Here is a 72089-nt window from a genome sequence, read left to right on the forward strand (position 1 = left end):
ATCAATTAAGGAAACATTACATATATTTTATTTTAGACACACTGGCCCATATGCAATTCACTTTTTCACCTGAGTTTTATCCTAGGAAATAATTTTTCATCTTCAATTTAAAATAACTTTCCAGCACTTTTCAACTAAAAAAAGGGCACCAAAAAAGTAAGTGTAAAAGTACTATCAAAATTATTTTGAGTTATTTTCTTGATTTTTGATGGCTTCAATGGCATTTTATCGACAAATTTAAAAATATATCCTAGGAAAAAACTCTGTTTTTATTGCAGATTAATGTTTAGCATGAATGCCCTTCCTAAAACGCTGCATCCCCACAGCTGATCTCGCAATTAAAACTCCCGGCGCAAAAATCCACGACTTTCTCGGTTGTTGATTTTTCTGCCCGGGGAGGCAGAGCTTTATGCTGTAGCTCTGCCTCCATGCGGGTCAATCTGCGCTGATCGCCGCCTCTCCCCCGCTCCTCTCAGTGAAAGAAGACTGAGAGGGGCGGGGAGAGGCGGCGATCAGCTCTGCCTCTTCACGGAAGTGCTGCCCAAATCTCCCCCCGGGGAGTTCGGGGGTTTTAATTGTGAGATCAGCCGTGGGGATGCAGCGTTTTAGGAAGGGCATTCATGCTAAACATTGATCTGCAATAAAAACTGAGTTTTATGGAGGCGTCAGTGTCTCTTTAAGCCCCCAGCAAGCAAGAAAATATTCAGAATAATTTTGACAGTACCTTGTCACCTACATTTTAGTACTTTTCATTGGCAGATGGCTGAAAAGTTAGTTAAAACAAAAGATAAAAAATTATCTAGGAGAAAACTTTGGAGATAAAGTGAATTGCATATGGCCCACTATACGGTATCATATCTTTTTTCAAGGGCTGCAATCCCATTGTTTTAGTAGCATTACACTCCTAACCTAAGGGTTGGAGGAATGGAGGGGTGATCTTTATGTTAATACTGCTAAATAAACAATTACAACTATTCTGCAGTCATTTAAAAAGCAGTGCAGAGAGAGAAGAGGTGCAAATTTAAAATACACTGAAATAATACATTTGTGCTAATTCATAAAGATTTCCCCAGCTGCCTTTGGAGGTCGGTAAATTACCGCAGCCCATTGAGCGGTAGAGTAGAGCAGTGTCTCGATTCTCTCTTTGCCCTGCAGAAATGAATCACACAGACGGCTCTCTCTGGCTCTCCCACTGATGACTCAGACAGATGAGTCACACAGTCTTTCCCTGCTTGCAGAAATGACTCACACAGATGGCTCTTTCCACTGATGACTCAGACAGATGAGTCACACAGTCTTTCCCTGCCTGCTCAAATGATTCACACAGAGGCCTCTCTGGCTCTCTCCACTGATGGCTCAAGCAGACTTCGGATCTCTGCACTTTTGCATTCATCAGAGCTGTCAGAGCTGTCGGTAACTTGTTATCGCCTCACTAGAGGTGTCGGTAACTACCGCCAGGCTTACCGCTTGTTGAAGGCTTTATGAATTGACATTTGCTGACAATTTACTGACATGTGTTGTCGGTAACTGCAGCCAAGTTGGTAATTTATCTCCCTGGTCGGTAATGTCAGCTTTTCATGCAGTAACAGCCTTTATGAATTGACATTTTGCTAAGTGGTCGGTAAAGTCTGCTGTTTTCAGCATTACCGCATGAGGTAATGCTTTATGAATCGAGGCCATTGTGTGGCACATAAAAGCAAACGGCTATTACTTTTGATGATAAAAACTGGTGGATTCAGTATGATACTGTGAGAAACGAGGCAGCTGCGGTGAACAGCACCACCGCCGCAGCTGCCTCCATGCGGCCATCCGTCCGGCCAGCGTCCAGGACGCCGAGGACGGAGCCTTCTCTTCTGCCGGGGGTCACCTTAGCGCGCGGGCGTGCACACAGTCGGGACCTTTATGCAGGGAGGAAGCCTGTCAGCTGACCTGCTGGTCAGCTGACGTGAGAGGAGTCCCACGGCGCCCAGGATTGGCTGATGAGAGGGGGGCGTGCCAGTGAGGTCTCCTCTGCTTCATAAGCCTCCGGGCTTCATTGCTACAGTGTCTGTTGTCGTGAATACTTGCGTGTTAGCGCTCAGACCTTATGCTAGTTCCCTGGTGTTGATGCTACGGATTTCACACCTAGACTAGGTTATTGCTACTTTGTATTGTTATCTGTTTAGACTAGTTCCCTGATGTTGATGCTACGGATTTCACACCTAGACTAGAATATTGTTTACTGTTTGATCTCCTGTGTATGACTCTTAAGCGAATACTCTGACTCTGATCCTGCCTTCTGATCCTGTACTTTCACCTATCTGCCTACCTGTTGCTGAACCTCTGCCTGATTACCGATTACTCTCTTGTCTCACGATTATGTACCGATACGTACCTTCCTGTTGCTGAACCTCTGCCTGATTACCGTTTACTCTCTTGTCTCACGATTCTGTACTGATACTTACCTCTCTGTTACCGAACCTTGCCTGCCTGACTATTCTACTCACTGGTGGGCCCTCGCCACGGGTGAGGTGTTTACTACGCCAGCTCCGCTGGTGAAACCGCTCTGCTAGGCTATAGCTCAGCCTTAATTACCTGCTCTTTAGGTACCTGTCATTTTAGTATCACTGCATCTCGTGGTCTACAGTATAGTCTGACTCACCCGCCCCTCGGGTGGTCATTTGCCTGCAGTATATTCGGAATCACCCGCTCCTCGGGAGGTTCAGCCTCTTCAGTATTGTTTCTCCAGCTTGCTGGAGATTGTACGTTAGTGCACGCTTAGTGTACTGTCTATACCTCACCAGCCCCTCTAGTGAGGCCTCAATAAAGCATTAAAGTTACGGTTACACCAATCACTACACTCTCAGCTCCTTGCCTGCTATACTAGCATTATTGGTGATTCTGCAGATCACCCATAGTCAGGTGTAGCATCTGTGTTGTTGGTGATTCTGCAGATCACCATATAAACAGACATCTGAGCAACGACACAAGACCGTTACAGATACACACACAAAATCTAAAATTATAATTTTGCACATAAGAGTTTCTAGATAGAAATTACAGCTCTTTTCTACTTTCATTTTTTATTTACCTCAACAAACAATTGAAGTCCACCCAAGAATTATTGCAAAGGGTGGTATCATGCATGGACAGCTTAAATAGCCAAACATTACTTTGCCATCTTCCTTCTAGTTTTCTCCTTTTTTTTGTGTACCTGTTGAAGTGGAGAGGTTACAGACTGTGGACTTTTTTCAATTAACTTTTACCCTGAATTTTCTCATAGAAAATGTTTTCACACTTTAGCAATAAAAATACCTTTTAATCCATGAGCAAGCATGACAATATTCAAAATAAGTTTAATAACACTACTTTAGCTAATTTTTAGTGCCTTTTCTGTTACAGTGCCTTGGAAAAGAATTCACCCCCTTAACCTTATTTCATGTGATGGGCCTGCACAAAATAGTCTAAGTTGGTCTAAGTTGGTGAAGTGAAATGAAAAAAAAAAAACAGAGCATAAGCTTGTCTCAGGTCAGTAGATAGAGATCTGTACAGGAGGAAAAGTCATGTGATCATAAATGCCAGACTAAACAGGTGGCTTTTCAGTTTTAATTTAAATGTGTCCAGGGTTGGAGATGTTTTGATTAAGTTTGGCAAGGCATTCCATAAGTTAGGGGCAGCATGACAGAAAGCTCTGGCTCCAAACGTTTTTAGTTGAAATCTAGGGGTGGTCAACTTATTTGATCCTTTTGATCTGAGGTTGTGGGAGGTGTGACACAGTGGCAATACATCCGTCAGGCATCCATGGCCTAGGTTGTGTAGGGATTTGTATGTTAGCATGCCAATTTTGTAAAGGATTCTCCATTTTATGGGTAGATAGTGTAGTGAGCAAAGGATTGGTGTTAAGTGCCAATGGCAGGGTTGGCTTGTTAATAGTCTTGCGGCAGCATTCTGCACTAGCTGCAGGCGGTGTAGGTTTTTATTTGGAAGGCCTGCATAGAGGGCATTACAATAGTACAGCTGTGACGTGATGAAGGCGTAAACTAGGGTTGGAAGATCCTTCGAAGGAATGAGGTGCTTCATTTTTGCAATAATCCTTAGGTAAAAGAAGGAATGTTTCACAACAGCTCAAATGTGTTTCCTGAAGTTTACTTCCCAATCAATCAGTAAACCCAAGCTGTGCACAGTATTAGAGCTAGTGAGGTCTGAGTTCCCTATCCTCAGTGGTGTTGCCAGTGTCTGGAGCTGCTTTGTTGTTAGGCATTGACCTCCGATAACAAGACCTTCAATTTTGTCAGCATTTAATATAAGCCAATTTTCATTCATTCACTCCTGAAGCTCAGCTAAGCATGTGTTTATTTTTGCAATGGGGTCTGTCATGTTGGGTTTAAATGATATATATAGCTGGGTGTCATCAGCATAGTAGTGGGTATGTCAGAATGTGTTTTTGGATGATTTTCCCGAGTGGCAGCATTTATATGGTAAAAAACAAAGGGTATAATATTAAGCCCTAGGGCACACCATATTTTAGTGGTACAGGGTTGGTCTGGAAATGTCCCAAGGCTACCCTTTGTGTTCTTCCAGACAGGAAGGAGCAGTGTCAGATTGGGAGGTGGAAAAACTGAGGAAATCCACCTGCTGCAGCAGAAACCCTGTGTTATCACTCCCAATAGAAACCTGCAGCCAGGGCCGGGCCGAGGCAGAGGCGAGAGAGGCTCCAGCCTCAGGGCGCAGTGCAGTAGGGGGCGCACAACTCACTCGGCTATCATTCCCCTATTGTGTTTGCAGCAGAGATAAATAAGAAAAGGGGTTACATGGAAGTGACTGCAAGCCAGATAACTAGAGATTAAGGTGTTGGAGGCCCTTAGTCTAATAGCAATCAGTGTGTGACAGCTGGGGTGGGGGGATGGAGGGGTGAACTTTGGTGTCTCAGCCTTGGGTGCTGGAGGACCTTGTCCCGGCTCTGCCTGCAGCAAGTCTTCACTGTGAGCAGCAACACCTGATTACTGCTGCTTGGCCAGTAAGTGGATTTCCTCAGCTTTTTCAGCTCCCAGTCCGGTACTGGGAAGGAGAAGAACCATTGGGGCACTAAACCATTAATGCCACAGTACTCTTCCAGTCTGTTAAGCAAGATTTCAACTGTCTCAAAAGCTGCAGAGAGATCAAGCAGTATCAGGACTGGAACCCACTAGGAGCGCTTTGTGATTTGAAAAGCTAGGGGTGTGATCCCACTTGAGCAATGTGATTTTATAAAAATACCGAATAGCATTGCATTAGCAAGAGCTTTGTCAAATCACTAGCACTTAGAAAAGGCTGCTAGTGGATTTGAGCCCTCAGGATGGAACATTTGCCTCTGTCTTTGGCCATGTGCAGGTCACTGCAAATTCGGACAAGGGCTGTTTCCCAACTGTGGTGCTTCTTAAAGTTACATTGTATGGGGTCAAAGATGTTGTTCATTGAGAACCTGGCTTCAAGTTGGAGATATGCAGCATTCCAAATAACTTTTCCCAGAAAGGGGAGGTTAGAGACAGGTCTGTATCTGCTCAGAATATCCAGATCTAGGGATGATTTCTTGAGTATTGGCCTGCAGGTTCTTCTAATGACTTATGAAGCAAGATAGGAAGTTTTCTAAGCAGTCCATACCCCACAAAGACAGTACAGACTCCAGACTGGCAAATAAATGCAATTTCAGCTTCAGGCAAGTTTGGAAAGCAATAGCTGGCTGAACATTTACATGAAATTACATTTTCTTAATAACATTCAATTAGAAAAGTCTTGCAAGCACAGGTAAATATGTCTAGCAGTTTTAAAGCCTTTTGCCATCTTCATTGTAGCAGTATCTTTTGGTTTTGAATGTTGATTGCAGCCCCTTTGATTGACTTGTAACATCTTGTATTTTTTAATTTATTTTTATTTTTTGCAGCACAGTGTCCCCTAATCTTCTTATCATGATTGCAACCTTCTTCTTTCTTGATTGAAGAAACAATACTACCTGTGTCTGCTGATGTCAAGCTGTGGCATTCAGCTGATATAATCCCACAATTTAAGAATACACTAGCGTTACATCAGCGTCATCAGAATTATACCAGATGAGGACCAGAACTTGAAGATAAGAGATTCTTGCTGCTGCATTTCTTCAGTCATGAAGGAAGAAGAAGGCTACAATCAATTTGATAAGACCAGAAGACTCCGCGCTGCAACCAAGATGAAAGTCTTCAACAAACAAGACAGAAAAAGCCTGCAGAAAGCTGCTGAAATCGAAATAGCAACAAACTTCAGTCCAGCCACTTTTGGTGCCTCTGTTCTCCTTACAATATTCATGGAGGGAGTTTATCTATTACTAGCCGACCCACGGCGTAGCATACGCCGCATAAGAGGGTAGAGGGCAGGAAGGGGGTATTGGGCACAGCAGTGGGGAGGGGGGTTGGACCCCCCCTCAACTGGGTCCCCCATGTGTGCTCTACCTCCAGCTTAAGCTCAGCAGGAACCCCCTCACCTGGGTCCCCCATGTGCACTCCCCCTCCAGCTTAAGCTCAGCAGGAAACCCCCCCCCCCTCACCTGGGTCCCCCATGTGCGCGCCCCCTCCTGCTTAAGCACAGTAGCAGCCGCCACTATTAGTAAGAGGCAGCGGGCGGGGATGACTCACCTCTTCCGTGTTCCACTGTCGTCACTTTCTGCAATGCTGCACACTGTATTGGTGTAATTTGCCTTTTTAAAACAGAAGGAAATCTGCAATAATTCAGCTATAAGTGAACATTTGTGGTTACCCACAATGCACTGCTACTAAATATGCAAATTACCTCAGATAAGCCAAGCAAGCATATAGCTTTAAATTTTACACAGTCATATCAAACCCACATGTAGACAGCCTGTTTCAGACTTTTGGTCCTCATCAGTACATGGCAGGGATTGATACAGCTGTATGAGATAGGGCTTGGACCAGTACAAGAGTAACCAAGCAGCTCAGGGTGACCCAAACCACTCGGAATGTATAGGGGGTTAAAAGGGACCAAAAAGACCTCCTACTAAAAAAAGCAAAGCTTGGTGTATTTTGCCTTTCTTAAACAGAAGCAAATCTGCAATAATTCAGCTATAAGTGAACATTTGTGGTTACCCACAATGCACCACTACTAAATATGCAAATTAATCCTTTTCACCCTTGATAAGTCAAGCAAGCCTATAGCTTTAAGTTTTACACAGTCATATCAAATCCACATGTGACAGCCTATTTCAGCCATTTAGTCCTCATCAGTACATAGCAGGGATTGATAGGGCTGTATGGGGATAGGGCTTGGACCAGTACCACAGAGTATCCAAGCAGCTCCCAAACTTCTAAGAATGTATAGGAGGGTAAAAGAGACCAAAAAGCCCTCCTACTAAAAAAAAGCAAAGCTTGGTGTAATTTTCCTTCTTAAAACAGAAGCAAATCTGCAATAATTCAGCTATAAGTGAACATTTGTGGTTACCCACAATGTACTGAATATGCAAATTATCCCTCTTTGCCCTTGGTTTGATATGGCACTACATATTCTTCTTGCTTGGACCAGCCCCTTCTTCTTGCTTGGACCGGCCCTGGGGGCAGGGCGCTACTTCTTCTTCTTGCTTGAAGGTTGAGGCACTTAGCCTATTATATATATAGATTAAAGTGATCAAATAGCAACAGTAGCCCCAGTTGTTCATTTTGAGGCCCACAAATGATGAAGAGCCTAACCAAAGAGTTTTGTGTGTGTGTGATGGTTAGGGGCTATTGCTGCCCCCTTGCAAAGCATCTCCTTCTGCTGAAAGACCACAAGGTCTTGACATACAGAACTGAGATGAACCTACACACTCATGGCATCTCCTCCTGCTCATTGTCTACCTTATTAGAAAAAAATCCTGTCCTTGAAAACCTAGTGGTCATTTTTCACCTGCTCGCAAGTGAGATAAATCTACATTAGCAAATTTAATCAAGCACCCAGTAAGATGTGGGAGGCAACAGTAATTTATGGGCACGTTACCTCATCGTTACTGAACTTTAGTGCAAGGGGCCCGTGGTCATTTACAGTCTTTAATTATATGAAGTCATAATTGGCGGTGATAATTATCCCTTTACAATGAAACTATAGCAATTGTGCTTATATTATTAGCAGAATAAATGCCATATTAAACTGCTGGTATCTCCCTTTCAAAGGAAGATAATGAGCTTGTAGAGAGGGTGGGAAATACAATGAACTGCTTCACAGTGTTTAACAAAGGAAGACATGAAAATTCTGCATATAGTTTTAATAGCGCACAAATATCTTTATTCATTGGCAAGACAACAGTGGTCAAGGCACCAATAATTACTTGGACAACAAAAAAGATAGAAAAACACAAAGGGTATTTTATCCTAAATGTGTCCTGTCACTAGCAATACAGATCTCTGCAGTTCTTTCTGCTTTGCAAGATTAATGCGCTACTTTACCCTTCCTGCTCTAACGGCAGTAATGTGCAATCAGAGGACCAGCACTTTTCTCATGTAATTGTAAGTGAAAAGCTGTTCCGTTACTATAATGAATGTCAGTGCCAGTCTTTATGGAGCAGTTATTTTCACAGTTCAGTAATTGACAGTGGCATGAGTAAAAAAACAACAACAAACAATCCACATGCCAGGGCTGTAACTGTTGCTATTATTAAATATGGTAATAGGGAAAATGGAAACATTGAAATTAATGAATGGAAGGTCCTAGCAGGGGCGTTGGAATAGTTGTCTCATCTGCAACAAGTCTCAAAGGTGCTCTACCAGGACCAGGAGCTTCCTGAGGAGAACAGAAGAGGAGGAAGAGGGGAGGTGGTGAGCTGAGTGTTATCAGGAATTTAAAAAAAAAATCTAATTTAAGTGTAGTGTACGCTAGAAACTTTGTCTCTGGGGCTGGGAGGGGGAGGGTGCAGTCTGGGTCATTGCAGGGATTTTCTCTCACTATCTGTTTCTGGGACCTTCATAAAGTGTATGTCAGTAATCCTGCATTTACCATGTCAGTTTCTGCTGCCTCCGCTGGCAGCGCATCTGGGACTTCCGGTGCGGCTGCCCGCATTGTCAGGGATGGTGTCAGCAGCGTTCATGCAGAGATCCGGCCACATGATTCTCAGACTGCAAATGAGGGTGGACACATGCGCTGTCGGCGACGCCCTTCTTATACTCTAAGGAAGCGTGTCAGCTGATCACCTAACAAAATACAGTATTTGAGAAAGCCACATAGCGTGGCGAATCGCGACAGCGGCAGTGGGGACCCGTGGAGATACTTACCGGTAGGATCTTATTCACTTAGTTGCTGACCTCACTTATCTCTTGCTCCTTTCACAGTCTGCAATTTTCACCTTCAACACTTTTCACTGCTTGGTGGCTTTCTAATTATTTTTATCACTGTGATTGGTTTCCCTTTCCATAACCTTCTTCCACTTTTGATACTACCTTTTAGGGGTTGCTACCCCTCTTTTCACACTTTGATATCCCTTTTGAATTGCTTTGTTTTTGCGTGCATCTGTGAATGCTATTTGCACATATGTTTTTACGCAGTCATGTTGTAGTATGTGTCACAACAATGTTATGCACTTTTAGTGTTATATTCATGTATTTTAAGGATCAATATGGTTATTACTAGCGCTTTGTAATTTTCCTGGTTCTCCGATATTGTGGGTTATACACCCCCCCCCCCCCCCCCCCCACTTTGTTTTAATTGTTTTTAATTGTTTATAATTTCAATAAAGGATGTAATTAATTTTCTGATATATGCTGCTCTGGTGCGGTTTCTTTGAGGTCATTGCTGTTTTTCTTGGTTGCTAGCTGATCACCTGTCAGCTGACACTGATGGCTCCACCTCCAGTGCCTGATTGGCCAAGCCCAAAAGGAAGATAGGATAGCACTCCAATGATTCAGGGGTCAAGCGTGCAACGGATCCACCCATGTACCATCCAGGTATATGATCCAAGACATCCAAAAAGATCCAGCACCGCTCTTTTATCCAGAAATTGCTTTATTGGGTCTTACAAAATATACATTAAAAGCTAAATAGTGGCTACGGTCCACCGTTTCAGACCTCCATGGTCCTTGTTCACGCCACACAGCCAACTGTGCAAGTGCAAATTCACAGCTTATATAGTCTCACATAAAAGCATGGTAACCAATCACAATCAGCATGTAAATGATTGGACCTGATGGGGAACTGCAGGGACTGACCTCACAGGGTCACACCCCCCCCCCCACTCCATTGGTCAAACAAAAATGATGTCACAAAGTAAACAGACACAATCAATATCTTATACCTGATCAGGGATGGTAACCAAACATCTAAAAGATCCCAAAGCGGGGATAGGAGGTCCCAGAGTCCCAGGGTATATTCAAAATATCCCCATCCACACTATGATGGGAAAAAAGAGTAAAATTATCGCTGCAGAAGCGCTGCCCGCCGTCACTAGGGCAACAAAAAGTCACATGACTGTTAGACCAACGGAATGATGTATACAGCGCCGTCCTGCCGCCACTGTGATGCGTAAAAACAGCCGCAATGTACGCGGAAAAACACGCGGAAACGACGCAGACAAAAATCCGCAATACCATAGGACTCACAGGATATCCACGTCCCCCCTTAATAAAGCAACACCCCTCTACCCTCAAAAGTGCCGAAAGGCAAGGGATTAATCTAACAGGCTAAGGAAAAAGGCCCCCAGCGGACAATATCCCACCCCAACACAAGGTAAGAGCTTTTAATGTATATTTTGTAAGACCCAATAAAGCAATTTCTGGATAAAAGAGCGGTGCTGGATCGTTTTGGATGTCTTGTGATTGGCCAAGCGGCTTAGGGGCGTGGTTGCCTGCTTACCCAGGCTATTTAAGAGCTGTGCTGACACTTGCTCACTGTCTGCTCTAGCTAACACTTCGTAGTGAAGGCTTCAGACCTTAGTCAGATCCTTGTGTGCTTTGAACCGGCAGGACCCCGGGGATTCCACACTAGCTAGCCTATTATTATTATTACTGATTGATATACTGTGTTTGACTTCTGCTTGTTTCTCTGGCTACTCCTTGCCTATCGATTCTGTACCTTTGCCAATCTGATCTGTTGCCGACCTCTGCCTGAACACTCACTTAGCTCTTGCCTGCCAATTCTGTACCTTTGCACATCTGATTGTTGCCGACTTCTGCCTGTTTACTACTTTGTATTTGCCTGCAGATTTTGTACCATATCTGTCAGATCTGTTACCGACCCTGATTGCCTGACTAGTCTTATTATCTGTACTCAGTGTTAGTGCTGCCTTCAACTGACACTGTCTGTAGACAATCCCGTTGAGAGAATGTCTGGTATTGTCTGTCTGCTAGTGCCCACACCCTAGCAGATCGTTACAGTGTAGTGGATTTATATGAAAACTGGTAGTCAGAGCTGGGACAAGGTCCTCCAGCACCCAAGGCTGAGACACCAAAGTGTGCCCCTCCATTCCTCCCACCCCAGCCGTTACACACTGATTGGTCTTAGACTTAGAGGCGTCCCAGGGCCCCCAACCCACCAACACCTTAATCTTGAGTTATCTGGCTTGCAGTCATTGCCATGTATCCCTTTTTCTTATTTCTCTCTGCTTCAAATACAATAAGGGAAAGATAGCTGAGTGAGCTGTGGGATCCCCTCTGTACTGCACCCTAAGGCTGGACCCTCTCTCACCTCTGTCTCAGCCCGACCCTGCTGGTAGTCCCAGGGGCAGGTAGAGAAACAGCTCTCAGCATTCATTCTTTTAAGCTTTGGTTTCAACTGATGTCCAGTTGCTTGCCCCGCCTACTTTTATAAAGTCAGCCAACTGTTGCAGCAGGAAGATATGGCTGGCTTACATCTGTGCAGTAACAAAAATAAAGCCTTAAAGAAAGTCTGAAGCAATTTTTTTTCTTTGTTTAAGCTTCAATCCTATTGAGTACTTTCTTGATCTTCTTCAGTATTCCTGCCTCTGAACGAGTCCCCCACATCCACAGAATCTGCTTTCATTTCTCTATGACCCACTGGGTCGCAGAATTTGCTCCCATGAAGAGGCAGAGTAGTTCACAGTAGCTCTACCTCTCCCTGTGTCAATCACTGCCAATTTCCACCCATTTCTGCCCCCATTCTGCCCCATTTCTAATTAATGCCACGCTCCAATATGCATACAGAACTGCGCATGCATCCATCCCTCTTCAGGCACTGTGAGGAAGGAGCAGGGTTGCGTGCTATGACATGCAGCGTGCGCATGGCTTTGCACACGCGCATGTGCACATGTGCGTGACCACACAGAAGGTGATGCCGTGGCCCGGAAACACTTCTGGGGTCGCAGCCATCTTTGTCCAGGAAACACCGATTTTTCTTTACAGAATTGTGGACAAATGGAAGGCAGCAGAGATGTGGTAATGGCCTTATTTAATTAGTATTAGTTACATCTACTGACTTCTGCATTTTTTATTTATTTTTTTAAATTTCGCTTCAGATTCTTCAAGGAGTTATTCAAAAGCCCAGCAGAGACTATCCTTCCTCTGCCAACTAAAGAAGTTTGGCATGGCTCAGGGGCTTCCAATATCCTTCTACTCCGCCGTCATCAAATCTTGTCCTCTGTTCATCCATCCTGGTCTGGTACGGAGGCTCCATGGCCAGCAGGGCCGGATTTCTGGAAAGGCCACAAAGGTCAAGGCCTAGGGCGATAAAATTCAGCAGGGCGCAGGACTTGGAGAGATAAGAGGTCACATGTCAAAGTAAATCACTTCTGCTTTGCTCTATTCTGCCTGAATTCCAGAGATCCCTGCATCTCTCTCACTGCAGAGTGTGTGTGATGACAGTCAGCATATGTTGTCATCTGAGGATCTTGTCCTTAGTATAATGAGTGGGGACATACAAGCTGTTGTGAGAAGAAAAATATATGGGCTCAAGTAGTAGAACTTTTGAGTTCAGATTAGTTTCTTTATGCAGCACGCATTCACGGACAGGAATTATCAGCTCTCCTCTCCCCCAGACTGATGTTTTATTACTTGGTCAGAGCTGTTAAAGACCTGAGACCTGTTAAATTAATGGTTTGTTTTCTTTCCTGACAGCAACATTCTCTCTTTGCTACAGTTTAACTCTTTCCTGACATGTTTTAGAAGCAGCAAAGCATTGTTCTGTGTTAGCCATCAGTGAAAGCAGGATGTTTTGAAACAGAATGACAACTGTATTACATTTATTTATATTTACAAAACAATGTATGCATCTCCTGCTGACTTTATATATATCTGGGTTCCCCAACATCTTACATCTTGTATACAGGAACAAAGTCTGAAGATGACTCATTAGCCAAAGGCTCACTATTTTCTTTTGGTTAGCCAATAAATATTATCATTCTATTACAAAACGTAAAAACTTCCTGCTGACTGATTGAGATCTGTCTTAACTTGTCCCAAGTGCTAAATTGTCACTGTGTAAAGTACACCAGAGCTTATGCTAGATACACATGATGCAATTTTCTGACAGATTTACTGTCAGATCAACTATTTCCAACATGTCCCATCTGCTATCCGATAGATTTTCTGAATGATTTTTTTCATAGAAATGAACGGAAAATCGATTGGAAAAATTGATCGGAAATCAGATCAGACATTGTAAACAATCGATCTGACAGTAAATCTGTCAGAATTGCATCGTGTGTACCTAGTATTATACGACATCTATGCCAGCGTCTGTAGTGTTGGATGCTTCTACTTACCTGTTCTGCTTTGGATGGGTTTCTCTCCTTTGCGCTGCACTATCACCTGTTTGTGACTCTGACTGAAGCAAGTCGCACAAAGGACAAAGAAGCAGCGCATTTTCTGTCCTCTCGGGCTTCTTGTTATTATGCACTCCTGTATGCATGTGCACAGCAGCTGAGGCTTGGAGTGTTATGGGTATGTGTAATTGACAAGTGCTGCTCATATATGAGCATCATTTCTGAATTATGCAAGCCCAGAACACTATCGGCTGCTGTGCATCCAGGCTGGAGTGCAAAATTACATGGAGTGGACAGAGCATGCACTGCTTCTTTGAACGGGGGGGGGGGGGGGGGAGGGGGCAAAGCAGCAAAACAGACAGGAGCCCATGTAACCCAGTGATCACTAGTCAGAGTTGGACAGAATGGGGGGGGGGGCGGTTATTGACAGCCGGCCTAGGGTGCTGGAAAGTACAAATCCGGCCCTGATGGCCAGCAACTGATACAGATTTCAGAGTATCATGAAATCAGCAGAGAAGATAACTGGGAAACCCCTTCCCCCTCTTGACCTCTTTCACTACTCTAGAATGTGCTCCAAAGCCATGAGGATTGCCATTGACCTCTCACACCCAGACTTCCATTGCTTCAGGTGGCTCCCATCAGGCCAGAGACTCCAGGCTATCTCCCCCAAGACTTCAAGGTATAGGAACACTTTTTTCCCTCCACTGTCAAACTCTTGAACTCTTTCCACAACCCCCCCCCACCCCCCACACAAACACACACTTTGGTCACCCTCTCTTTTCTCCCCCCCAGGCTGCGGCCATTGATGCTGCAACCCAGCGACTGTTACATTTATTGTTAACCTGTTTTTATTGCTTTGTTGTACCACAGCTGCCATTATTGTTAAAGAGGAGCTGTTAGGTATAGGGTCTCAGAGAGAAAAAACACATACAGTGGTGTGAAAAACTATTTGCCCCCTTCCTGATTTCTTATTCTTTTGCATGTTTGTCACACTTAAATGTTTCTGCTCATCAAAAACCGTTAACTATTAGTCAAAGATAACATAATTGAACACAAAATGCAGTTTTAACTGATGGTTTTTATTATTTAGTGAGAAAAAAAAACTCAAAACCTACATGGCCCTGTGTGAAAAAGAAATTGCCCCCTGAACCTAATAACTGGTTGGGCCACCCTTAGCAGCAATAACTGCAATCAAGCGTTTGCGATAACTTGCAACGAGTCTTTTACAGCGCTCTGGAGGAATGTTGGGCCACTCATCTTTGCAGAATTGTTGTAATTCAGCTTTATTTGAGGGTTTTCTAGCATGAACCGCCTTTTTGAGGTCATGCCACAACATCTCAATAGGATTCAGGTCAGGACTTTGACTAGGCCACTCCAAAGTCTTCATTTTGTTTTTCTTCAGCCATTCAGAGGTGGATTTTCTGGTGTGTTTTGGGTCATTGTCCTGCTGCAGCACCCAAGATCGCTTCAGCTTGAGTTGACGAACAGAAGGCCGGACATTCTCCTTCAGGATTTTTTGGTAGACAGTAGAATTCATGGTTCCATCTATCACAGCAAGCCTTCCAGGTCCTGAAGCAGCAAAACAACCCCAGACCATCACACTACCACCACCATATTTTACTGTTGGTATGATGTTCTTTTGCTGAAATGCTGTGTTACTTCTACGCCAGATGTAACGGGACACGCACCTTCCAAAAAGTTCAACTTTTGTCTCGTCGGTCCACAAGGTATTTTCCCAAAAGTCTTAGCAATCCTTGAGATGTTTTTTTAGCAAAATTGAGACGAGCCTTAATGTTCTTTTTTGCTTAAAAGTGGTTTGTGCCTTGGATATCTGCCATGCAGGCCTTTTTTGCCCAGTCTCTTTCTTATGGTGGAGTCGTGAACACTGACATTAATTGAGGCAAGTGAGGCCTGCAGTTCTTTAGATGTTGTCCTGGGGTCTTTTGTGGCCTCTCGGATGAGTTTTCTCTGCGCTCTTGGGGTAATTTGGGTCGGCCGGCCACTCCTGGGAAGGTTCATCACTGTTCCATGTTTTTGCCATTTGTGGATAATGGCGTTCACTGTGGTTCGCTGGAGTCCCAAAGCTTTAGAAATGGCTTTATAACCTTTACCAGACTGGAAGATCTCAATTACAGTACTTTTGTTCTCATTTGTTCCTGAATTTCTTTGGATGTCTAGCTTTTGAGGTGCTTTTGGTCTACTTCTCTGTGTCAGATAGCTCCTATTTAAGTGATTTCTTGATTGAAACAGGTGTGGCAGTAATCAGGCCTGGGGGTGACTACAGAAATTGAACTCAGGTGTGATAAACCACAGTTAAGTTATTTTTTAACAAGGGGGGCAATCACTTTTTCACACAGGGCCATGTAGATTTGGAGTTTTTTTTCTCACTAAATAATAAAAAACATCATTTAAAACTGCATTTTGTGTTCAATTATGTTATCTTTGACTAATAGTTAATGGTTTTTGATGAGCAGAAACATTTAAGTGTGACAAACATGCAAAAGAATAAGAAATCAGGAAGGGGGCAAATAGTTTTTCACACCACTGTATATCAGTAGCTAAACATTGGCTGTACTTACATTACATATGCATTTCACTGTCCACATTTGGATTTCACAGAATTTTTATATAGTATTTGCAGAGAATGATGCTCCTGACAGCTCATGGCAGGTTCCATGTTTGTCTGTCTCCTATGAAGCCAAATGTGTGGTCATGTCCTCCCTGCTTCCTGATGATTCACTCACACAAAAGATCCGTAATGAATAACACTACTGTGCAGTGAATATTAATTAGCCATGTGGCTAGGAACAATAGCGGGCTCCTGCAGTGTACTCTGCCCAGAGATTTTTCACTGCTACTCTGTTGTAACTTGAGCCTGTACTTTCTCACTAGCAGCAGAGGGGAGTACCCAAGCAGCCCCAGAATGCTTTGCAGTATGGTATGCGTCCTCTCGTCCTTTTGAGAGCTTGGGTCTAACAGCTTTGCTGATAAGCACACATTAAAAGTAAGAGAGATTTTTAACTTCAGTATTGCCTTTTTGGCTTCCTTCTAAACTGTTTAACACAGGAGAATAGAGGTTTAAATTAGCTTTTGCAGCCTGACAGTTACTCTTTAATCTGTTTTTGTCTTCCTCCTACTTTGTGCCCTATATGTTTCATGTATGTGCCAAAAACAATAACGGGCATGACCCAGTCATGCTTGGCGAATAAAACCGATTCTGATTCTACTCTCCTTCTCTCTCCTTGGTGCCCAGAGGTGCTCCAGATCTTTTGGATTTTTGAAGAAAGCTCCTGGCAGCTCCTAAGCGGAAAAAAACAGACAGTAAAAGTCAGCTATGAGTAAAAGGTAATGTCACATACTGTATATTTGAAGTCCATGTAAGAAAAGCTTTGCTTTGAAATGAAATTTCACTTTTGGATATCACAGCTACCTTTGCATATCTAAAACTGTCGTGAAACTCATATGGCAATTTTTCACAACCATGAAATCTGTCCGTCTTTGCCCAGTGATACTGGTAATTTGCATATTCCTGTACGAATAATTAGCTGGTCAGAGCCAGAAACATCAAGGCTGTTCCTGCTATACACCTGAAGTAATCAGAAAACCCTGCTGCACACTTCAGGCATTTCCCCATTAGGTATGCTGTGGGATGGCTGCCTGGTTTTTTCCTCACTACATAAAGCAGAGGCAAAAAAAGCTGAAATAATCTTTGCAAACATCATTATAATGTATAAATCTTAAATGCTTGTTTTTTCCAACAAATGTGAAATTTCACATTACTGTGAAAATCAAATAGAGAAAAGGGAAGTCTAGACAGCCTATAGATTCCTACGCTGTCTTTGATAGATAATATTCTATTACGTAAAGATGTGAATCCTGTAAATCATGCACTGAGGCTGAAATTAATAGCGAGGAATTGTGAATGGTTGCTTGGAGACGGAGCCCAGAAGTACCTTGTATGGAACAATATAAGTGGGAGTTGTTACTAAAATCATAACATGACAAACAAAAGTACAATATTTGCTTTCTAGGAAGGACCATGTAGGAATTCAAAGGAAACCTGATGTGAGGCACAGCAGCCATGTGATTAAGCACTGTTTCAAATAGGCACTCCCCACCTCGATCTATATATTAGTTTAAGGGTAATAATAACTAGATCTAGCTACATATGTCACATAACTCTTATGTGGCTCAGCTGGGGAATAGCTGCTTCCATTAGACTAACCATGCAGGTGTTTTCTTCATGGCAAATTGTCTTAAAGGGTAGTAATACCACATTGGACATTATGACATTTTTTTTTCCATATTTTTTATTGGTTTTTCAACAGTAAACATTGAATATACAAGAAACAACATTTGTTAACTTATTTTTCAGACATTACCGTTAGTTGTTTTAACCTTTCCATATGTCTATGTCAACAAATAACAATCAATCAGTATGACCTGAATATTTGTTAGTACAACATGAAATTTCAGAGAAAGAAATTATGATAGAGTAACATAAAGCGTCTGGTCTGTAGGCTAAGCCTTTCGACCGGGTGATAGAAGTATCTATCTATATCTTCTTCTGCATCTAGGTGGAGTAAGGTAGTCCTTTGCTTGAGGTGTTCGTAGAGCAAATTCTAGCCTTGTCCTGAGTTTACTTATATTGAAAGGTAGAGGTAGGGATCTCAGTCTCTAGCCTGTTATCAACAGGTAGACTGGGATATGCCTGTGAGATCTGCAATCAGAGGAGAGGGGTGGGTCTGTTGGTGGGGATAAGGCCTCTGGGCGGCGTTATGACATATTTTAATTATTAATATTACTGGGTTTTTTTCTTGGCCTTAAAAGGACCATTATTAAATTGTACAATTTAAAATACATGAAAAAACAACATAAAAAAGTATATTTCTCTCAGAGTAAAATGTGCTATAAATTACTTTCCTCCTATGTTGCTGTCACTTACAGTAGGTAGTAGAAATCTGACAGTATGGACAGGTTTTGGACTAGTCCATCTCCTCATAGGGGAGAGGGGGGGGGGTCTGCATTTTTGAATAGATCCTTTCCAAAGAGGGCTTTTGTAAAGACTACATTAGATACTGGGAATCCTCCATGAAGATATGGACTAGTAAAAAAACATGTCAGTTCAGCCAGATTTCTACTAACTACTGTGAGTGACAGCAACATAGAAAAAAAGTAATTTATTGTTCATTTTGCACTGTAAGATATGTATATATTTGTATATGTTTACATATATTTTACAATTTAAAATGTTTCATGATAGTGGTCCTTTAAAGCAAACCTGTTTGCAAATGAAAAACTTCTAGATTTACTTTGGGATCCACAAGAGGTTTTCTCCATCTTCATCTGCCAGACTGTTCAAGTGCTGAGATCGCCGAAGCTCGAAGACCCGTGGCCACACTGTGCCTGTGCAATAGTACGGACTTGTACAGGTTTCGACATAAAAAGCCAAGCCCAATCAGGTCCTTGCAAGTGCATGTGTGCGAGTCATCGATAAGGGCTTGGTGGCGGTCTTTGAGGGGATGCAGGACTGGAACAGGACGGTGAAGGAAGATGGGGAGGCTTCCCTCTATTAAGGTAAGTACCCCTTTGAGCATTTTTCCCTATAGATGTAGTTGTGGCCAAAAAGAGTTATTTATGTTGATTGATACATTGAGACTAAAAACAGTACAGTACTAAAAAAAAGTATAGTAAAAACGGCTCTTACCAATGAATCACCGCAACAATCCGCCGCTCTAGCAGGTCACGCCACTCTGTCCTCGCCGCAGGTCCCTCTCTCTGCCGTCTCTATGACGGCAGAGTTGTGCAAGCAGGTCAGGAGCCACTTTCATTAGCTCCTGCCACTGTCAATCAATGTAAGCCAATGGGATTGGCTTACAGTGATGACAGGTTCAGGAGCCAATTAAATCATCTCCTGAACGGCTCACAAAGTTCTGTCGTCATATAGATGGCAGGGCGAGTGATCTGCGGCGGGGAGACAGCAGCACGACCGGCGTTAGTGGTGGGAATGCGCAGCAACCATTATTGAAATCTACATCCTGTCAGATCCACACAGCCACAGGCAGGATATAGTTTTCAACTGCGTCATTCTGGAACCAGTTAAAAAAAATTGAACATGGTTTTGATTTTTTTAACACAGTTCTTGCTTGGTAAGTTATTATGTTGATACACAAATATTTTCTCATGAATTATTTTGGTTTAACTAAAGTACTAAGGTTTTTACAGCCAAGTGGCCTTGAAGTTGCCAGTAGGTTTGAGGAAGAAAAACGCTCCCAGTTCTTCAACCACTAAAGGGCACAGTCTGAAGAAGAAAGATGGGATCAATTCTCTCTTAGTACCTGTCTACACATTTACTAACTGTGTCCATAAGGGTTTCAAAGCTGCATATATTTTGACAGCTACTGGTTACCGTTGGATGGAGGAACCAAATGTGGACAGGTGGCCATGCACTGTTTCTCACACTTCCATCACAGTAACGATTTTGGTTTCCAATGAAAAGGTAATTGTACATCCTCTAAGCATGGTATTTTGCCATTAAAGTTACTATTGAAATACCTGAGAAAGCATGTCCCAATTAAATTTTTTCATTTGTTTTACCACAAATGAAACCTAAGGTTTTGCTGGGAAAACAAGTTAAAAAAAAAAGACAGATGGTAGGATTACAGTGGTGTTTATGTGATTATCAAACCCATGTCTCAATCTACAATATGCTTTTCTACTAGGTCAATTAGTAAAGGTTTAACAACTTAAAATGACAGTGAGCAAACCCCTATTTAAAGCAATCCTGTGAGATTAATTGGTAAAAAAAAAATCAGATACTTACCTTGGTAGAGAGAAGCCTCTGGGTCTTTCAGAGGCTTCCTGTGTCCTCCTCCCAACCACCAATCCAGTGATGTGACCCTCAGAAATATGTGAGTGAGCGCTGCTGCATTTCTGGCTTCACGCTACTGAGCAGGTTCGGGCCTTCTGTACCTGTGCAGTGTGGCCAAACTCCATTAACAAGCCCTTGTCAACGGGCTTTGGGTGGTCCCAGGACTGGAACATGGTCCTTTTTAATATTTCAAACAGAACCCCTGACTAAGCAGGTGGCCTAAAAGTCCAGAAGAGGGGGGAGGATGCCTTTCAGCACTGTGGAGTACCTAACAAAAGACATAGGAGCAAAATTGCTTGTGGTCCGGTATTAGTCATGGAGAGAATCTGAAGACATAACAACAAAAGTTGTTTAGGCGATACCTTTATTGACTAAATGTACAAGATTCCTTTGCAAGCTTTTGAAACTTTAAGTTTCTTCTTCAGGCATGTTTCAGAACTGGATCAGAACCATACAAAATACTCCAGTATTTTGTATGGTTCTGATCCAGTTCTGAACCATTGCCTGAAGAAGAAGAAGAAACTTAAAGTTTCGAAAGCTTGCAAAGGAATCTTGTAGTTAGTCATTAAAGGTATCACCTAAACAACTTTTGTTGTTAGGTCTTCGGATAGTAGCAAAAGTCTCCCCCTTCCCAAGCAATGTACCATAGTCACCTCCTGACCATTGTCTTGCTACAACATTTAGATAACTGGGATTTTAGACAGAAAAACAGGAGCCATAAACAAGTTTGGGTGCCATAACAGGAACAAAATGAAAAGCGTACGTGGAATATAGTAACTGGCACAGTACATCAAGAATGCTTTTAAGCTTTTCACTAGTGTGGTGTCAGAAGGCATTCAGAGAAGATTCTTGTGTGCAGCACACAGTATCTGCCAGCAGAGGGCACAAACATGCATAAACAGAGTAATGACAAACTCAAACAAGCAATAAATCGTCTGCACACCACTGTATAAAATCGGAAAGCAATTTTCAGCAAAGAGATAATAGAGTGCTACATTCCCCATCCCCCACCCAAAATAACAAGAACAAAACAATTAAGGGACATGGTATGTGACACACACACACACACACCCACACGCACGCACGCACGCACGCACGCACACACACGCACATACACACACACTATGGGATATATACGTGTGGAGTACCTTTTTATCCAATCTGAATATGTCAGTGTCTGGGATTTCCTAAATGGGGGGATCCACTAACTCTCCTAAATGTGAAACAGCTCAGTCCAGACATAAGTCACTCAACCAGTTCCTACTCTCACTGGTGGATACATTTATATGGTGTCTGATTTGCTATACATATATCATGATGGTAAAGGAACAGCTACTGTACACTTTAAGCAATCACTGTGAAAAGCATCTAAATACAGTAATATCTGTAACCATCAGAATACTTACATTCATATAGTAATAAAAAAAATAACTGGGCAAGGATGCTGCTATAGATATTAGCACATTTCTACTCCCATATGTATAATGTGGATGTGATGCAATGACTGCCAATAACATAAACAGGTGGCAACACAGCAACAGTATGTGTAATGTGGCTGTGATACAAAATGGCCAATAATATTAATAGCAGGTGGCAGCACAGCGTATGATAATGTCAAAGAATGAAAATGCAATGAACCATAAATATAAATGCCCAGTCAAATCAAAATGATTGCCAAGTAGTCACAAAAAGTTCCCAAAAGAGACTCAAACGCATGGTCAGATTTTAGGCAAGGCCACAAAGACAATGGCCTAGGGTACCAGGAAGCAAGGGTTGGGCAGCAGGCTGACACACTCATGCAGTCAAGCTGCCAAACATGTGAACCACAGGGGTCAGGCAAGTGTCTAGGACTCGGGGCATGGAGGAGCAGCAAACGGGGAGTTTACTGTCCATGACCCGAGCTTTAACTATAGCATCACCAAGGTCATCGGGTACCTGTTAATGATACAATTTTACCGAACGATTAACCTTCCAATCTAACAATTGTGATGAGAAGTAAATGATCATAAAGTATGGATTGGAGCCATAAATTGATTAAAAGTTATAACCAATCTGCTTATTTCAGATGGAATTGATCCACAAAATAAATGAATAATTCTGGGATGCATAAAACGGGAAGTTAAATTTTGAGATGCTAGTATACTTTTCCCTCAGTATAAATCACTTGGGAGGGTACATCTGGAGCATGGGATACAGTTTTGGGCACCACACTATAGAAAGGACATTGACCTTCTAGAATGGGTACAAGACAGGTAACAAAATTAATCAGAGGGATGGAAGATCTTTCTTATCAGTTGGACAAACTGGGCTTATTTAGCTTGGAAAAAAGGCGACTGAGAGGTGACATGATTAACATGTATAAGTACAACAGAGGGCAATACAAAAGCTTGGCAGATTAGTTTTTTGTCCCTAAGGTTGTACAGCGGACAAGGTTGTTTCTGTTAGTTCAATAATGCAGAGAAGTGGCTGCCTGTACCTCTGCTGGTTTCTTATGCAGTCCGGAAGCTGACATAAAGTCCTGAAATTCAGCTTTGAAAGTTTCCCAGTTGGTAGCCAGGTCACCAGACATCTTCATCTCAGATGGTGGTGGTATTGTGTTTGCATACATGGTTGCTTGAATACTGAGTTCTATTCTGTATACTGAAGGCTTCTTTTCCAGCTGGATGATTGGATGGTGTGTGTATTTCAGACTTCTGACACCATGTTTCTGTTAGTTCAATAATGCAGAGAAGGTGCAGATTGCAAATCAACTCAGAGCTGCTTTATTCATGCTGCTAGTCTTGTAAGAAGCAAGGAAGTTACAACAACAAAGTACTTCCTGTGATGACATCTATAAACAAATGTCATCTATTTAGAATGGGGGTCCTTCACAGTAATGGTTGTTAAAGGGACTCCGAGCAGTGCAGAAACTATGGAAAGATGCATATCATTTTAAAGCTCTCTTTCTCCTCTTTCCAATGATATACATTATATATATAAACCGCCGCCCTACGCCTTTTAGTTTTCTCTATTTTCGCGATTGAAATTGCCGCGGCCGCGACTTCGAGCGCGAAAATAGAGAAAACTAAAAGGCATAGGGCGACGATTTAGGGGTCATCAGAAAGAGGAGAAAGAGAGCTTTAAAATGATATCCATCTTCCCATAGTTATATTGTATTACAGAGGGCGACTTTTTCCTGCTGAATGGAGCTGCTGACTTTGAGAAAAAGTCGCCCTGTGTAATACAATATAACTATGGGAAGATGGATATCATTTTAAAGCTCTTTTTCTCCTCTTTCTGGCGACCCCTAAATCGTCGCCCTACGCCTTTTAGTTTTCTCTATTTTCGCGATCGAAGTCACGGCCGCGACAATTTCGATCGCGAAAATAGCGAAAACTAAAAGGCGTAGGGCGGTGGTTTATATATCATTGGAAAGAGGAGAAAGAGAGCTTTAAAATGATATGCATCTTTCCATAGTTTCTGTACTGCTCGGAGTCCCTTTAAGATCTGCTAAACAGTTTGCACGGCTTTGTGAATCAAGCCCTATATCTGCAATTAAGCAGGGCTTGGATGCTTTCCTTGCATTGAAGGGTATCCACGGCTATAATTACTAGGTAATTTCTGGGAGAGTTGATCCAGGGATTTATTTGACCGCCATCTGAAGTCGGGAAGGAATTTTTCCCTTTTTAAGTCCATTTGGCCCAGGTCTTGTAACATTTTTACCCTGGATCAATGGGAATATGTGTGAGTTTAGGACAGTATTTTTTTTCTTTCTGGTTGGACTTGATCGATAGATGTCTTTTTTTCACCCAAACTATGTTAAGACAATTGACAAATCAATCATTTGTAGTCGATTGGCACCCTCAACATTGATTACTGGGATCAATTAGTGTGTGTGTGTGTATGTGGGTGGGGTGGGGGCTTCTGCTGATCAGGGACAGCTGGTGATAGTGTCCTTGGGCGTACAGAACCCTTTAAGAATCTCAAGTCTGTAGATACAGAGTACTTCCTTTGCTTCTGGAAACTTGTCCACATACAATATATTTTTATGGCACAAATATAAAGTGAATTATACAGTCTTTACTGTACAATCTTCCCAAATCTATGTATTAGAAAGGAAAACTAAGTGAATATACTGACTGGCTGATCGTAACGCCATTGACCGGCTTCACTGAGGCATCAGTACACAGATGAAGTCGGAGCTGCCTCCTCCCTTTTCATACTAATCAGGTACCTATGCAGGACCAGCCCATCATGAGCCACCTATGCAGGACCAGCCCATCATGAGCCAATGCTGCAGAGCCTGTAGAAGGCATATATACGGGCAGCACGGTGGCGTAGCGGTTAGCGCTCTCCCCTTGCAGCGCTGGGTCCCTGATTCGAATCCCAGCCTGGTCAACATATGCAAGGAGTTTGTATGTTCTCCCCGTGTCTGTGTGGGTTTCCTCCGGGCACCCCGGTTTCCTCCCACATCCCAAAAACATACAGAAAAATTAATTGGCTTCTCCTTAAAATTGGCCCTAGACTGCAATACATACACTACACTACATAGACATAGGACTATAGTAGGGATTAGATTGTGAGCTCCTCTGAGGGACAGTTAGTGACAAGACTATATTCTCTGTGCAGCGCTGCGTAAGATGTTGGCGCTATATAAATACTTAATAATAATAATAATAATAATAATAATATGTAAGGGACTCACCTTCTGTTCGCTCCCACGACGGTTTCGGACCCTCTGAGAGCCAGCTTGGGTGGATGACTTCTGCTGTGCACGGCTAGGACTTCCTACAGATGAGGGGGTGTGGCTTGTCCCTACTCTTATTCTCTTAGATAGTGCCTCTAGTGGTGTAGAGTATGTACTGCAGGTTTGGCTGCAGTATAGCTGGATTTCTGTGGATTATCTGTGTACGAGCTTTAGCCTAATTTTGGACTGTGTTATTGGATTGTTTCTGTAATTGACTTGCTCTGGTACTGTGATTATCAGACATTTTTAAGCATAGGATCCAACCTGGCATTTTCCGGGAACTGGAACACAAGCAGAATGCAAATTCCCAATCTGTGCCATTTTTTCTGGACACCATACACAAATCAGATGCCGAAATAATGAAAATGAATACAAATGTGTGCACCCATTCACACCAGGCATCTCAAACAGACAGCATATATGACAATGACCTGCTTTTCCACCTCTGGACAGCACCATGTTGGGGAGGAGCATACCAGGAGATATCTATTTAAAATAAAATGCCAACTATACATTATTTGTGTAGAGGACCCAATATTTGCAGTGTAAGAGCACCCTGCACTGTATGATAGAGGACACCCAGACCAGAAGAATGTCCAGAAGACCAAAATTTCTAAACATATCTGTACAGACCACTGTTGCGTGTTTATTTTCACCAAAGTCATTTTCGCATTGAAAAGAGCATTTCCAATTTCGAGAAAATTCGCAAAAACTCAAAAATCATTATTTTTACTGCAAAAACGTGGAAAATCTTTATTTTTACAGTGAAAACTGAAAATATTTATTTTAGTGGGAAAAATGCATGAAAAGCTGTGAAAATCACAAACTTATTACAAAATAAATTTAACCTCATTTGCGCGAAAATTAAGCGTGTCGTCATTTTCGCTCATCACTGGTACAGATTCCAATCCGCCTCAAAAAAAAAAGTTGACATCACATCCATTTCAGTTTGATTAGCTGTACACCAAAACTGGAACAAAACTGATACAAAATATGTGAAAATGTTTAGAATGGATCAAAATGGATCAGTTAAAGTGGAAAACAGAATGGTGGGGAAAGTATAAGTTTTGAATTTGGTGTACTGTGGACCATGCATATCGGCCATGTACAGTATTTTATATATCACCCAGGATCTACAAACACGTTTGATTGAATTATATTGCAGTTCTCAATATGGCAAGGACCACAGTCATAAAATTACCAAGTGCAATCTGTTTAAAGGTTAAATAATTGCATGAAAATGTCACAAGAAAATCAATAAGAGCATTGTCAACAACCCACCTTCCTTTGGCTTGAATATGAGACGTCAAAAGGAAGAAAAAAATGTATTTCTTTCTCGGCACTTCCAGTGGTGGCATTTTATAACATGTTATTGAAAGGTAACCCGATGTTAGTGGGTGACTTGTGCTCATTGTTGCGGGTTATAAAACTGCTCTGTTACCTTCAGAAAGCGTTTGTTATTTTTACCTCCTGGCTTTTTTAGCAAGAAGAAAAGTTCCTCCCCAACTATTTTCTCATTTGAATTATGTATAGACAGAAACTGGTTCCATTATCCTAGCTATAAACTTTATAAGACCTTTATCTTGAAAGAAATTTTAAATAGCAGCTCCCCATGACGTATTCTTGTGTAAAGTGAAATTTAACACTTCACTTCAACACTGCAAAGTGCAATTAAAGAGGAACTGTAATGACATATAGTAGAATGCAGTCAATTATTAAGGCTACCCACTTTTAGATTGAATATCCTGGTTTCAGCATCTGAAACACTTACTATATGTATATATTGCCGTATATATTGGTATGTAGCCCCACCCTCCCACTGAGGCTTAGCCTAGGCTATTTATTATGCAGAATTCTCCTTCCCGTAGCCTTCTGGGAGACCAGGCATTAGTTTCACTGGCTTTAGATCTCTCAGTAAACAAACATTAATGCAGAGACCACCTGTCAGTAAGAAAGATGTTGCTGTCTATGATACATTTCAGAAAGTAAATCAGGGAGAGGAAAGATTTTAAGATGGGAAAACACTTATAAATGTATATATAATTTATAAATGAATATTGAAAAAAAAATAGGAACAATGTTATTCCTTATGTTATTTTGACTACAGTTTCTAAAGTAGAATAAAACTCTGACGCAACATTCACAAAAAAATGTTTTCCTACTTTTTACCCATTCAGTTACCATATTTGCTTTTCTACACACCTAATATTGCTTGTTTACAATGACATGGCCCCAAAGTACAGTTTATATGCAATGAAAGCAGCCATTGCATTGTATTCATACAGTAGATTTTAATACATAAATACAGCAGCTATCTAGTGAAAATTTCTCATCTGTCTATGCTTGTCAGCTCAGTACAGTTCCATTTCAGTTCCGTGGCTGGCTGTAACTAATTGTAACAACAGAGGAATGTAAACAAAAGATAATGTTATCTTCTCTTCGGATGTGGATCACAAGCTGAAGGAGCTTTCCACTGCAGAACAAAGTGCTGTGTTTAACTGTTTGAATGCTGTGAATGCTTTGTGAATGTACGTTTAAGGCTGTAAATAATCTTTTAGAGCAAAGAAGAAATGCTGAGTTTCAGACCACTTTCATGGCAAACATTATTTCAATTTCCGTACCCTTTTTGATACCTAAAAAATAGTAGAACATAAATGATCCTGCAAACCTGGCCTAGGTTTATTTATAATTGCCTGCTCTGTGATAGCAAAGGTTTGCCGCATAGATGTATCTTGTCTGCATACTTCTTCTACATTGAGCGGTGTACAAAGTATTATAACCAGAGAAAACCGCATAACATTGCTCTACAGAAGCTCCTATTTTTCAACCATGACAGGTGTTCTTTAAAGACTCAGGTCTGCTAAGTTATGCTGTAATAAGGGGAAAGTATAGCATACATCACAGCTAAAATAATCATTTCTACACCAGCTTTTGGCAGTTAGATGCTTGGAAATCTCATAAAAATATTCTACAGAAACAATTGCAGGTTTGGGAAAATGATAACGATGTTACGGGATATCGACATTTTTCACAGAAACTGTGTTTTCACTTAAATGTGAAAGATTTCTCCCAAGAAATAAAGACATTTTAAAGGTCTGTACAGCATCTTAGAATAATGTGAGTCATAAACACTATTTATAATTCTATCCCGAGGAAAAGGGCTGTGTAACATCAAACGAGATTTACAACTGCAATTCCAAAAAAACTTAGGATGCAGTGTAAAATGTAAATGAAAACAAAATGGAAATCATGTAAAGCATACTATTGATTGACAATGGTACAAGAGCAACAAAGCAAATTTTGAAAAGAAGAAATATTGTTCTTTCTTACAAAGAAATAAGCTTATTTTGAATTTGACGTCAACAATACATTTCTTAAAAGTTGGGATGGTGCATGTTTAAAATTTAGCTGCAGCATTTCTTGTACTTTTAAAGCAATCCTATAACTTAAAGGGTACCTGAGATTAAACACATCTCAGGTACATCTCAGGTACCATACTAGGTGGGCGGGCCAGTATCCCGTGACCCAGGTGACGCCAATCGGCAAAGCCGGCATAAAGTTAGCGTTCAGTGCAGCGGCTGTTGTGGTTCCCCCGTGAATGCTACCATGTGGGGTTGAGCTGCAATGCACGCGTGGATGCCTAGCCACCTGCATAACAGGCCCCTGAGTACACCCCGGTTGAAGGATGGAAGTCTGCAGCTGGAAGATCCAATTGTGCTGAAGAGTGGTGAGAGTATCGCTTGCAAGCTGAAGAGACTAACGCATGATTTCACGCTGCTGCATGAAACTTACTAACTCTCCCCCTCTCTGAAGATAATTGGTGTATGGTACCGGTTCCAGTCTGGGTGGATGAGTGATTGCATGTGGAATGTGTGGGAGCGCTCCACTTGGTCTAATTTTAATTGATTTTAGATGGTTTTGGCTGTCTATCTGTACTAATGTTTAATAAATGCTGTTTATACTTTTGCTATACCTGAATGGCAATGCAGTTTAATTTAATACATTGAGCAATAATATTTACTGTGGTGCCGTTTCCTGGAAAATAGGTTAAGGTGGCTGAAATGAAGTTTGGTTGAGTCAGGCATCACTATTATAAAATTAACATCTCAGGTACCATACTTACCTGGGTCTTCCTTAAGCCCTGTTGAGGCCACTCGTCCCTCACGGTCTTTCCGGGTGGCTCCTATCCTATGCAATATGGCCCAGTTGTCAGGCTGAGTCTAGTAGAAGTAGTACCGACCGAGTACTACTGATGGGGCCACGTGTGCAGCCAGGCCATACTGCAGGGGTCAATTCAAAAACTTTACAATTAGCCGGCACTACAAGGATTACAGTCCCTCTGTGAGCAGATCGAACATATGGGTGTAGGCAATGTCAAGCCACATACTGCGGGAACAGGAGCCAACCGGGGAGACAGTGAGGGACTGAATGGCTTCAAGGGGCTTAAGGAAGCCCCAGGTAAGTATAAAACCTGAGATGTCTTTCATCTCAGGTTAACTTTAAATATAAAATACAAAAAAAAACTTCACATACTTACCCATGCAGAGGGAAGACTCAGGATGGTCCAGGGACTTAACGTGTACTTTGGCCGGGACCCTCTTCTAGTTTGCGGCAATGATCTCCCCTGCAGATGATGAAATACCAATGCAAGTTTAGACTGAGGAATTTTATTATTAAATTGTTGCATTATTAAACGTCCATGCAGGGTCCTGAAGTGAAAATAAACTCATAAGATAATGAATTGTATGTGTAGTAGGGTTAATAAATAAAACATTAGTAGCAAAGAAAAGAGTCTCATAATGTCTTTCAGTACAGGAAGCGTTAAACATCTTTAGTTTATCTATGAAAACGAGCTTCAACATGATCAAATAAAGTCCTGTTTTCTGAAGCATTTAAACAGCCAAGAAACAGTGAGAGACAGCTTGAGATAAGGTTTGACTGTAGGAAAGCTCAAAGGGTCATTATTTCTGCTTTGTTTTATAGCCTAACCACTTTACCTCTAAGGGTTTTTCCCATTAAAAAACCAGAGCAATTTTCACCTGTCAGCACTCCTTCCATTCATTCGCCAATAACTTTATTACTACTTATCACAACAAAACAATCTATATCTTGTTTTTTTCCGCCACCAATTAGGCTTTCTTTGAAGGGTACTTTTTGCTGAGAATTATTTTATTCTAAATATGTTTTAGCAGGAAATATAGGAAAAAATGCATTATTTCTCAGTTTTCGGCCATTATAGTTTTAAAATAAGACATGCTACCGTAATTAAAATTTTATTTGCCCATTTGTCCCGGTTATTGCAACGTTTAAAATTTTTCCCTAGTCCAATGTATGGCGACAATATTTTATTTGGAAAGAAAGGTGCATTGTTTCAGTTTTGCGTCCATAAATTATTACATCACTTATTACAAGCCCATAATTTAAAAAGTAACAGTAATATACCCTCTTGACATACATATTAAAAAAGTTCAGGCCCTAAGGTAACTATTTATGTTTTTTTTTTAAATTGTATATTTTATTTCATTTTGTTGTAGTAGTAGCTAGGTCCCTGCAAGGAGATATGTTTTTTTTTTTTTTTGCAGGGATGTAGTTAATCGTCCCGGGGTACGGAATGTGGTTAAAAGTGTGTAAGTGTGCAACTGTGACAGTATGATGCAATGTTACATAAAACAAAAAGCTATATAACTGAAAATAAAAATGTGAGACTCTTTTATTTGCTACCAATGTTCTATTAATGATCCGTACTACACCTACAATTCATTATAATTTTTTTTCCGTGTCAGGTTTGCTTTAAAGAGTTGTATACCATTCCCCATCTTTAATCATGAGGAACTCAAGCTTCTCTGGGATGTACTTTTGATGCTGAATCATGTTACCGACCTGTTTCAGTTAGTGTAGTTTGGCCTCATTCACTCGACATGCACTGCCGAACGCATTTCGGAAATGTGCATAGTGTGCAATACGTAAGGACATTAGAAGTACATTGACTGCACTGTTTGATGTTCTAACCTTGTGCCCTGCAGGGCTGTGTGCTGCCATATTGCACAGCTGCATTTATATCTGCAAAGCACAGAACTTACCCCTTCAGGTCCTGTTCACAGTGGTCAGTTGCGTTGCAGAAAAATTCTGCATGTCAGCTCACTGCCCATACAATTCTCTGTAGGCTTTGTATTAAAGTCTTTGTCCAGTCTCCATTGCAGTTCACACTCATAACACCTAATAACGTGTGTGTTATGCAGCTGACCACTGTGAATCTTGCCTCACAGTAGTGAATGGGGTCAGCAGTGCAACGCAGATAGCATGCAATAGCATGCATTCTGAACGCACACCCATTTGCACATGTTTATGCAAATGAAGCCTTAGTTGTGAGATGATTCATTTTTGTTGCACAGTCTCAACCCTTTTAAATGTGTTACTGGTATCAACTTTAAAATGAGAATTTACTATTCAGGAAACAATTTATTATGCTTTTTCTCATGCATTGGTATAACCATTTTCAGGAAGGCAATACTAATGCAGTGCAGTCCACTATACCACTTGTTGCTGCTTATAAAAATATAGATTGGTTTAACAAAGAAACAGTGTAATGTCTCATACATGGTATTAACGACAGGTCTAATCTGATTTATGATAGTTTTTCTGATCGATTTTCCGATCACTTCTATACATTCGGAAATCAGTTCGGACCCGGAAATAATCGATTCTACCCATCTATCTGAGGGGGACTTGCATTGTGTGTACCAAGCATCTAGGCCAGGGTTGCCCAATAGGTCGATCGCGATCTACCGGTAGATTGCGACCGCCTGCCCCGCAGCCGTGGCTGTCAGATTGTTCTGGGAGGAAAGGAAGAGGCGTGGCTAAAGGGGAGAGCAGCAAATTAGGAAACAGCATCTCCTCCCCTCAAGGCTGTGAAAACTGGGGGTGGGAGCAGGAAGTGTATGGAGGCTGCTCAGGCTGATGGGGAAGACGATAGGCACGGTCAGATATAGATTACTACTGCAATAGATAGAATAGATTATTTAGATAGATCAATAGATTATTTACTGCGTGCAGCTATGCAGCCAGCCAGCCGGGGGAAACGTCTCCTGCCACAGGAAGCCACACTGACGATCATCAGCTCTGCTCTTGCTGACAAGCACTGGCCCATCACTAGTGACAAGTGCACAGCAATATGGGCAAATAGCTTCAGAAGGATTCTGAGGCTATTTGATATGTTTGAAGGGAGTATGTAACTGCCTGTGTTGGGATAGGGAGCCCCCCTCAGTATCCCAGCACAGGTAGTTACATAGTCCCTTCAAACATAGCAATTGGCCGGGCTGGCGGGAGCTCGGGATTTTGCCCGGTAGGCCTCCCTTTTAGTGGCCCCCGGGGGGCCCGAGCATTGCAGGAGGGGGCACAGCACAGGAAGGAGGAGCAGTGGCGGGCACAGAGCAGCGGGGAGGGGGGACAGTCTCCCCCCTCTCACTCACCTGGGGGCCCCCCTTCGCCGCTCCCCCTCCAGGCTAGAATGTGCAGCGGCGGCGAGCGTGCAACAACTTACTACTTTCTACTTCCTGCATTCCACTCTGCCTGCCTCTGTTCAGGTCTGGTCTTCTTGCTTGTCCAATCACGAGCAGACTACCCAAGCTGAAACTTTCCTGGTGGGCCTTTAGTGTCCCAGTCCGACCCTGAGTCTCGGTAACTGGGTCAGTCGCGTTAAATCCGGGTCTACTGCGCATGCCAAACTCTCAACTAAACCGTAGAGTACCCATACAGTAACAGTAGATTTGAAAATCTGAACAACCAGAGAAGAACAAGAAAGAACAAAACATTATCATCAACAGAAATTTCATTAGTTTAGTATACTCCTGGTGCATTAAAGGGAACCTAAACTGGGAAGGATATGGATTTTTCCTTTTAAAATAATACCAGTTGCCTGAATCGCCTGCTGATCCTGTGTCTCTAATACTTTTAGCCACAGCCCCTGAACAAGCATGCAGATCAGGTGCTCTGACTGAAGTCAGACTGGATTAGCTGCATGCTTGTTTCAGGGTATGATTCAGCCACTATTGCAGCCACAGAGATCAGCTGGATTGCCAGGCAACTGGTATTGTTTAACAGGAAACATCCATATCACTCTCAGTTAAGGTTCCTTTTCAAATGTCTACACTTACTTATGTTTCAGGGCTGGTGCACACCAAGAGCACTTCCAAATGCTTTTAAAAATGCTAGCGCTTTAAAAAGTGCTTGGCTAATGTATTTAAATAGGATGGATCACGCTTCAGTGTATAAGGTGTGGGGAGGAACGCTAAATTGTAGTTACTCAGAAATGCATCTGTGTATCAGTGAAGAAAGCCAAAGGCTAAACACAGGGCCGAGCCTGGGCGGGTGCTGCGGGTGCATTGCACCCAGGCGCCTGTCTCCAACAGGCGCCGCTCAGCCTCCGCTCACCCCATCTGGCCGCCGCTCTCTCCCTCCCTTCCTCCCTCCCTGTAGCCGCCGCCGCTGCGTCAGACCTCGATCAGGCGGCGACCAATAGTGCGGGCGCTAGGACCCAGCGCCCGCACTGATATGCGGAAGTGACATCACTTCCGCATATAGAGCGGGTGCGTCCGGCGCCCGCACTTACTGGTCGGGTCGCCGCTGATCTTGAGGTCTGCTGAGTGCTGGCTGACTGACTGCCAGGTAAGGGGGGAGCGGCGGCGGCTAGAGGGGGGCTCCCTGTCACTCGCTCACTAATGGCGCTCCCTGTCACTCACTAATGGGCTCCCTGTCACTCGCTCACTAATGGGGCTCCCTGTCACTCACTCACTAATGGGGCTCCTTGTCACTCGCTCACTAATGGCGCTCCCTGTCACTCACTAATGGGGCTCCCTGTCACTCACTCACTAATGGGGCTCCCTGTCACTCACTAATGGGCTCCCTGTCACTCGCTCACTAATGGGGCTCCTTGTCACTCGCTCACTAATGGCGCTCCCTGTCACTCACTAATGGGGCTCCCTGTCACTCACTCACTAATGGGGCTCCCTGTCACTCACTAATGGGCTCCCTGTCACTCGCTCACTAATGGGGCTCCCTGTCACTCACTCACTAATGGGGCTCCTTGTCACTCGCTCACTAATGGCGCTCCCTGTCACTCACTAATGGGGCTCCCTGTCACTCACTCACTAATGGGGCTCCCTGTCACTCACTCACTAATGGGGCTCCCTGTCACTCACTCACTAATGGGGCTCCCTGTCACTCACTCACTAATGGGGCTCCCTGTCACTCACTCACTAATGGGGCTCCCTGTCACTCGCTCACTAATGGGTCTCCCTGTCACTCACTCACTAATGGGGCTCCCTGTCACTCGCTCACTAATGGCGCTCCCTGTCACTCACTCACTAATGGGTCTCCCTGTCACTCACTCACTAATGGGGCTCCCTGTCACTCGCTCACTAATGGCGCTCCCTGTCACTCGCTCACTAATGGCGCTCCCTGTCACTCACTCACTAATGGGTCTCCCTGTCACTCTCACTAATGGGGCTCCCTGTCACTCTCACTAATGGGGCTCCCTGTCACTCTCACTAATGGGGCTCCCTGTCACTCGCTCACTAATGGGGCTCCCTGTCACTCGCTCACTAATGGGGCTCCCTGTCACTCGCTCACTAATGGGGCTCCCTGTCACTCGCTCACTAATGGGGCTCCCTGTCACTCGCTCACTAATGGGGCTCCCTGTCACTCGCTCACTAATGGGGCTCCCTGTCACTCGCTCACTAATGGGGCTCCCTGTCACTCGCTCACTAATGGGGCTCCCTGTCACTTGCTCACTAATGGCGCTCCCTGTCATTCACTAATGGGGCTCCCTGTCACTCACTCACTAATGGGGCTCCCTGTCACTCACTCACTAATGGGGCTCCCTGTCACTCACTCACTAATGGGGCTCCCTGTCACTCACTCACTAATGGGGCTCCCTGTCACTCACTCACTAATGGGGCTCCCTGTCACTCGCTCACTAATGGCGCTCCCTGTCACTCACTCACTAATGGGTCTCCCTGTCACTCACTCACTAATGGGGCTCCCTGTCACTCGCTCACTAATGGCGCTCCCTGTCACTCACTCACTAATGGGTCTCCCTGTCACTCACTCACTAATGGGGCTCCCTGTCACTCGCTCACTAATGGCGCTCCCTGTCACTCGCTCACTAATGGCGCTCCCTGTCACTCACTCACTAATGGGTCTCCCTGTCACTCGCTCACTAATGGGGCTCCCTGTCACTCTCACTAATGGGGCTCCCTGTCACTCTCACTAATGGGGCTCCCTGTCACTCGCTCACTAATGGGGCTCCCTGTCACTCGCTCACTAATGGGGCTCCCTGTCACTCGCTCACTAATGGGGCTCCCTGTCACTCGCTCACTAATGGGGCTCCCTGTCACTCGCTCACTAATGGGGCTCCCTGTCACTCGCTCACTAATGGGGCTCCCTGTCACTCGCTCACTAATGGGGCTCCCTGTCACTCGCTCACTAATGGGGCTCCCTGTCACTCGCTCACTAATGGGGCTCCCTGTCACTCGCTCACTAAAGGGGCTCCCTGTCACTCGCTCACTAAAGGGGCTCCCTGTCACTCGCTCACTAAAGGGGCTCCCTGTCACTCGCTCACTAAAGGGGCTCCCTGTCACTCGCTCACTAAAGGGGCTCCCTGTCACTCGCTCACTAAAGGGGCTCCCTGTCACTCGCTCACTAAAGGGGCTCCCTGTCACTCGCTCACTAAAGGGGCTCCCTGTCACTCGCTCACTAAAGGGGCTCCCTGTCACTCGCTAACTAAAGGGGGTCCAGGCTGGCTACATATACTGGGGACACTGGCTGTTTGTCATTATGTGCATTTACTGGTGAAAAGCTGTCTCTTATGTGCATTTGCTGGTGAAAAGCGGTCTCTTTTTATGTGCATTTACTGGGGAAAAGCGGTCTTTTTATGTGCATTTACTGGTGAAAAGCGTTCTTTTTATGTGCATTTACTAGGGAAAAGCGTTCTTTTTATGTGCATTTACTAGGGAAAAGCGGTCTCTTATGTGCATTTACTAGGGAAAAGCGGTCTCTTATGTGCATTTACTAGGGAAAAGCGGTCTCTTATTATGTGCATTTACTGGGGAAAAGCTGTCTCTCATGTGCATTTACTGATGAAAGGCTGTCTGTCATTACGTGCATTTACTGGTGAAACGCTGTCTCTTATGTGAATTTAGTGTGGAAATTTTGTCAGTAAAAAATATTTTCTCAGTAAATTTTTAGGTATTTGTCAGTAAAAAAATAACGTGAAAGGTTGGCAACACTGGCTGGCGGCATAACGGGAAAGATACAGGCAGCCTACCTCACGCTTGGGCTTGGTGGGGGGAGGTGCCAACAGCGAGCGAAAGTAGGGCGGCCGCAGGCAGCCAGAAGTACGCAGTGTGTGACTGCGTCGCACTCGCAGAGCCTCTCAGCCTGAGTCAGCCCAGAGACTAGCAGACTCGCAGGCAGCCAAAGCCAGCCAGGAGCAAGCCCATGGAAGAGGGGTAAGAATGGGGTATCACATGCATGCGTAAAGAGGTGGAAGGTGTGGGTGTGATTAGGCAGGACATGGGTGTGGTTATGTGGTTGGGCGCGGTTAATTTAACCACTCCCATAGGCGCCAGAAAAAATCTTGCACCCAGGTGCCAGGCACCCCAGGCTCACCCCTGGCTAAACATGTTATGTATGTTCCAGTTCCACAGAGCAAACTTAGTGACAGGAAGGAACAGACATATTAACTGAATGGTAGAACCTTGCACAAACTTAAATGTCTTGTAGAATGCCACTCTTTATCCTCCACAATGTCTTTGCAGATGTATTTTCTTTCTCAGATTGCAACACGACTAACAAACACTCTATTTACCTACAGTACATTCAAGGTCGGCTGCTGCTATGCCTCACTGTATCTCATGTAGCAGCGAGAGGACACAGCTGCTGATCTGACTGCAAATACCGTAAATGTAACATCTAGCAATGTAGCTGTCCAGGTAAAAGAAAAGCTTACTCTCAGGGTCTGTTTCCAATGGATGTAAATTTGTGTGAATTTTTCACGCACAAATTCGCATAGCAATGTATTTCAATGGGCCTGTTTCCACTATCCAGAATTTGCATGCAGAAAGAAATCTGGACCAGCACTGAGACAAAATTTGGATGCTGCATGGTGTTTTCGCACGCATCATTTGCACGTTTTCACGTATGTCAATAGAAACACGGAAAACAAAACGGGAAAAAAATGTAAAACATTTTAGCGATGACGCAGGTGAATTAGCATACAACAAACAGAAGCATACTCATGCAAATTTGCATACTTATGCAATAAGGCATCCATAAAAAAGCAAATTTGCATGAATGGGCTCTATTCACAAAGCATTGCTGCATTTGGTAATGCTAAAACAGCTGATTTTACAGATCACCTTCCCCAATTACTATTCACTAAACTGCACAGAAAATTAATATCACCAACTAGTGAGGTAAATTTGTGCTGTAATTCCCTCAGGAAATGTCAAGAAATTGCAATTCACAAAGTTTTCCGCATTTGGTTTACCAGGCAAAAGTGTTCAGTGTTTTTCTCCAGCTCATAGCAGTTGATAACTCACTCTATCGATGCTGTCTCTGTGTGGTAACTTTGACAGACAGCCTTTGGGAAGAGCCAGGCAGCCAACAGGGAGAGTCACACAGCCCTGCTTCGTTCTCATGCTGATTTGATGCGATGGGGTAACGGGTAACGGGGACAGGCTCCTGGTGGTGGCAGCTCCAGGGCTTGACTGCGCTCACATATGGTGTTACATGCTGGTTCTGGGGCCCCGGGCAGTGAGAGTTCCCAGGGCCCCAGGCTGGCTTGTGCACTATTGTTTTTAATTTTATTGTAGATTCCCATGCAGTTTAGTTAGGAGGGGGGCAGATGAGAGGGAATATCCTGCACGCTGGTGCCCCCTGCTGGCCATATAGCCATTGTCTATATGCAACTGAAGCCCTCTCTAACGACTGGCTTATTTGCTCAGCCTCTGCTTAATTGATTACTGCAGACTAGGTGTAACGTGTGTGTGCACTTCTGATTGGCTTATGAGCAGCCTGCAGGCTTTATATAAGCAGCAGAGAACTGTTTGGGAGTGAGTATTTCCCTTTGTGTGTTTGGTAAGTTGATGTATTTTACCAAACAAAATGATTTTACTGAACTGCTCTTTGTTAATACAGCCCATTGTAGTGGAAACATACCCTCAGAAGCTTATAGTAGACGTTGTTACTTCCAGAAAAAGATTAGAAGGCCTGGAGATGTAATCACATTAATGGCCCAGCATGCACTGCAGTGGCCGGTCGGGGTGAGATCGCAGCGAGCAGTTCAAACTGCAGCAGCTGCAGCGGGGACACACAAAATTGTGGACTGCATTCACATGGGTAACTAGGGAGCACACCATTTACAAATATCCCTTAGGGGGAGGTTAGTTTTATATATTTTACGTTGCTCATTTTTCTTTAATTGTTTGTCCACCTCCATCCCACCACCAAGACCACCACCACCGCTTTTCTAAGCACACACAATCCCTTTCCCAATCCAAGTCATAATATGTGTATAATATAATATGTTGGCATTTTATAAATACAATAAATAAATAAATAAATAAATAAATAAGGAAACCTGTAGTGAAAAATGTGCCCCAAGTGGGCACTTACCTAGATAGAGGGAGACCACTGGATAATCCATGGGCTTCCACCATCTTCCTCCTCATTGCTGTTTCAGCTCTAAGACTCTCACAAGCCTATCAACTGAGCTTGGCCGTACTGCGCAGGCACAGATGACTCGCAACGCTAGCTCAGAGCCGAACAGCTTTTTTTGCTGAGCTTGAGAAGTGGCTCAATGTTGCTGCGCAGGCACACAGGAGCATGGTGGCGAGCTTGGGGGTACCAGTGCAAGAATGGTGAGTCGGGGAGACGGATGAAGCCCCTGGAGAGTCTAGAGGTTTCCCTCTACTGAGGTATTTGTTTGTCTCACTATTTAAACTCACAGGTTTTTTTTTAAACACATGAATGAAACTTACAACTATCTGATTCTTTAAAACACAGCTAGTCTCAAACAGCTTCCTACTACAGAACTTACACCAAAACATTAGGCAGGGAAAACGTAGAAGTCTCCGCTGGTGTTTTTCCTCATAAACATTTAATTTGCTGTATGTAAATGAAAGGAAACTTTTTTTTTAAAGAGGGATTGTCAGCCACAAAATCACATTCCATTTACCCACTGCTCTGTGTTTATTATGCAGCCTGTAGCCTTACCCTACATTGCAAGTACTCCAATCCATTCAGAAATGTTTCTGCTGTAATAAATCTTATCTCATCTTAGTAGGCCTGGCTCTATTTGTTCCTTTGCCAATGAGAAGGAAACTTGTCATTACCCCTCCCACATCCCTGCTCCTCACTGATTGGCTGAGGGCAGTTCAGTGAGCTGAATAAATCTGATCTATGCTGTGCTCACATGTGTTTACAAAGAAAGCTAGCTATGAAAGTGCAGTTTTAAGAGAAAAAAAAGTAAGGGAGGAAGTGATATCAATATTGGCTTCAGTCAGAGGGAGTTAAGATGGAAAATGCCTGAAACAGAATTCTCTATATTTACTATATAACATTTACTGAAATCAAAATGTGGACAGTACAAAACATATGTTATGTAAGTAGTTATCTACTTATTTATGTATTTTTTTCCTGGGATAGTATGGCTGCCCCTGCTGCTTTAAGGTAATACGCTGTACGGACTAATTAAATATATGTTCAGCTTTCAGAAGCACTCCTTTCTGATCCTCGGGTAGGTGTGGTGTTATTATTGCAATAACATCCTGATCTAGAGAGCTTGCATCCAAAAATATGTTTAGTTAGTGTAAAGGATAGCGGAGATGCCGCCGCATGGGCAAGCAGCAGGGCGGCCATCTCTGCGTTCCAGCCGGTTGCTTCTGCCACGCAGCTACATGCTGCTGGTGCGCCTGGTCCTTCTAGAGAACCACAGATTAAGAGCTACGCGTGCGCGCCAGGCGACAGGACCTTTATGCTAGTAGAAAGGGAGTCAGCTGATCAGGCCGATCAGCTGACTCCAGCTATGCTCCGGATTGGCTGAGTGACTGGGGCGGCGCTGTGCAGCGCTCTGGGTATATATAGGGCTTGCCTGTCAGTTGCAAGTTGTCTGCTGTTGCGAATTCCCAGGTGTTGAAACCAAGGACTTCACACCTAGACCAGGTTATTGCTATATAGCTATTGTACATCTGTTAGTCTAGTTCCCAGGTGTTGAAACCAAGGACTTCACACCTAGACTAGGATTGCTATATTACTACTGTATTATCTGTTATGATCTCTCGCTCTCCTGACTACTCTCTTGGTTGCTGATTCGGTACTTCTGCCTGTCTACTGTTGCCGACTCTGCCTGTACATGGATACCGAATCAGTCTTCCGCCTCTGTACTGTATCTGTCCGTTCGTTGCTGACCTTGCTTGTCTGACATTTCTATCCCCACTAGTGGGACTACCACTAGTAAGGGAAATCTTTAGGGCTGTCACCTAACCCTTAGGTGATCAGTCTTACTGTACTATCTGTGACACCTGTTCCTCAGGTGTCTGTTAGCTGCAAATAGTGTCTGTTGATCACCTGCCCCACAAGAGATCATCTTGCAGCACAGTCAGTGGTCCCTGCTCCTCAGGGGTCCACTGGCTGCAGTACAGTCTGGTTCCCTGCTCCACAGGGAATCCTTGGCTGTAGAACAGTCTTTATCACTCAATCCCCCTGTGACCTCACTTGCAGCCCAATCAGTGGTCCCTGCCCCTCAGGTGTCCACTGGCTGCAGTACTATCTGAATTCCCTGCTCCTCAGAGAATTCTTGGCTGCAGTATAGTCTGTATTTCCTGCTCCTCAGGGAATCCTAGGCTATTGTTTAGCCTGGGTCACCTGCCCTTCAGGTGATCATTCTCCTTATCACCGTCAGTGGTCCCTGCTGCTCAGGCGTCCACTGGCTGCAGCGCAGTCTGAATCCATCCTTGGCTGCAATATTGTCTGTGTCTCCCGCTCCTCGGGAAATAACTTCTCTTATTACTGTTGCACCAAACACAATACCACATTGGGTGTCCTGTGTCTAGCTATACTTGTATTATTGGTGATTCTGCAGATCACCACATAATCAGGTATAGCATCTGTATTATTGGTGATACTGCAGATCACCAATAATCAGAAAAATCTGTGTTGCTGACACCAATCGTTACAGTTAGCCAATAAACGATATCACCTGAAAAACTCTTCTCTCATAGACATAGTATGGCATCTATGGCTAACACACACTGCCATAAGTGAATAATACTTAAAATGTTTATATGATACAATATTTGGGATCTATGTATATGGATTTGGGATCTTGGTATATCACGTTTCTCATTCTTCTATTCTGTCCACTGCACAGTAAACGCTCACTGTTATCTGCTATCTTATTTACTTTACAAATGAGTAAAATATTGAACAAAACACATTCATAAATACTCTATAAATAGCATTATTTTGCCACGGCTATTCTCCCCTGTTCTACTCGCTGCTGCTGGCATTGTGTAATACAGTTTACTGGCTGCTGCTGTTTGTGCCCTGACCTCCCATAGTGCCTCCTCTTCCAAAGAAAAATGTCTGTGTCGGTCTCTCAAACTCTTCCTAAAATTACTATGGCCTCCTTTCCATGGACTATTGAGCCGTGTGCTCTGCTCAGCAAGCAGTTATCAAGCAGCAGTGAGCAGCTACCGGGCAGCTACAAGCAGTTACCACGCAGCAGTGAGAGTTTGAGAGTCATTTCACTGCCTATCAGCAGTTTGTGGAAAGGAGGCCTTACTAAAGCCCCATCTCAGGCACAGATGTCTTCCATGTCTGGTGTAGGCACTCACTGGTAGGGATGGTCAAGGAGATGCAAATCATTTTAAGTTTATGTGGGATTATGCAAATGTATGCTGTTTAAAAAAGGCCAATCAAATCTCTCCAAGGTGGCATTCAATTTGTGGATTTTCAAGCTGCACAAATTTGCATACAAAATTATTTGCATCTAATTGACCATCATTCAAACAGATAAGTTAATTGGCTTTTCCTAAAATTGGTTGTGACCCCCCTCTGAGGGTCAGTTAGTGACAAGACTATATACTGAATAATACATAATAATAATCTCATTGACCATTCCTAGTTAGTGATAGAGCTTGCTTTTATCTGTGTTCAACCTCTTCGATTAACCAATGTCAAAAAGATGACTTTTAAATTACCTTTCAGTACATCAGACTTTATTATTTACTTATGTATACAGCACTGTCATGCTTTATGCATACATTCAAAAACAGTGTGGCTTAATTTGATTGCAGGGTTAAGTAAAAAAAAAGTCTCACCCTGCTTTGACTGTTGTACTACTAACTACTGTCAAAATTATTCCCCTACTAACTACCTACAATTTATTACTCTGCTCACCTTTGACTCATGTCGCCCATCGGGGATCGGGATCCGATCCCCTCAGGTGACATCGATGGGCCTTTACATGTATGTCAAAGGAGGGATCCGCACACAGTCTTCAAGGAACAACATGCCTTTATTGTTCCAATGCACACATATAATACACACCAAATTGTCTCAGCCGACAATTGTTTCGGGGCCAATCAGGTCCCCTTTATCAAGGCATAAGCAGAAAACATATACATGTATGTGTCAGCTGTGTTGCTGACAATGAGTTCTGTTGCTATGTGGGGGGGGGGGGGGGGGGCAGAGGGACGACAGAGTGGTGCATGTGTGATGTCACGCTGCGGGTGGGGGAGCGGCATGCACAAAGAAGTTGGCCATCGCTCAGTTGAATTGATCCACCAGGTGGATCGCTTACGGAATGGCGACTGGGGGCCGTTTCAAACACGCTTATTGGCTAAGCAGGTCGTTATCGGCCACTTCAGCTGATTTTAGTTATGCGGGTGCACAAGGGTTTACACTACCATTAGTGGGCAGCTTTAGGTAAGGTGACAACATTTGAGTTCAGGAGCCAGCTGATGTTTTCACAGCTGGTTCAAACGGAGGCAGATTTGCATACAAGTCTGAATAGTTAAGATAGCAAACTGTATGCTTGTTTGAAGAGGTGTGCCTTCAGAATAAGCTTGAGAGCTACTAGTCCATGATGTGTATTGTATTCTGCAGGATTAAGCAGGATTTTTTATTTTCTTTTTTTTTTTTGTACCTGCAAATGAATAATACATACTTACCTCACGTCAGTTCCTCTCAGAAGCTCACTATTTTCTTCTTACAATGATTCCTTCCAGTACTGACAAGATTTTGCCAGAACTAAAATATATCAGTTGCTGTCAGTTATAATTGAAAGGACAACTGATGAGCAAGTAATGTCCAGGTTTCCCTATGGCTCTAGTGGGCGATATTACAGTTTAAAGGGAACCTGAAGCGAGAAAAATTATAATAAACACTAGAGATGGCCCGAACCTCTGATTTTCGGTTCGCGAACCGAGCAAAAGTTTGGTTCGCGTGAACTTTCGCAAACCGCAATAGACTTCAATGGGGAGGCGAACTTTGAAAACTAGAAACACTTATACTGGCCAGAAAACTGATGGAAAAGATGTTTCAAGGGGTTTAAACCTGGAGGGGGACATGGCAGAGTGGGATAGATGCCAAAAGTCCCGAGGAAAAATCTGGATTTGACGCAAAGCAGCGTTTTAAAGGGAAGGTTCAGGGAGGGGATTAAAAAAATAAAAATAAATTTCCACTTACCTGGGTCTTCCTCCAGCCCGTGGCAGGCAGGAGGTGCCCTCGCCGCCGCTCCGCAGGCTCCCGGTGGTCTCCGGTGCCCGACCCGACCTGGCCAGGCCAGCTGCCAGGTCGGGCTCTTCTGCGCTCCATTTCCTGGCACTTCTGCGTCCCACGCCGGCGCGCTAACGTCATCGGACGTCCGCCGGGCTGTACTGCGCAGGCGCAGTAGTTCTGCGCATGCGCAGTACAGCCCGGCGGACGTCCGATGACGTCAGCGCGCCAGCCTGCCACGGGCTGGAGGAAGCCCCAGGTAAGTGGAAATTTATTTTTATTTTTTTAATCCCCTCCCTGAAACTTCCCTTTAAGGGCAGAAATCACAGTAAATGCTAAATTGGAGGCCTAAAGTGCTTTAAAACATCTTGCATGTGTATACATTAATCAGGGAGTGTAATTAGAGTACTGCTTCACACTGACACACCAAGCTCACTGTGTAATGCACCGCAAACAGCTGTTTGTGTAGTGACGGCTGTGCTGGACTGGTGCGCACAATGGGCAGAGTGCAGGCCGTGGCGGTCTTCAAGCCAATATGGTCGCTGGGCTGTGGTAGCTCAATGACAGAACAGTGACTGTCCAGCTGATCAAAATTGGTCTGTCCACAATGAAGCAACGACCTTATCATGGGTGTGACGCCCCCCCCCCCCCCCCCCCCCCGAGACACTTATATAGCCGGCGGTCATTGCTTCATTGTGATACGCAAGCCCCTTCACCGTGGCAAAGTAATGCTCACGAAGGGGAAATGGCACATGTACATGCCTTTTGCGTTGTTGTTGCAGCTGCAGTGCAGCCAGAAAAATTAGGCAGGCATGTACACGCACCAGAAAAATTATAGCGGCCGCTGCTAGCAGTGGCCTTAAAATTCAGGAATCCACCTGGAGTCCTGGACCCTGTTGGTGGTGGCGGAGAAGGCAGTCAAGCAGCCTGCGGGCAGAGGTGCTGTGTGGGGAGCGACTCAGTCTTGGGGCAGGCAGTTACACGGCCTGCAGGCTGAGATGCTGTGTGTGGGGACGGACTTAGTCTTGGGGCGGGCAGTAGGCCTCCGGGATCCATGCCTCATTCATTTTGATAAAGGTGAGGTACTGAACACTTTTGTGACTTAGGCGACTTCTCTTCTCAGTGACAATGCCTCCAGCTGCGCTGAAGGTCCTTTCTGATAGGACACTTGAGGCAGGGCAAGACAGAAGTTGGATGGCAAATTGGGACAGCTCTGGCCACAGGTCAAGCCTGTGCACCCAGTAGTCCAAGGGTTCATCGCTGCTCACAGTGTCTACATCCACACTTTAGGCCAGGTAGTCGGCTACCTGCCGGTCCAGGCGTTGGTGGAGGGTGGATCCGGAAGCGCTAAGGCTTGGACAAAAGAATGTCTGCATGTCCGACATCACCATGAGATCGCTGGAGTGTCCTGTCCTTGCCTGCGTGGACATGGGAGAAGGATTACTGGCAGCGGTACCTTTTATTGCGTTGTGCTGTGACATCACCCTTAAACGCATTGTAAAGCATAATTGCCAGCTTGCTCTGCAAGTGCTGCATCCTTTCTGCCTTCAGGTGAGTTGGTAACATGTCCGCCACTTTGTGCCTATACAGAGGGTCTAGTAGCGTGGCCACCCAGTACAGCTCATTCCCCTTGAGTTTTTTTTATACGGGGGTCCCTCAACAGGCTGGACAGCATGAAAAACGCCATCTGCACAAAGTTGGATCCAGACATACTATCCATCTCCTCTTGCTCTTCCTTAGTGATGTCAGGTAAGTCCTCCTCCTCCCCCCAGCCACGAACAATACCACAGGAACGTTCAGCAGCACAAGCCCACTGCGACACCTGCTGCGGTTCTTCTTCTGACGCCGCCTCCTCCTCCAAAAAAACACCTTCCTCATCATCCGAGTCTAACTCCTCCTCCCCACACGACTCTTCCTCCTCCTCCCCCCTCTGCCACAGGTGTTGAGGAAACATCTGCTTCTGCTGAGAATTTATCCCACAATGCTTCCTCCCGTAACTGTTCCTCTTCACACTACTCCACTGCTTGATCCACCACTCTATGCACGGCATGCTCCAGGAAGTAAGCGTACGGGATCAAGTCGCTGATGGTGCCTTTACTGTGACTCACCAGGTTGGTCACCTCCTCAAACGGCCGCATGAGCCTGCATGCATTTCGCATCAGTGTCCAGTTGTTGGGCCAGAACATCCCCATCTCCCCAGATTATGTCCTTCTACTGAAATTGTAGAGGTACTGGGTGACGGCTTTCTCCTGTTCTAGCATCTCTGAATCTCGGCAAAGTGTGCCATGGCCGTGTAAGACCGCCTGAAATGTCCACACAACTTCCTGGTCTGCTTCAGGAAGTCCTCTAAGCCTGGGTACTTTGACACAAATTTTTGAATGACTAGATTCAGCACATGTTCCATGCAGGGTACATGTGTCAGCTTTCCCAAATTCAACGCGGAAATGAGATTGCTGCCGTTGTCACACCACACGTTGCCGATCTCCAGCTGGTGCGGGGTCAGCCACTGATCCACCTCTTTGTAAGGAGCAGCCAAGAGAGCTGGTCCAGTGTGACTCTCCGCTTTGAGGCAAGACATGTCTAAGATGGCGTGACACAGTCATACCTGGCATGCAGCATAGGCCCTGGGGAGCTGGGGCTGTGTAGCTGGAGAGGAGATCGCAGCACCAGTAGAGATGAACTGCCACTCAGCCAAGGACGAGGAGGAGGATGACAGCGAAGAGCATGTAGCAAGAGGAGAGGAGGTGGCAGGAGGCCTACCTGCAAGCCGTGGAGATGTCACAAGTTGGTCCGCTGCACAGCCACGTACTCCCTCCTTGCCATCAGTCACCAGGTTGATCCAATGGGCTGTGTAAGTAATGTACCTGCCCTGACCGTGCTTGGCAGACCAGGCATCCATGGTCAGGTGGACCCTTGACCCAGCGCTGTGTGCCAGAGATGACACTACTTACCTCTCAACTTCATGGTACAGTTTGGGTATCACCTTTTTGGAGAAATAATTGCGGCCTGGCATCTTCCACCGTGGTGTCCCAATGGCCACAACTTTACGGAAGGCCTCAGAGTCCACCAGCTGGTATGGTAACAGCTGGCGAGCTAACAGTTCCGCCAAGCCAGCTGTCAGACGCCGGGGAAGGGGGTGACTGGCAGAAATTGGCTTCTTCCGCTCAAAGATTTCCTTCACAGACACCTGGCTGCTGTGGGCAGAGGAGCAGGAACTGCTCAAGGTCAGAGGCGGAGTGGAGGAGGGTGGCTGTGAAGGTTCAATGTGCACCTGTCACACACAGACAGGTACCGGATAGGCACAGTGACACTGTGTGCGCTCACGTAGGTGGGTGGGTGCACAGTGAACAACAGGTAGGTATATGCAGTGAGGATTACAATGTGCACCTGTCACACACAGACAGGTACCGGACAGGCACAGTGACACTGCGTGCGCCCACGTAGGTGGGTGGGTGCACAGTGAACAACAGGTAGGTATATGCAGTGGGTATTACAATGTGCACCTGTCACACACACACAGGTAGTAGTCACCGAATGTGCTGGGCCTGGCTGGCAGTGGCACACACAGTAGGAATTACCAATGCTGTCTATATAGGTAGAAAAAAACGTTTTGTAAAAAAAAAAAAAAAACCTTTTAATGGCTAACTAATAGAGTTAAATGATGCAAGCTTTCTGGGATCTAGTCCCCTTCTTCAGGCATATTTTCAGATGTTAGCTGAAGCAAAACACTGATGCAGATAAATGGGAAACATGAAGATGACAGTTGTGCTGGTAACTGTTTATCCGTTAGGTGTCAGGTGATCAGCAGGCTGGAGCCAGTAAGTTAGTGCAACCATACATGAAATCCAGCCAAATCAATCATGTTACATAAGGTGTCATGAATCCTGTTCCACAATTTAAACCTTCTGTTAATGTCAAGGTTGTCAAAGCAACACAAGTGTCAGAGGGACATACACACAAAAAAAAATAGATCACAAGAACAAGTTTAGCTCTCAAAAGAGCTGTTGTGGGGTGCTTTTTTTAGCAATAAGAATAAGCAAGGAGCAAGCTAAGAAGCCTACAAGAGCCTAACTAAGATTTCCCTATGAGAGTCTGCAGCAGCTATCCCTTCACTAATTACTGCAGGCACACGAGTGAGTGAAAAGCCTGACGCTGCCTGCCTTTTATAAGGGGGGGGGGGGGGTTTGGGCTCCAGGAGGGAGTGTAGCCTGATTGGCTACAATGTGCTTGCTGACTGTGATGTAGAGGGTCAAAGTTGACCCTCATGATGCACTATGGGGGCGAACCGAACTTCCGGAAAAGTTTGCGCTTCTCCGCGATCGCGAACCCCGGAAGTTCGCCGGGAACCGTTCGCCGGCGAACCATACGGGCCATCTCGAATAAACACATGATGTAGCTGCAAATTAATATTACATACTAACCTCACCGTCAGTTCCTCTCAGAGGTTCACCATTTTCTTCTTACAGTGATCCCTTCCAGTTCTGACAATATTTTGTCAGAACTGAAACATACCAGTTGCTGTCAGTTATATATCAGCAGCTGTCAGTTGCAACTGAATGTGCAAAGCAGTGTCCATGTTTCCCTATGGCTCAAGTGGGTGATATTACAGTTTAACAGTGTGCTGACCAGGAAGCTGTTGGGGGTAATGTCCATTTTTAAAATGGAGGATGGAGAAATCCATTGATCACAGTGCACAAATGGGACACAGGAGAGGAGAAAGAGATTGAATAGTAGACTACACAGGAGGTAAGTATGACCTGGGTATGGTTATTTTGACTTTTTATTTTCAGATCAGGTTCTCTTTAAGGGCTCATACACACTATTCTGAGCGCGCATCGGGAGAGCGTGCATCTACCGATGCAGAAGTGACTGGAGGAGACGGGACGCGGTTGCAGCTGTGCGAGAATCTGGAACATCCTGCAGATTCTCGGATCGCTCCACACCGCTCCACATAACCAGCACGCAATGGAAACCGTTCCATTGCCGTGCATTGGTTACAGTTTGGGCGCGGTGTGATGCGGCTGAAACAGGCCCTTACTGTAACTTACATTGTCTACCACTTCTATATTATGCACCAATGTCTGTATTGTTATGTATACCAATGTCTGCATGTTTGTTTCTTCCATTGTTCAGCACATGGAAAATTATGATGCTATGTAAATCTTCTCACTAATATTATAAATACAATCTCTCTCTCTCTCTCTCTCTCTCTTTCAAAAAGTGGGCGTAGACAAATACAAATGTCACTGGTAAAATGTAAACTGCAGCTATTCTTACACTGTTTATGGCAGGGTTATCAAACTTTGCACAGTTGGTCACTAGGTGACTGGGATTAATATTCAGAAAAGTGGGTGGAGCCTACAAAAGCCAATCAAAATTCACCTATTGATTTTCAAAGGGAATATTTAATTGCTGCCATTCTTGCACTGTTAATGGCACAAGCCTCAAACCTGGTACAGTTGGTCATTGGGTGACTGGGGTTCAAATTCAGAAAAGGGGGTGGAGCCACAGCCAATCAGATTTGTTTCATTTCAATGCAAGTTATTGATGCCAAAGACCGCAAAGCTCGCAAACTAGGTCATTGAGTAATTATGTGTTAGGGTTAGAAAAAGTGGGCGGAGCCAACACCAGCCAAGCACATACCCGCGCAATGCCGGGCCATCAGCTAGTTGATAGTAAAAATAATAATAATAATAAATAATAATAATACTAGTTTGTGCATTCAGATAGGCGTCTGGAATAGGCTTAAACATTACCTTAAAGTGGTCTGAAAGCCAGCATTTCTACTTTGCTCTAAAAGATTCCTCACAGCTTGAAAGCTACTATCCCAGAAAAAAATTCTAGCAGAACATCACTGAAATAGGTAAACAAAGCACTTTCTCCTGCTATTCAGCTTCAAATCCGCAACCAAACTGGAGATAACAGTATCTTTTTTACTTGTTAAACACAAATGTATCAACACTGGAATGTAAACAAGCACTCTCTGAGAAACTGTCTCTGCTTCAGGCACACACAGTGTTCAGAATAGCTCATTAGAATATTTTAATATATAATAAAAAGAAGTTATAATAGAAAAAGAATAATATGCAATGCCAGCTTCAGGGCAAGAAAAACTACACTTTGGAAACTTGTAATTAGGTGGGCACAGAAGCAAATATGATAACTTTATGAGTAATAAAAAGTAGGAAAACACATTTTTATTGAATGTTATGTCAGAGTTTCAGACCACGTTAAAGCAGTAGGATCAGCCATACTATTCCAGGGAAAAAAACACATATATAAGTAGATAAATACTTGATCTACTTGCATAACACATGTATTGTACTGTCCACGTTTTGATTTCAGTGAATGTTATATAGTAAATGACGAGAATTCTGTTCCTGGTGGGGGCCATGTCTTTTGCCCACAGTTAAGGCTAACTCGTGATGTCATTTCTGCCCTTTACTTTTTTTCTTGTCTCCTCCAATCGCTGAGTCGCCTCAGCCTTGCTTGTAAACACAAGTGAGTAGGGGACTAGGTTTCAGATAAGCAGCTGACAGGGAAATAAAGGAAAAAGGAGGAATACATTATAGATAAAAAGAACCCCCAGCATGCAATTCTTTGGCACCGACTACTAAAGAGCCAGTGCTCCTAAGGTATATGATAACTCCAAATCATAACAGCAGAAAACGTTTTGAAAGTTTTGAATGCAGGATTAGCATCTTTATCACTTAATACACTCAGACCAGTTGCTGTTGAAATTTGATTTTTATTGTGACGATACCGCTTTAAGACCCCTTTTAGACTTTTTATTTGCTGCTGCAATGTGAATGTTTTTCAATCGCAGCACGACAGTACAGAAAGGTTGCACTACACGTTAATTGTGTGTTTCGGCCAAACAGTGAGGCACAGCGTACCATTGGAGTACGTCTCACTTCTGGTGGAATCGCTCATGTTGTACTCTCTTAATGCACTACAGCAGTGCACCGCGATCGAGTCTGCTCCAATTTTGTGGATTTGCGACCAAATTGCAGAAGTGTTAAAGGGGTCAGAGTGTTCAGGCTCCACAGTGAAAAGGCCAGAATAAAATGTAACAGTCTTTGTTACAAAAATCACTTTACATGTAAATATCGTTCTAGTGGGCAGTGTTAGTCAAAAAAAAAAACTGGCAGATGTGCTCAGGAAATCAATACTTTTACTTTTGTATGAAAACCTCATGAAAGACTAACAGTGGGAAGTGTGTGACTCTCAGTTAAATATCAGGCCAATAACTAGATTTTGAGGCTAAATTAAGCAGAGTTATTTTTCAGACTGACTGGCAGACTGGAGTTATTTTTCAAGATTTCCACATTTCTGTACGTTACATATTCTTTCTTTGAGAATTGTTCAATGTTAGCTTAAGGGCCTATATGGAATAGGCAGAGAAGGATGTCTACACAGACTGTATTCCCTCAGGGAAAGCCCAGTTGCTGTGCTTAAGGATCAGCAGGGAAAAATAGTCAGGAAAAAAAAAACGGTAAAAGGAAGAAATATAAAAATAAAAAAAAAAGAAAATTCTCTGCTTGCAAACCGTTAGAACACGAGTTTTGCATTCACGTGTGGTTTTTAAACATTTTTGAAGCATCTTTTACAATGGAAGCCTCCCATGTGGCTAATGCCACAATGTCTGCATGTGTACACAACATTGTAATACACAGAGATCGTACTGTACATCTTTGAGGAAACTCGGGTTTCACTATCCAGTGGCCAGAAATCTTGTGTCAGTCCTTGAAATGAGAGGCAGGTTCAAAGATTATTTTGCTTTTATTAGCTGGAGAATTAAACACTATAGGGCTCAATTTTGGTAGCATTTAGTAAATAATTACCTCATGGAATTGGGTCTACCTCATGAGAGAAATCAACTTTTGAATTCTGGTAGTTTAGGTAAAGTTTTACCTCATGTAATTTCATGAGGTAATTCATGTGGTAATTTTCTACTAAAAATGTGTGGTATTTAGTAGTGAAATACTTCACACTTGAATTCTGAAGTGAAATAAGGTGCGTGTTTGCATGTCTTTTACCTCACATAATTAGACCTACCTCTACCATACTCATTCCCGTCCCCCAGCCTCTAAAAATACTCCGACCTACCACCCCCCACGACCCCCATCATCTAAAACAGTGCTGTCCAACTTTTGCGGGCTCGGAGGGCCGTTTTTTTTCCAGACTACATGGTGGAGGGCCGGCCGCCCCCCACCCCAAGAAAAAAAAAATTAGCAGCAGTTTCACCACAAAATGCAATTAGAGTGATAGCAGATTCTCCAACAAATGCAATCATATTGGCAGCAGATATCCCCACAAATACAATCTTATTGGCAGCAGATTTCCCCACAAATGCGATGAGATTGGCAGCAGATTTCCCCACATTTGCAACGAGATTGGCAGCAGATATCCCCACAAATACAATCTTATTGGCAGCAGATTTCCCCACAAATGCGACGAGATTGGCAGCAGATTTTCCCACAAATACAATCTCATTGGCAGCAGATTTCCCCACAAATGCGACGAGATTGGCAGCAGATTTCCCTACAAAGGCAGGTCCCCAGTTAGTGGGGGTCCCAGAACTGAGGAGGGGGGCACAGCGCAGGAAGGGGGGAAATTGTGCACAGAGGAGCGGGGAGGGGGAAGCCTCCCCCCCCTCCCTCACCTAGGGGCCCCCCCTTCCGCGCTTGCCCCTCCCTCCAAAAGTGCAGCCAGCCAGAGGCAGCAGCGAGAAATCCCTTACCAGCATGATCAGAGCAATAGCGCTGCGTGCCGCTGGGCTGGGCTTGTCTCTGTCTCCTCCACTGACCAATCACGCTCTCGCAGTACTTCCTGCGAGAGCGTGATAGGTCAGTGCAGGAGACGGAGACCAGCCCAGCGGCACGCAGCGCTATTGCCCTGATCATGCTGGTAATTGATTTCTCGCTGCTGCCGCTGGCTGTCTGCACATTTGGAGGGAGGGGGGGAGCGCGGAAGGGGGGGGCCCTAGGTTAGGGAGGGGGGGAAGCTTCGCCCCTCCCCGCTGCTCTGTGCACAATTTCCCCCCTTCCTGCGCTGTTCCCCCCTCCTCAGCTCTGGGACCCTCAGGAGGCGGGCTGGCCGGGGCTTCCAGCAGTCGGGAAAATACCTCACTGTTTTCCGCCTGCATGTCGGTAATTTAGCGACCATAAGCAGCAGGTGGGAAAATGTACCAGAATTAGGCAAAGCAAAAAAAAATAACGAGTGAGGTATTTTCCCGACTGCTAATTACTTCGCCTCGCACAGCTACCAGAATTGAGCCTATTGGGCTCAATTCTGGTAGCTATGTGAGGTAAATATTTTTTTTGTAGGTAAAATACCTCGGCCCAGATGCAATTAACTTTTTCTCCTGAATTTTCTTCTAGGTGATATTTTTAAATGTGTCAATAAAATGCATTTTAAACCACCAGAAAGCCAGAAAAGACTAAAAATAATTTTGTTAGTACTTTTTCATTTACTTTTTAGCACTTTTTTAGTTAAAAAGTACTGGAAAGTTATTTTAAATACAAAATGAAAAATTATCTCCTAGGAGAAAACTCGGGTTAAAAAGTGAATTGCATAGGGCCCCCCATGAGGTATTTTCCTCTTCTTTTATCAATTCTGAAAGATTTTTCTCCATTTCCGAACATGAGGTAAAACATGAGGTAAATGCATAGAGTGAGGTAAAACATGAAGTATTTCAGTGGTAAGTCTGCAGCAAATAAGTAATAGTCTTTAATTGTCTTCCATAAGTTAGGATAGTCTTTTTTTTTTTTTTTTTTTTGAGGAGGGAAGGTGTATTTGATTATGTAGCAACCTATGAAAAGTAAATTTATAGGCATCCATTATAAAAAAAATAATAATAATCCAGCTCATTTACCTTTAGAGGCTGGGGGTAGGGGGGGGGGGGAGGAGCACTTTTAGAGGCTGGGGGGAGGGGGGGGGGGTCAGAGCACTTTTAGAGGCTGGGGGAGGGGTCAGCATTTTTAGAGACTGGGGGTGTGAGTACTTTTACTTTTAGAGGCTGGGGGTCTGGAAGGGGGGTTACATAGAGTGACCAGACGTCCCGGATTGCCCGGGACGCGTCACGGATTCGGGGTCCGCTGTCCCAGGCTGCATGAGGTCCCAGGAAACGTCCCGCTTTCAGCAGCGGGACGTCCCGGCCTCAGGACTCTGGTCACTCTATCCTCATGAACTGGCACCGGCGTCTATAGACGCCGTGCCAGTTCATTGCCCGCAGCCCCGCTCCAGTCTCCTTCTTCCAGTGTCTGTTCCGACACCGGCAGGCGAGCAGGGCTATGGCAAGATGGCTGCCGAAGCCCTGTACTGGAGACTATTTGTGTCTCCAGTACAGGGCTTCGGGCGCCATCTTGCCGTAGCTCTGTCAGCGCGGGAGACGAGCAGGAGGAAGGTGGTCCCGGGAGCAGCGCGCCAGAGGCCGGAGACTTCTGCCAGGTGAGTAAATGCTTTCTTTTCCAGGTGAAATTTGCTCCCATTATGTTTCTTTTCTGGTGAAATGTTTGCCCGCATTGCGTTTCTTTTCTGGTGAAATGTTTGCCCGCATTGCGTTTCTTTTCTGGGGAAATGTTTGCCCGCATTGCGTTTCTTTTCTGGTGAAATGTTTGCCCGCATTGCGTTTCTTTTCTGGTGAAATGTTTGTCAGCATTGCGTTTCTTTTCTGGTGAAATGTTTGCCCGCATTGCGTTTCTTTTCTGGGGAAATGTTTGCCCGCATTGTGTTAATTTTCTGGTGAAATGTTTGCCCACATTGCGTTTCTTTTCTGGTAAAACGTTTGCCCGCATTGCGTTTCTTTTCTGGGGAAATGTTTGCCCGCATTGCTTTTATTTTCTGGTGAAATGTTTGCCCGCATTGCGTTTATTTTCTGGTGAAATGTTTGCCCGCATTGCGTTAATTTTCTGGTGAAATGTTTGCCCGCATTGTGTTAATTTTCTGGTGAAAATGTTTGCCCGCATTGCGTTTATTTTGTACTGACATGTTGCCCGCATTGCGTTTATTTTGTACTGACATGTTTGCCCACATTGCGTTTATTTTGTACTGACATGTTGCCCGCATTGCGTTTATTTTGTACTGACATGTTTGCCCGCATTGCGTTTATTTTATACTGACATGTTGCCCGCATTGCGTTTATTTTGTACTGACATGTTTGCCCGCATTGCGTTTATTTTGTACTGACACGTTTGCCCGCATTGCGTTTATTTTGTACTGACATGTTGCCCGCATTGGTTTTTTTTTGTACTGACATGTTTGCCCGCATTGCGTTTATTTTGTACTGACATGTTGCCCGCATTGCATTTATTTTATACTGACATGTTGCCTGCATTGCGTTTATTTTGTGCTGACATGTTGCCCATAGCGTTTATTTTCTGGTGTCCGGGGTAACTGTTACTGCATTTATTATTTAATGGTCATAGACGGCTAGGTTTGCTGCTTTGTGGTTACGGTATACTATTAGCATCACACAGTTTCTGCACACCCATGATGCAAAGTCTCGTTTGTCCACATCATGGCGCAAACACTGCTTTCTTATGCCTCGCTGTTACATCATTATGTTAGCTCCGCCCATACAATGTTGTGGCCACGCCCATTTTTCGCAGCGGCGCGCCCCCCCAGTCTTCATCGCTGCGCGCTCCTCAGTCCTCCCCACTTTTTGCCACCCCCCCCCCTCACCGCGTCTCCCCTCCCTGTCCCAGGTTGGACCCACAAAAATCTGGTCACTCTAGGTTACAGCACTTTTACTTTTAGAGGCTGCTGGGGGAAGGGGGGGGGGGCGGGGGCATGGAGTACTTTTAACCAGAGGAGGAGGGGGGGAGGGAGAATCAGTGTTTGCCACAGTTTTGCTTACATTTTTTAAAAATAGAGGCTGTGGGTTGGGGCATTTTTACTGACAAAATGTGCAGTCATCATGCAGAATGTTTTTTTCTGCGCACAAAAAATACACTTAACAACCACCTAACGCCAATAGGCTGCGGCAGGTTGTAAGTGGAATTACATGGAAATGGCCGCTCGTTCGAGCGGCCTTTCCATGTCAGTTCACGGAGGATGTCTCCATGAACAGCCTGCGAGCCTCCGATCTCGGCTCGCAGGCGAAATGTAAACACGCAGGGAAGAAATCCCCGGTGTTTACATCCTACGGCGCTGCTGTGCAGCAGCGGCGTAAAGGAGATTGGCGATCCCCGGCCTCTGATTGGGCGGGGATCACCGGCATCTGATAGGCTGAAGCCTATCATAGGCGGCGCAGGACGGATCGCAGTCTTGTGCCACCCAGAGAGAGGAGGGGAGAGAGGGAAAGAAAAGGAGGCTGGGAATCGCTGCGGAGGGGGGCTTTGAGGAGCCCCCCCCCCCGCTAAACGCAGGTAGCCGGCGGTGATCAGACCCCCCCCAGCAGGACATCCCCCTAGTGGGGAAAAAAGGGGGGAAGTCTAATCGCCCTGCCTGCAACAGGATCTGTGCTGGGGGCTGGAGAGCCCACCCAGCACAGATCTGCCAGAATTGGCCTGGCCCTTAAGTGGCTAAGTGTGAACTAGCCCATTGATTAACATGAGTTCTCAGTTTTTCAGTGCAGAAAACGCATACGAAAACAGTCAAGTGTGTTCCCTGCCTAAGGGCTAGTTTGCATTATGCAACGTAGGAGCCGTGCGCCGTGCACGTGATTCTCCTGGGGGCCAATCGAAAGAATTGCAGACTGGTCTAATAGAGCTATTGCTGGTGCTGGAACTTAATGGCAGTAGTATCAGACAATCGTGAAGAAGGTTCCGCACACAGGCTGTGTTCAGGACTATGCAATTTTTATTGCCATGGCGATAACGGTCAGATGCTGTTTATTGTGTGTGACTGGAGAATAAAAATTGCATAGTCCTGAATACAGCCTGTGTGTGGAACCCTCTTCACGATTGTCATTCTCCTGGGGGAGGCACTTGTAATCCTTGCAATAATTATAATGAATGGGATAGTGGGCGCAATCGTCCCAAAATGCGTGCAACCGTGTGCTGCGATTCAGTGGTGAATCGCAGCACATGTATGGAAACATCAGAGAGTGCATTCTATGCACTTTCTGATGTCCCTGCGATCGCGTTTCCAGTTTAGTTAGCGTTACGTTATACCTTTCAGCAATATTGAAAGTTGTATTCATTTTAACGTCAAAATTCTCCCAGAATGCGTATGAAATTCAGGCATACAGTACATTCTCTTGTATAGCTTGCATGCATACAAATTCCAGAGGAAAAAATAGAAAAGAGATTTTGTTCACCGAGAATTAAATAAAGCGTCGAGAAAATAAAGCATTTGCTTCTACTTTTCCTTGCCGGAGAAAAATCTCCTGTGAAATACGATTATCTCTACATAAGAAAATGTAATTTGTTTAACCAAAATCTCAAACAAAGCGCATAATGTGAAAGTCGGTGGAAAAGAAAGCATTCCAGCAGTATATTGCCTCTCTGGACAATTACTACAAACAGGGAAAGGAGGATGTGCGCCAGCTGAAGTACTCCAGGAAAATAAGATTCTTGCAGCAGAACTTATAAAGCCGAATAAAGATGTATTTGCTTCTGTAGGTACTACAGTCACACCTGTTGGGAATACAGCGAGCTCCTTTATCAGGCGTAATGATAAATAACCTGATGAATCGCACTCATACTTACTTCCATCCCTACATGGTGCTGGATGTACAGACCTGTACTCACCTTGAGATGGATCGGGGAACACCCAGCAACGTGATGAACGAGCGTTCCCTGATCCATCTTTCTACCTGTGGGAAAACACAACGTTGCACAATGTGCTTGAACAAGAGTTATAACAATTGTGGCGCTTTGTGCGGAGTCGTCGGGGATCTTATAGATCTGATCAGCCGTGTCGGTGGTAATCGGCGTGCATCGAAAAATGTGTTCATGTAATCGCACTCACGTACCCATGTCACAAGATCACGGAAATGATCGCCTGTTGCCAGTCACAAGACATATCCTTTGAAAAGTCGTGACTTGGATACGTAGCTTAAAGAAACTCAGAGATGAGTCAAGTGGCCGTTTTTTTACTTACCCAGGGCTTCCTCCAGACCCATAAACATGGATGTGTCCCTTGCCGTCCTCCCAGAATCCTCCGTTCAGCTGAAATCAACCCCCTGTACTCGGCTCAGTCTGACTGAGATACGTCAGTCGGGGTCTTCTGCGCTTACGCAGAAGGTCTGCACATGCGCATAAGGGCCCCCGCTGAAGTCACTGAGCCGTATACCAGAGAAGATTGATCCCTAACAGAGGCACTCAGGAGGACGACAAGGGACACATCCATGCTTATGGGGCTGGAGGAAGCCCTGGGTAAGTAAAAAAAAAATGTCCACTTGACTCATTTCTGAGTCTCTTTAAGTTTTCTTAAAGCGGACCCAAACCAAACATTTTTTTAATTCAAAATATTTAGTTGCACCACATACAAAGATAAATAAACACTCCTTCAAGCGTATGAGCATTTCGGTGCATGCTTTTCACCCTTCTCTTTTCATAACTAGGGTTATACAGGTGGCAGCCATTAGCAATTCCTCCTTTGCCAGACGACACCTACTCCACCATTCTGCCCGATTCTGTCGCGGCAATATGAAAGGAAGGGAGGAGTTCCTTCAATAAATGTAAAACATTTTATATTTGTCACCATGCAGCTGAAAAAAGGCTGCTATTTATTATTATAATTTATAAAATAGTAGATTTTATATCTGAAATCCTGTATTTTTAATTTGGGTCTACTTTAAATGGGCATGATTCACAAAGCTTTTTCACCCGTTTTCCAGTTTTCACCTTGTCTATGTTACATTTTTAAGCTTCCAAAGAGCAAAAATATGATATAATTAAGGCAAAAAAAAAAAGTAATATTGAAATGAAGTTAATCAGGAACAACTTACCCTGAGTGATTATTTTGCTTGTAAATGTGCTGAAAGGTTATTTCTATCTATTAGGTGATAAGTCATTTATAAGAAGTTTTGCCAATAGAGCCCAATGTGTCAATCCCAAGGTGCCCATACACTGATTACATTGATTTTCCCGGCAAATTCAATCACCATGATCCAATATGCCGGAGTTCGATGCCACAATAGAATCAGAATCAACATGGCCGACCGATAATCATTTTGACCGATTTCCATCCAAAAAATATTGACCGCTCCAGAAGGAAACATCTCACTCAAAAGAGGATAGTGATAAATTGACAGATGGCTGATGGACCCCCCAGGTTTCCCCCCATATAATGGTGCTTCTCTGGGGACTCTGATGAGTGTTGGCAGGGAAGCTTTTCTTCTGGAATGGAGGTTCCATGATTGTGGACCCATGTGAGCCTTCCATACTCAGCTTCATTCCTCTACACCTTTACTGACACTATTCTTATCAGTTGGGATGTAGGCTTCTAGGATTTTTGGAGCCTTGTGCAGTCCATACCAACCTTTATCTACAATTCTTGGTGTTCCATTTTCTTCTTGGAGTTCTTGGTTCTTTCTTCCCTTCTTTTTTTCTTACCCTTGAGAATATAGTTTAATCTGTATTTTGTTGGTTTTGATTTTACATATTTATGAATACAGAAGCCTGATGAAGGGCATGACTTGCCCGAAATGAACATATGTTGCTGCCTATAATGTTATTGCTCACTAACGTCAAGCCAAATTATTAACCTGATCTCATGGTGTCCTTTAACCTTTCTGTTGTTTATGAGGGTTGAACCTTTCAAGATAAACCTTTATGGAAGCACTATTTTTGACATATTTTTGGCATCCATCTGAAAATGGCATCTGCGAATAATGGCGCACGGTGTTGCCGCTAATCCGTTTGCCGCTTATCGCTATTTATCGTTAAAGCCTTATTGTTATTTATCGTTAAAGCCTTATTGTTATTTAGCATTAACACACAGAACCCTCTCTGTACCTATCCCTAACCCCTAAACCCCCTGGTGGTGCCTAACCCTAACCACCCCCCTGGTGGTGCCTAACCCTAATCACCCCCCTGGTGATGCCTAACCCTAATCACCCCCCTGGTGATGCCTAACCCTAAGACCTCCCTGGTGGTGCCTAACCCTAACCTTGCCAGTGTTACATTAAATCCATTCATCGTTTTGCAGTTAAATAACTTCTGCAGTTTGGCTTATGTAGGGCGCTATTGATAAATAACGTTAGTGTGTGCCACTATTGATAAATAACGTTAGTGTGTGCCACTATTGATAAATAACGTTACTGTGTGCCGTTTTTCTTCTTTTTTTCCCTGTGCGCCATTATTATGCAGTACTAACGATAAATAGCGATAAGCGTATCTTTTTAATGCGGCGCCATTTCTATGCATAGGCACTGTGCGCCATTATTCACTGATTTTAATCAATAAAGTTTGTACAAGTTTTGCTTTAGAAGAAGAAGTTTGCTGTGGTACCTCATCCATAACTGGTCCTTTTACAACATAGAAAGGGGAGCACACTCTCCTGTCTGCCAGCGAACTCCTTCCTGTGTCTTTTTGTCTTCATTCCCACAGACAGCCTATTTCATATGACCTAGCAGCATGTTACATGACTACATTCATGCACTGGGTCACAGAGAACAGGCTCCCTGGCTGGGATGAAGGTGGAAGGATACAAGAGGGAGTGCACCAGTGATTATACACTCCGCAGTGAACACTCTGCAGGGGCCCTGGGGAACAATATTAGATGGGGAAGACCTGAGGGGCCCTTCAGGCATCCTTGCTGTGACAGTTCCATAGATTTTTTTTTTAAAGATTTCAAGCTGAAATCTAATAAATATCTATTTGCAGTGTGTGGCAGGAATAGATCCCTCTCTGATTAGATTTAGAGCAGAGCAGGATCTATCTTTTGTGCACGTCAGGTGGCCATCTGCCAGTGTATGGCCACCTTTATTCAACGTAAAACATCTTATCTACTGTACCATAAATATGCTCAGCTCACTCGAGGGGCAATAAGTGTATATATTTTTGCCAGTAAAAAAGGATAGTAAAGCAAGAAGCAGTATTCACAGTATATGCTTTTCTATGGGAAAATAGTAACAATCAATTTGTAAACAACAGTGTGACAAATTGCCAGGTATTATGCAAAATAACCATTCATTTAGACATTTATCAATGTCATCGGTAAAAAATGAGTTTGGTTGGTTTACTTTGTTTTGTTTGAGCTGCACTGCTGCACTTTGAACACCATGGGCTTGATTCACAAAGCGGTGCTAACTGTTAGCACGCCTGTGAAAACCCCCTTAGCACGTCTAAACAAGCTTTTCGCGCATAAAACTTTACGCGCGCAAAACTTTATGCGCATAAAACTTTACGCGCGTACTGCACAGAGCGCAGGGCGCTCTGCGCGAAGTGCCCATTAAAGCCTATGGGACTTAGCGCGCATAAAACTTTGCGCACGTAAAACTTTGCGCGCGCAAAGTTAGCGCGTGATCTGATTGAGAAATCCGGTGCTAACCTACTTAGCACCCTGGTTAGCGCGTCTAAAGACTTTAGACGTGCTAAGTAGGTTAGCACCGCTTTGTGAATCAAGCCCCATGCCTTCATCTGCAAGCTCAGATCTAAATCTACCACCTAATACCTTAGAAATAAAACTTCTCACATACTACTCTTTTTGTGGAATAAGATTAAGGCTGGGCTGACATATGACATAGCAGGAAAAAGTAGCGCTTTAGGATGGTGCGTTTGCGATTTTTTTGCAGCATTTTGCATTTGCTTTTTTTTTTTTTTTTTTTTTTATGCAGATGCATTTACATGCATTTTGCGTGCGTTTTAATGCGTTTCCGGTTCGCTAATGGAAAACGCATATGCGTTTTGTACACTTTTTTTTATGTATGCAAATCACTAGGAAGACAACAGGAAGCAGAAACACATCAGAGATCTTTACTTTTTAATTAAAAAGGCATTAAAAAACGCATTAAAAAACAGAATGCATATGTGTTACCATAGACTTTCATTATGTGCGTTTTGGCAGCCAGCCTGCATACTATGCAACGCTACCAGCGTTTGTGAATTGCATACTATTCAAAAGCAGTGAAACGCAGCTTCTTCTGCGTCCCATAGACTAACATTGCTGCATAAAAGCAGCGTTTCCCACTACGCTAGCGTTTCTGCTATGTGTGCACGCAGCCTCAGGGTTCACTCTAGGCGAGTTGTGGTGCCTTGTAATGTAAGTTAAAATTGAACAACAACATGCTTCAATGGGTCTAGTCAAAGCATCATGCTGTGTCCGCAGTGGACAGCAAACCAAGCTGTGCATTGCTGGACACCGTGCACATTGCCCCTACACTACAAATGATTGGCCATGAGGTACCATGCATTGCGGAGGATGCGTTACTGAAAGATGCTGGTTGTGGAATTTGCATACAAATCTCAATCTATTCTGTGTGAACTCAGCCTGACCTTACATTTTTGATCCAATAAGCAATTACAGACCCTTAGGATCTATTCATACTATGGGCCCGATCAATATCGCTTTTCTCTTCAAACGCCCATATGCAATTAACTTTTTCTCCTGACTTTTCTCCTAGGTGATATTTTCAAACTTGTTATTAGAATACCTTTTAACCACTTTACCCCCGCCCGTACGAATTTCTCCGTCCCTTTTTCCATTCTTTAACCCCCAGGGACGGAAAAATTCGTACTTTCCGCGTTCCCGCCGCTGCCCGCGCTCCCGCTCGTAAACACGCCGCCTGCCGCTAGTAAACACGCCGCCGCCCGCTCGCCCGGAGATCAATGAACAGGGAAATCCATTCCCGTTCGTTGATCTAAGCCCCACAATGATCCGCTGCTCTCCGATGGGCAGCGCGATCATTGTGAGAAAAAACAAACACAGCCTCCTACTACTTCCTGCGAGCGTCCGGAAGGACGCTCGCAGGTCGCAATACACAAAAAGTTACTGTTGCCATCTTGTGGCCAAATAGTAAAACTACACCCTAAGCATTTTTCACATAGAAATAAATGAGTGTTACACAAAAAATTAACTCATTACCTCCCACACTCCCCATTTTTTTTTTTGTAATTAAAAAAAAATTAAAAAATTTACAATTAAAAAAAATACATAAATAGTTACCTTAGGGGCTGAACTTTTTAAATATTTATGTCAAGAGGGTATAACACTGTTACTTTATAAACTATGGGCTTGTAATTAGGGATGGACGGAAAATTGAAAAAAATGCACCTTTATTTCCAAATAAAATATTGGCGCCAAACATTGTGATAGGGACATAATTTAAACGGTTTTATAACCGGGACAAAAGGGCAAATACATTTCATGGGTTTTAATTACAGTAGCATGCATTATTTAAAAACTATAATGGCCGAAACCTGAAAAATAATTATTTTTTTTCCCACATTTTTCCTATTTTCCCATTAAAACACATTTAGAATAAAATATTTCTTGGCATAATGTCCCACCTAAAGAAAGCCTAATTGGTGGCGGAAAAAAACAAGATATAGTTCATTTCATTGCGATAAGTAATAAGAAAGTTATAGACGAATGAATGGAAGGAGCGCTGAAAGGTGAAAATTGCTCTGGTGCTCAGGGGGTAAAACCCCTCAGTGGTGAAGTGGTTAAACCACCACCAAGCAAAAAAATACTCAAAATAATTTTGATAGTACTTTTTTCTCCTACTTTTTGGTACTTTTTACACTAAAAAGTGATGAATTTGAAGTTGAAAAATTATCTCCAAGGAGAAAACTCAGGAGAAAAAGTTAATTGTATACAGCCATTCGGCCAATAATCCATAAAATGCCTTTTAGGCAAACAATAAGCTAAAGGTGAGCACTACCAAACGTTAATGCAGAACTATATTGTAAAATACCACAATATCCTGTGCAACAGGTCAATATAGACAAATTGAACAAAAGGAGAAAGACCAAAAGGTCACACCAGGATATGCTAATAATAGGTTATCTTTATTTAAAATTGTAAAAGTAAAAGTGGGCGGGGTATGGCCGCAATAATAAATGTATAGTGCCACAATAATTGCATAGGTTTGTGTCTACCATCAAGGATATATGGGTAATAATGACAATAATTGCTTCTAAAAGAATTACATCTCATAAATAATCCCATGATACACCAACCATAAATTAAAATAACATTTTAGAATATACAATCACAGAATAGTACGTGTGTTCAATGAAGAGAGAAATAACAAAAGTGCAATTATACATATATTACTCTGCGCAGTGGAGCAATAGTGAAAACCAACTGCGCCTGCACCAGCGCATGTATAAAAGTGCTGTGCAGAGAGAACTACCAAAGATATAGGAGGGAATGTATCGCACTGAGCACAGTGCGAATAGAAAAGTCGCCCCAGTAAGGGAAAGCATAAGATAGAGAAGTGACATCCACAAATAGAAAGAGGTGAAGAAAGCAAGTAGCATGTGAAAAGGAAATAATATTCTATCCGTAAAGAATGAGACGCTGTGGGGAAGGTATACTACCTGGATGGAGATCGCAAACTAGCGCACTACACCCTGCCGAGCCTGACGCGTGTCTTGGGCCACGCCCACTTCATCAGAGGCACCAGGACTTGTGTCAGGCTTGGCGGGGTGTAGCACGCTAGTTTTCAGTCTCTAAAATTCTATGGGGCTGTTTACATCTCTGCGTTGTAATGGATCGCGTTGTAATGGATTGCATTATTCACTGCAGGCAGGCTTTGAATGGTATAATGCACAGTGTCCATTGCAGTCTCACATATTATAACACATGCGTTATGCAATGTGCATATTGTGAATCCAGGTTTCAGCTGCGTACGCACATCAGATATAGGCTAGGTTCACAGTAGTCAATTGAAAAACGCACGCGTTATAAAGACTGTGAACTGCAATGGAGACTAAACATAGACTTTAATACAAAGCCTGCATGCAGTGAGTTACAGTAGAATAACGTGATCAGTTACAACGCAGTACTGTGAACAGGCCCATAGGATTGTATGGGCAGTGAGTTGACATGCAGAATTATTCTGCAATGCAACTGACAACTGTGAACAGAGCCATAGAGTAAATTGTTGGGAGATAAGGAACCAATCTGCTGTATAGGTTTTGCAGGAAGGTTTGAATAACGAACCGTTCTAATGATGCTGTACACATGAAAACAAGCAATTCATGCAAAAGAAATGCTTTTGTGGTCCATTTACTTCCTTCTTCTTTAGGCCTCTTTTCCACGGACTGTTGATAGGCAGTGAAATGCCTCTCAAACTCTCACAACTGCCTGGAAACTGCTTGTCACTGCCTGGTAACTGCTCACTGCTGCCTGGTAACTGCTTGCTGAGCACACAGTTCAATTGTCCGTGGAAAAGAGGCCTTACAAAGATCTGCCAAGAATCAGAATCCCTGGATCAGAATCCCAGTCAATTAAAACCTTTAGTACTCTACCGCTAGTTAATTAATTTGTCGTCAGCTAATTGATTAGCTATCACTGGATGAATTGAATGTGAGTATTATCTGCTCATGTATAAAATGTATTGATATACAGTATTTAGCATCACAGTCAGTGGAAAGTTCTCCACATATCCAGGGCCGGTTCTCTCATGAAGCAAGGTGAAACATTTGCGTCAGGCGCAGAGATTATAGGGGTGACATGTTTGTACTGTGTGTTTACACTTACAGCATGCAGTCAGAGTAAGGCCTCTTTTCCACGGACTGTTGATAGGCAGTGAAATGCCTCTCAAACTCTCACTGCTGTCTGGTAACTGCTTGTTTCTGCCTGATAACTGCTCACTGCTTGCTGAGCACACAGTTCAACAGTCCATGGAAAAGAGGCCTAAGAAGAGGTCATCATTAAGAAAAGCAGCTCGTTATGCTGTGTGAGGAGTTTGGCAGTGAGGGGGGAGGCAGGAGAGCAGCAAGGTGCCACTTGACTTGCACAGCAGAAAGGAGGAGGTGGCATTGCTGTCCTGAGTGAGGAGGAATGGAGGACAGCTGACTGGCTGAAGGTGAGCAGTTTGTACATTGTACATGAAATGGGGGAAGGTTACCACTGCTCCATACAGCAATTGTTTGAAGTCCTTTAAATTGATTCACAAATTGCCATAAAGCTGCAGCGTGAGATAAAATTCAGCCCACCCAAGCTACGCGCACTCCTGTTGCGTAGCGTGCGCTACTTGTCATTGCTGCACAATGTGAAGTAGCATGATGGCTACTACGTTAATTGATGATGATGACAACAACGAAAAACAGTTTTGGAAGGTAATCAAAATTGAATGCATATGAATTAAGTCTATTTATAGCGTAATTGTAACTGCATCGGTGGTAAGTCGATGTGCTGCAATCGCCTTTGGAGTCACAAGTGTTCTGTTCAATTACTCCATCAGATTCGCACCATCTAAAATCTTTTATTAAGCAATCTTCTTAAAAGTTACAACATGTTAAAAGTCCACATGTGGGTGTGCACCATAGGATGATGCACAGGCGTTTTGGGCCGTCCTTGGTCCTTTCTCAAATCCTGACAGACCCACACTAACACAAGACTGCTAGTTACACTTATATAAAGTCCAAAGGAGGACCACATAGAGAACTGCTGCTTAGCATATATGCATATTCATAAGGTGTAAACCCACCAATCAGAGACCAAGTCCCATATATCGATGGTAAATATTCCTCATAGTGACCATAATGTTCACCCATAGTGTAAATATAGAAACCTATATAACCCGGACACTCACCAATAACATCCCACTTGTATGAAAATACCAGGGAAAATAGTTAATCTACGGCTCACCGTGTCCACGTCCTTTTAGCGCAATGCAGACAAAAATGACCAATCCAAATTCAGCCTACAACGTCCGTGCAAGGACTGATCTTAATAATGGCCAATCGGGAGAACCCATCTGCACCCCCCGCGTCCCCATTGGACACGCCTATAGGCAAAAATTCGCCCAGGGGCCACTCAACTAAGGCCTACGCTGGTAATCGGGGGCACCAATAGGAACAGCGCCGACGGCGTCCGCCGAGCCTGCAGTCTTAGGGCAAGGATCACGTGTGTAGGCTGAATTTGGATTGGTCATTTTTGTCTGCATTGCGCTAAAAGGACGTGGACACGGTGAGCCGTAGATTAACTATTTTCCCTGGTATTTTCATACAAGTGGGATGTTATTGGTGAGTGTCCGGGTTATATAGGTTTCTATATTTACACTATGGGTGAACATTATGGTCACTATGAGGAATATTTACCATCGATATATGGGACTTGGTCTCTGATTGGTGGGTTTACACCTTATGAATATGCATATATGCTAAGCAGCAGTTCTCTATGTGGTCCTCCTTTGGACTTTATATAAGTGTAACTAGCAGTCTTGTGTTAGTGTGGGTCTGTCAGGATTTGAGAAAGGACCAAGGACGGCCCGAAACGCCTGTGCATCATCCTATGGTGCACACCCACATGTGGACTTTTAACATGTAACTTTTAAGAAGATTGCTTAATAAAAGATTTTAGATGGTATGAATTAAGTCTAGTAAGGGAAGATATTTTCCTCCATAAATGTTTCCTTTTGCATAACTCTCTTAATTGTCTACTTTTCTCCACTGTTATTGGAACATTAATAGACTTAGATGAAAATTAAATGGAAACTTCTTTACACATATGAGCTTGTGTTTTAAGTTTATGGCACCCCGGAGACCGTTTTAGTTGGCCATCCCCAACCGCTACCCTGAGAAATGGGATGGCAGTTGGATGATGTGACAGATGCACATTTGTTCTTTAGAATGATTGTGACATAAATAAGCAAACCTATTCCAGTTCAGCGATCATATTTATGCATTGAGCAGATATGCCTGGTGCCAGCTTTGTTTGCAGAGAGCAGTGGAATTTGGCTGAGAAAATCCATATTGCAAAATAATTATTTTCCCTAAGATTTGCTGTCCAGGGATTGCCTGGCTGTATACTGACAATATTATGCAACAAGAGATAAAATGAAATGGTCGCACATCTAACCAAGATGCACCTGATAAACACTCACAGGATGCGTCCTCTGGAGTCTCTGTAGGGAGGATTTAAGACCCCCATTCTCCAGAGGTACTGCTTCTACTAAACCTTAATTAACAATACATTTTAGGAATTCGTTAGAATGTAACTAACAGGATCACTGTTTAAAATAACAAAAATGACATTTAGGTTATTTTGGAAAGATAGGTGCTATTAGGCCTACAAAGATAAATAAACAATCCTTTCTTTAAAAATGTATGGTTTAAAATTGATTTAAACATTTTTTCTTGAAATTTGCACTATTTGCATATTTACGCGCTATTTACGTGTTTTTTACGCGTTTACTAGGCGTTTTCTGCGCGTTTAGCGATTTTTGCGCGTTATCGCGCGTTTAAGTGGCGTTTGACACGTTTTTTACGCGCTTACTCGTTATTATGCGTAAAACCTCATTGGGTTGCACTCATGTGTATTTTTATGCGTATTCTTGCGTGTAGAGATGCACATATTTAACCTTTTAAGAACTAAATAGCAACAAGTATACTAAACTCAGCAATCATCTTAAGAGATACTAGCCATTGATTTATAAGGGAAAGTTATTATACACTGTTTATGTATAACTGAAACTGAATGTATATTTGAAAAATCAACAGTATATTTCTCATTGGACTGCTGTAATGTAAAAAGTAAGTTTATTTTTATATTGTTTTAATATGTCTTGGCATATTGTTAAAATTTTTTGGAAATTCCAATAAAAAATATTGAAAATGATAAACACTCACTGCATAGGGCTAATAAGCCTCACAAAGGCACAACTGTGCTCATTGCAGTAGAACAGGTACATTAAGAACTAATGTACCTCACAATACAAATAATGGAAGCAAACCTATGCATTACACATTATTCAACTTATTTTAGGGGACCTTACCCTTATCTTATTGAGAGAGACATCGGTTCCACGCTGCGAAGCATGTTAGCAGGGACGCAGCGTGCAGCCTTCTCTCGGGGTCCCCACCCTAACCTGTATACTGACAATAGATGCATGATGTCATTCTGATCCGATATAACTGGTCAGAATGTTTTGATTGCATACAAACCATAGACATGATGACTTACTAACCCACAGTCAGCCAGGGGTGTCAGGATACATACTGGTGAGAGACACATGGTAACCTACTCATCTAAACACAACTGCAGCTGGGTGGCCGTATACTGACCATAAACATATAATGACTTCCTGGTTCATGCTTAACCAGGAATCTGGCTGCATACTGTCTTTAGATATATAATGCTATGTTAACTAGAGATGGCCCGAATAGTTTGCGGTGAACAAAGGGTGTTCGCGATCGCCCCTGCAGGCGAACACGCGGGGTGTTTCATTCGCCCCTATACATTACAATGGAGCCAAATTTTGACCCCTCACCCCAGAGACAGCAGACATATGGGAGCCAATCAGCTATCCCTCCCACCTTGACAGCCCGCCCCCCACCCACAAAACCTATCAGAAAGCTAGCACAGCAGCAATTTTGCAGGCTTCTGTACTGGGCAGATCAGGGAGAGTGTGCTACTGACAGTGAGAAAGTTATGCTACGTACACACATGCGACAACGATCGTTCGTGAGAACGACGAACGAACTTTTAATTGATGAAAGAACGATCTAAGTAAAGTTAAGTTTTAAATTGTGTGTAACGATCTGATTGTTAGAACGAACGTTACATCATGTAAAGCAACTATTGCGCTTGTGCATAAAAATGAGAAGTTCCATGGAGAAATAGCGAAATGCGCATGTCAAGCCTAGTACGAACGACCGTTTCCAATGATGTACTACTTTTGCAAACAATCGTCGTTGGTAAAAATCCGCCAAGCTCGATCGTTCGTTTTTAAAGGGACTCCGAGCTCTGAAAAAAAAGGAAAGTTGTACTCACCAGGGGCTTTTTCCAGCCCAGTGCTGGTCGGGAGGTCCCACGCCGGCGTCCTGGCTCCTCTCCTTCTCCCCGCTCCGGAATGGCTGGCAGGCCGCAGCCCGGGCGACACTCTCCCGAGTGTCGGGCTGCTTCTTCCGCATATGACGCGGATTGCGTCACACGCCGGCCGCCTCGCGTCATCACGGCGGCCGGCGTGAAAGTACTGCGCATGCGCGCGTTGTTCGCGCATGCGCAGTATGCGCAGTACTTTCACGCCGGCCGCCGTGATGACGCGAGGCGGCCGGCGTGTGACGCAATCCGCGTCATATGCGGAAGAAGCAGCCCGACACTCGGGAGAGTGTCGCCCGGGCTGCGGCCTGCCAGCCATTCCGGAGCGGGGAGAAGGAGAGGAGCCAGGACGCCGGCGTGGGACCTCCCGACCAGCACTGGGCTGGAAAAAGCCCCTGGTGAGTACAACTTTCCTTTTTTTTCAGAGCTCGGAGTCCCTTTAACGATCTAGCTCGTCCGTCGTTAGACTTAATGATCGTTGGTTGCTTTTTTTAAACGATCGTCGTTTGAAACGATCAGGGAACGATCGTTTCAAACGACTATAGTCGCATGCGTGTACGCACCTTTAGGTAGGCCTGTGTCCTCCATGCAGATTCTTGCTGCTATCACATTCTCCTCAACTGCTAAGTCCTTCTTAGGGCTAGTAAATAGTTTTTCTTGCTATTGTGTTGCTGCTCTGTGTCCAGTGCACAAGTTAGCTGTTGGAGACAGGTCTGCTGGTCCTAGTAGTGCACCAACCATAACCCAATAATCCTTCACACCACTACTGGCATCTAGTATACACTACTGCCCCCTGTATAAGGCCTCAGTGCAGAATCAGTGTTTGCTACACAAAAGAAAAAGGGATGTGTGCTCAGACCAGTCAACTCCTGACTTTATTACTGGCTGCCTCAAGTCTGCTGACTAATTAAAATGGCAAAGCGTTTGCATAATGCATTTGCCTACCAGAATATGCAGGATCTAAACTATCAACCTGCCTTTCCTGCAGGAGTTGGCCCACGCAATTGGATGTACGTTCTTGCACAGGGTAACAGAAAAGCTTGTTCAGCATTTACTTGGAAGGAATGAAGAGTGCCCAATCTGACACTATTGTGGACTGTGTATACACTATATGGACTTTGTGATTGAAACAGTATTTTAGAGTGTTTGAGGTTTATGAGGGTTCAACCTATACAACATTTTGATATATACAAATCTTATACAAATTAATTTGTATTCATCACGCAATACCTGAGTGCGCCACCTCTGTGTTTTTGTTTGTTTGCTAAGGAGAGGAGGCGAACCAGGTATTGAGCATTTACTTTGGTTTATTCCTACTACTGGGGGAGCTAAGCCGGTATATCCGGGTGTCGAGCGCATTTGTGTTTTTGTTTTCACTATAACGTGTGTGTTTAATGGACTAGTGTTGATTACTATAGGAGTTGTCAATATAAATAAAATTGCAGCACACGCATAAGGCTGCATTTCCACTTGTGTGGTGGGAATCGTCGCAGGAAAAATTTGCATGCGGATGCGAATTTCGCATGTGGGTCTATGCGAATTTTCATGAATGACGATGTATGCAAATTTAACCATGGCAGTGCTGGTGTGATTTTCCATTGTTTCTATGCGAATTTGCATGAAAATTCGCATACACAAACCGCATGTGAATTTCCTATTAAATACATTGTATGCAATTCGCATAGCGGTATGCGGCATGCGAATTCTGATGGCTCAGCCATGCAAATTTTTTCTGCACAGAAAAATGCAAAGGAATCCTGACAAGTGGAAACAGTCTCATTCACTTGTATTGCTATGCGAATTCGCATGCGAATTCGCGATATTGGAAATGGGCCTTAAGAAACAAGCAGTTGAATTGATCAGGGAATTCAATTGCAAGTGACTCCCTAACATTCTGATTGATTTCAACAAGCACAGCAGAGCTGTTGCCACTAGGAGAGTGTTGCAGGGCGCAGTTGGCAAGCACTTTAGAAACAAGCTCCTTCTCAACCACCCATATCTGTACTGTGCCATTCGTTTGCATGGCAAATTAGTGCATAGTTGTTTGGCAGCTTGACTGTGTGGTTCAGCTGGCGGTGTGTGCCTGCCAGCCCTCAGTGAGTGACCAGCCCTTGGAAAAAAAGGTACAGATCTCACTGTGAACT

At 43.8% G+C, this 72089-nt stretch overlaps 1 long non-coding RNA gene across 1 annotated transcript; it reads right to left on the reverse strand.

The window, feature by feature from the left end:
• Positions 1–16761: 16761 nt before the first annotated feature.
• On the reverse strand, positions 16762–47836 carry LOC137518333 (uncharacterized). Its single transcript, XR_011020791.1, has 4 exons — positions 47687–47836; positions 32816–33049; positions 29813–29899; positions 16762–16978 (listed from the first exon to the last, which is right to left on the reverse strand). It is a non-coding gene; the product is annotated as an uncharacterized lncRNA (long non-coding RNA).
• Positions 47837–72089: the final 24253 nt, after the last annotated feature.

The sequence above is a fragment of the Hyperolius riggenbachi genome, chromosome 5 (assembly GCF_040937935.1).
Source record: "Hyperolius riggenbachi isolate aHypRig1 chromosome 5, aHypRig1.pri, whole genome shotgun sequence".
Taxonomy (NCBI): domain Eukaryota; kingdom Metazoa; phylum Chordata; class Amphibia; order Anura; family Hyperoliidae; genus Hyperolius; species Hyperolius riggenbachi.